Source organism: Dipodomys spectabilis, unplaced genomic scaffold, assembly GCF_019054845.1.
Source record: "Dipodomys spectabilis isolate Male_0828 unplaced genomic scaffold, ASM1905484v1 ptg000085l, whole genome shotgun sequence".
Taxonomy (NCBI): Eukaryota; Metazoa; Chordata; class Mammalia; order Rodentia; family Heteromyidae; genus Dipodomys; species Dipodomys spectabilis.
The window spans coordinates 6,185,978-6,248,314 of record NW_024870762.1 but is presented as its reverse complement, the minus strand read 5'-3'; the positions used below and the strand labels follow the sequence as shown (position 1 = coordinate 6,248,314).

The following is a 62,337-nucleotide window of genomic DNA, read 5'->3' as shown; positions in this document are numbered from 1 at the left end:
CAGCAAGGCAGGTGGATGATGATGATCTGCTTCCTTAACAATCCATGCCTGACACCAGCTCATCCTCACATGGGCCCTATGGACACATGACCCTCACCCATGTTCTAGCAGACCCCAAAATGCCATCCCCACTACCATCCCCACCAACACCAACAGCGCCAGCTCCAGAAGCAGAAGCAGGGACCCCGCGCCCAGGAGCACAGGCAGAGTGGAGCTTTGTTGGAGCACTGTTAAGTTCTGTTGGAGCATGGTTCCTGCTAGGCCTTAGCAAGCCCCAACCTGAAAGTTTCCTTCCTCTAAACGTGCTGTGGTGTTGGTAGAGATTTTACTTCCCTGCTGGAGTGCGTCCCCGCCCCATGTCCAGCTTCCTGGAGTGAAGGCCGCCAGCCAGGCAGCTTGGAACCCACAAGGAGCAGCATTGGCTTGGGGTGGTGGACCACAGCTGCGGGCCGGGCAGGAGGCAGAGGGGAAGGCACAGCACAACGCAGCCACAGGAGTGGGCTTGCTCGGTAGGGAGGCGAGGGCGGGTCGTGGGCGGCTGGAGTCAGCGGGAACCGACCTGCAGGCCTGGAGGAGGAGGAAGGCGGCAGTGGCTATAGTGAAAGTGAAGCTGGCATCTGCCCCTCAACAGCACTGCGAAGCTGGCAACCAGAGCTGTGCGGGAGCCGCGACGCTAGAGGGCGCCACCCGCCGTCTTTAGGCCGGGCCGGGGAGGGGCGCTGTTTCTGGAGCTGGAACTCAGGTGTCCAGCTTGCTAGGCTGGTGCTCTCCCCCTTGACACTCAGGTGGATTGCTATTATATATTCGTGTAAGGTTTTACATTTTTTGGGGGGGAGGGAATCCTCTCGTGGGGGCTGAACTCTGGGCCTGGCGCTGTCCCTCAGCTCTGCAGCTCAAGGCTAGCACTCTACCACTTGAGTCACAGCACCACTTCCAGATGTTTTCTTTTTGCTTATTTGGTGCTGAAGAATTGAACCCAGGGCCTCATGCATGCAAGGCAAGCGCTGAGCCACCTTCCCAGCTCCTCATGTAATTTCTGAGAAAAAGTCTCTTCAACTTTTCTGGTCAGGCTGGTCTCAAACCTTGATACTTATGCACTCAGCCTCCTGAGTAGTTAGCTTTATAATCATGACAATCAGCCAGGCACTGGTGGCTCACAGCTGTCATCCTAGGCACTCAGTAGGTTTAGATCTGAGGTTTGTGATTCAAAGTCAGCCCTGAAAAGAAAGGCTATGAGACTCTTATCTCCAATAAAGTACTAGAAAATGTTGAGGTGGACTGTGGTGTAAGTGTAGACTGCTAACTTAGCCTGGAGCCAAAGAAGCTCAGGGACAGTGCCAAGGCCCTCAGTTCAAGACTCAGGAAGGAGAAAATATATAGTAATGTAAATTAAGTAGTACAATTTACATTATATTAATACCTTTTAAATGAAATATAATATGATATATTTTATAATACTCTGAATTAGTTAATGCTGAGAGATTAAAATGGTTGTTTTCTGTGAAGTATATCTTACTGACTTTACTAAGAAAACTATGCACTGGGCATTGCTGGCTCACACTTGTAATCCTAGCTACTGAGGAGGCTGAGATGTGAGGATCATAGTTCAAAGCCAGCCTGGGCAGTAAAATCTGAGAGATTTCATCTTCAGGTAACCAGTAAAAAGGTTGGGCTCAACTTGTGGCTCTAGTGATAAAGTACTAGCTAGGCAAGCAAGCTCAGTTTGTAAAAAGCCGTAGGTTCCAGACAGATGGAGAGAGGAGAGAGGAGGGAGAGAAACTGAGAAAGAGAAAGAGACAGTGACAGAGTGATAGAGAGAGATAAGTAAAAGATCTCCTGCTTACCTCCTGTTTTAGTGAAATGTGTCAGCCTTTGCAGCCTTGAGTAGACATCATGCTGTGAGATGTCAGCATGGAAGCAGGGGCAGCATTACTGAGCTGGCTCTGGGCCTGGCAGAACTTTCACCCAGACTCAGGGCAGATCCTGAAGCAGTGTGGGCCAGCAGGTGTGATGGCACATGCCTGTAATCCCAGTACTGGGGAGGTGGAGGCAGGAGGAATGACTTCTAAGCCAGCCTGGGTTTCATACTGACACATTCCTGGCTGGAGGTGGGAGGGGGGAAGTGTAATATAAGCAATGTGGAACAAGGAAGTGCAGGGACTAGACTCCTGCCCTCCCAGAGGCCTGGCCTGCACCAAGCTAACCTTGAAATGTTTGGGTTAGAGTGCTTTAACTGCACTGATACTTTGACTTCAGAACCTAACAAACTAGGCAAGAAATATTCTTCCCAAGGTTAGCAACTAAAAGAACAGCCGGGCACCAGTGGCTCATGGCTGTAATCCTAGCTACTCCTGAGGCTGAGATCTGAGGTTCACGGTTCAAAGCTAGCCTGGGCAAGAAAGTTGGAGAAACTCTTATCTCAAAAAATACACTAGTAAACCCTAAGTGGTGTTGTAGCTCAAGTGGTAGAACCCTGGCCTTGAGCTGAAGAGCTGAGGGACAGCGCCCAAGCCCAGAGTTCAAGCCCTACAAGGACAAAAAGAAAAAAGAAAAAAAGAAAGTAATACAATCTCCAGTGAGCACCTTTGGCATGCAAATTATCCAACCCACCGGATTCAATTGCTGAGACCCTACTTGCCTCAGGGTCAAAGAGCAGCCAACTAAAGGCTCCTTAACCCTGACAGCTACAGAGGATTCACACAGGCTGATTCCAACCGGTTCCTTTCCCTTCTCTTCCTTTTTTTTTTCCCTTTCTTTTCTTTCCTTTCTTTCATTCTTTTTTTTCCCCCCATTTTGATGGCTGGAGGTTGTCCTGGACTTGAACTGAGGGCCTGGACGCTGTCTCTGAGCTTTTGTACCGAAGGCTAGCGCTCTATAATTTTGTGTCACAGCGCCCATTCCTGCCCTTCTCTTCCTAAAAACCCACACATTCCATGCAGCTCAACAGTTTTAACTCTGCCCATTCATGAGCATGGGAAGTCTGTCCTATGAATTTCTTTGGTGTTGTGTAAGTTTCATGGTAAAGGTCTTTATTCTTCTTGGTTAGGTTTATTGGTAGGTATTTTAATATTTAAAAAAGTTTGGAAAAAAAATGTTTGGGGCTGTGCATGTTGCTTAGTAGTAGAGTGCTTGCATGAAGCCTTGTCAATACAGTACCACATAAACAGAAAAAGCCAGAAATGCCACTATGGCTGAAGTGGTAGAGTGCTAGCCTTGAATAAAAAAACAGGCTCAGGGACAGAGCCCAAGCCCTGAATTCAAGCCTCAGGTCTAGCAAAGAAAAAAATAATTGGGGGCCAGTGGCTCACATCTATAATCCTAGGTACTCAGGAGGCAAGGTCGGAGCATGACGGTTCAAGGCCAGCTTGGGCAGGAAAGTCCCTGAGACTCTTTTCTCCAATTAACCACCAGAAAACCGAAAATGAAACTATGGCTCAAGTCATAGAGTGCTTGCCTTGAGCTGAAGAGCTCAGAGACAGCACTCAGGCACACATTCAAGCACCACAACCAAACAAAACAGAAAACAAAACAAAACCAGTACTCCCTATTCAACACCAACGCCACAATCTCTATAATCCTGAAGATGGTGCAGTATGGCTGAGATGGGCTGGATTCTGTCCCTGAACTTCTTTTTGCTCAAGGTTAGCATTCTACTACTTGATCCATAGTGCCACTTCTGGCTTTTCCTTTTTATGTAGTACTGAGGAATTGAACCCAGGGCTTCATGCATGCTAGGCAAGCACTCTCCCCCTAATCCACAATCCCCGCCCAAAGTCAAGTACTGTGAAGGCCTCTTGTTGTTTTGGTCAAGGGGGATTGAGCGCAGACCTGGATGCTCTCCCTGAGCTTTTATACTCAAAGCTAGTACTCCAGCACTTAGAACCCAGCACCACTTCTGGGTTTCTGGTAGTTAATTGGAGATAAGAGTCTCAGGGACTTTCCTGTCCTGGCTGGCTTTGAACCTCTATCCTCATATCTTTGATTCCCAAGTAGCTAGGATACAGGACATGAGCCATTACGTTTAAAGACTGTTTCATATCTAGAAGTTATTATTATTATTTTTTGGCTAGTTCTGGGCCTTGAATTCAGGTCCTGGGCAATGTCCCTGAGCTTCTTTTGCTCAGGTAGTTAGCAGTCTACCACTTGAGCCACAGCACCACTTCTGGCATTCTTGTATATGTGGTGCTGAGGAATGGATCCCCAGTTTCAAACATGGGAGGCAAGCACTCTACTACTAAGCACATTCCCAGTCCTAACAGTGAATAGTGACAGAACCCATGTTACTAATACCTTTGGGGTCGACATGAATATGTTCAGAGATCATAGAAGCAAACTCTCTCAGAATCTCTGATTTGGCCCTCAGGCAAAAGCCAGAAGTAGCTGGGACAGAGTGCTGGTGCGGGGGGACAGGGACCAGGACAAAGTCCCAGGTGTCCAGGCCTAGATCTCAGCGTGTCAGAGCCAGAGCTGCTCTGGGTGGGGAAGCTCAGCACTGCGGATTCCCAGTCTCCCCAGTTTCACTTCTTCTCCAACCTGTGTCGGCCGCTTCTGCCCGGACACTGGTGACGCGGCACCAGCTCTTGCTGCTACTGGCTGTCGGGTTCTAGAGAAGCCAATCAGTGTCACTGGGGTTCCGGGTTCTAAAGTCCGCCCGGGAGCTACTGGCACTCAGAGTCTCCCCGGATTCTGGGCCTGGGCTCATGGCGCCCAGATCCGTCCTGCGGCTGCTGTCGTGGGTGCTGGTGCTGACCGGGACCTGGGCGGGTGAGTCTGGGGCCCGTGGGCAACACGAGTCCGCAGGGTAGAGCGAGGGGTGGCGGTGGGGTGAGGCGCCGTCGGGGGGCAGGGCCCGGGCAGCCGCGTCCCCGTCCCCTCCGCCTGACCCGTCCTCGGTGCCCTCGCTGGGCGCCGCCGGGGTCATTCGCACCCCCTTTGCGTCTCCCGCGTGCCGAACCCCTTCTCCGCTCCCGCCGCGCTCCCGGCTCTCACCCGCGCCCGCCCGCAGGCCCCCACTCCCTGCGGTATTTCCACACCGCGGTGTCCCGGCCCGGCCTCGGGGAGCCCCGCTACATCGCCGTCGGCTACGTGGACGACGCGCAGTTCGTGCGCTTCGACAGCGACGCCGCGAACCCCAGGATGGAGCCGCGGGCGCCGTGGGTGGAGCGGGAGCCGCCCGAGTACTGGGAGCGGGAGACGCGGATCCAAAAGGACAACGCACAGACGAACCGAGTGGACCTGCAGACGCTGCTCGGCTACTACAACCAGAGCGCGGACGGTGAGCGACGCCGCCGGGTCGGAGGTCACGACCCCTCCCCGCCTCCCGCTGACCAGCCCGAGCCCCCGGGGTCTCAGGACTGAGGTTCAGCCCAGGCTGCGGGCGCTGCGGGGGGACCGGCACCCCGGGAAAGAGCCGCGGGGTGGGGCCGGTGTCCTCTCCGTGTAGGCCAAAGTCCCCGCGGGGCGCGGGCTGACCGTGGGGGCGGGGCAGCTTCTCACACCATCCAGAGCATGTATGGCTGCGACGTGAGCGCAGATGGCCGTCTCCTCCGCGGGCACCGTCAGCTCGCCTACGATGGCCAGGACTACATCGCCCTGAACGAGGACTTGAGCTCCTGGACCGCGGCCGACATGGCGGCTCAGATCACCAGGCGCAAGTGGGAGGAGGCCGGTGATGCGGAGCACTGGAGGGCCTACCTGGAGCACAGGTGCGTGGAGGGGCTGTGCAGATACCTGGAGCGCGGCAAGGAGACGCTGCAGCGCACAGGTACCAGGGCCCGGGGACCCCTCCATCTCCTGTGAAAGTCCCCCTCCACTCTCACAGCCAGAGAGGAAAAGGGACCCAGCCCACCACACCCCTTCCCCTGCCCAGACGACCATGAGCCCCTGCCTTTCACATGCTGTGTCACACAGTGGCTCTGGAATCCACCTTGACCTCACCACAGTGAAAGACACTCTTTCTCTCTCTCTCTCTCTCTCTCTCTCTCTCTCTCTCTCTCTCTCTCTTCCCATCTTCCTCTCTTCCCCTCCCTCCCTCCCTCCACATGGAGGTGAAGACTGTCCTGAAACAAGTGTGGCCCCTTCCACTCTGGCAGTGGCCCTGGGCAGCACCAGGAGGCTCTCAGCATTTGTCCTCAACCAGGACCCCCTGTGGCTAGAAGTCTCATCCACGTTTCTGGAGAAAGTCTCTCTTCTCTCCACCCAGGACAGAGCAAAGTAACTCTTGAGAGATCAGGGGCTTCTGGCCATGGTGGTGTCAACTGAGTCTAGGACTCTGTAAGGTTTAGGAGATGATTCCAGAAGTTTACTTCCAGCCTGGATCATCCACCCCTGCCCCCACTCACTGTGCTGTGTATCCTCAGCATGCTCAAGTGACCTGCACGGTGGTCCATGGGAGGCAAGGAGATGCATCTGAATTTATGGGTTCTTCTCAGATCCCCCAAAGGCACACATCACCCTCCACCCCACCTCTGAACATAAGATGACCCTGAGGTGCTGGGCGCTGGGCTTCTACCCTGCGGAGATCACCCTGACCTGGCTGCGGGATGGAGAGGAGCAGACCCAGGAAATGGAGCTGGTGGAGACCAGGCCTGCAGGAGATGGAAGCTTCCAGAAGTGGGCAGCCGTGGTGGTGCCTTCTGGGGAGGAGCAGAGATACACATGCCATGTGCAGCATGAGGGGCTGCCTGAGCCCCTCAGCCTGACATGGGGTAAGCAGGGCTGAGGGCACAGAGCACAGCTGTGCTCAGAGACAGCAGGAGGCATGTGCAGCTCTCAGCAGGTAAGGACTGAGAGCTGGGCTCACAGTGCTCATCCTCCTTTCCCTTCTCTTCCCAGAGCCGCCTGCTTGGCCCACCATTCCCCAGACTGGCATTGTCATTGGCATGGTCATCTTTGCAGTTCTGGTTATTGTAGCTGTGGTGTTTTTTGTGCTGTGGAGGAAGAGGACTGGAGGTAGGAAGGTGGAGGTCTGAGTTCCTGGACCATTTGTGGGTTTCAGGCCCCAGGCAGAAGTGTGAGCTGCACTCCTAATGGGAAGTTGCAGCACACTCAGGGCCTTCCCCAGCCTGACAGCTCCTCTTCTGTAAATCACCTGCAAAACGAAGGACACAAAATTCCCCCTCCTGAGGGTGGTGATGGGAACTGATTGCAGCACTCAGGCCCACAGGGACTCAGCTGCCCACTGAGCTCACACTCCAGGAGGTCCTGGGGTCTCTCTTCCCAAGGGTTGGACTCCTCTGTCCTGATGCTTCCTTGGTTCTATGTTTACATTTCTGGAAACTTCCCACGAGTTCAAGGCTGGGGGTTCATCCAGGTCCTCATGGCACTGCTTGTGTGCTGCCTCTCACATGGTGTTTCTCCTACAGGTGACAAGAGAGAAGGCTATGATAAGGCTGCAAGTGAGTGCCATGGGGGAGGAGGTGACCTTTGTTGTGGTGCAGACAGGACCTGTGGGAGCTCATGCACCCCGGAATTCCTCCAGTGACCCCTGTGTTCTCTAACCAGCTCCTCTCTTCTACCACAGGAGACGACAGTGACCAGGGTTCTGATGCTTCCCTCAGAGCTGAAAAAGGTGACAACCTGGAGACCCTAGATGGGGGCAGGGCTGAGGCCCAGGGAAGGCTGTGTTGTAGTTGCAGGGTCTATGCATTGGGTGTTAGTGGCCTGCTCAGAGTGTGTCGCTAACAGTGACTGATCTGCATTGTTGTGCTTGTTCTTTTCTCCTGCAGCGTGACACAGCTGCTTTGTGTGGCTCTGAGAGGCACAGCATTTGTTCCTGCCTCTCCTCCTCCCTCCTGGGACATCATGAGCTCCTGACTTCTCTTCCTGTGCCTGGGTTCTGACCGTGTGCAGGCTTCTGTGTGCTGTCAGCATCCTGTGAGGAACTGAGGAGCCAGCCCAGCCCTGAGCACCAGGACCCTCCCCACACTGACCTGGGTCTCTTTCCCCTCCAGCTGCTGCTCCAGCAGAGGCGGGGCCAGGGCTTCCCCATCCCTGACTTCACTTTCCCTTGCTCTGAGCTGCAGCTGCTGCTTCCCCACTGATAAAGAGAATGTGGATGTGGGTCTGTGTTTCAAATTGTTGTCATGAAATAAGTTTGAGGGCTGGGAAGGTAGCTCAGTGGTAGAGCACTTGCCTTGCATGCATGAAGCCCTGGGTTCCATTGCTCAACACCACATTAGCAGAAAAAAAAAAGTGGAAGTGGCACTGTGGCTCAAGTGGTAGAGCGCTAGCCTTGAGCTGAAGAGCTGAGGGACACAGCCCAGGCCCAGAGTTCAGGCCCCACGACTGGATCAAGAAAAAAGGTTGAATAAATCAATGAATGATTTCCAAAACGAGAAATAGAAAATAAAACATGATTATATTCCAGAATCATGTTTGCTGAGCTGAGTGTGGTGGGCCAAGTCATGGGTAGGCTGTGAGCAGCCAAGTGTGGACAGGGTTGCCTGTTTAGTAGAGCTCAGTCCATCCTGGACAGTTATGTATTCAGTCCTCACCTGGGTTGTCTTCCCTGCTCCTCAGTTGTGTTATTTTCCTAGAATCTTCTCCATGAGAACCTATGATCAGAGACTTTACAGTTTCAAAGGGCTTTTTTTTTGCCCAGGACACAGCACAGACTGTGCAGGTGAGACTAGGCTCAGGCCTGAGTCCTCTACTAAGGCACCATCAGTTCTTCTCCATACTTATGTCCCTTCTTGTCATCCTGCATGAGCTGGTGTCTTGTTGGCCCTCTGGGTGTCCCTGTGACAGCAGCACGGGGTGTGTTCCTGTCACTGCCTCCCAAAGCACCAGGCAGCCTTGCACAGGGTGTGTGTGGTGAGGAGAAAGGCAATGTGAGGCAGCTTGCTTTCCTTCTAGCACTGCTGCCTCCAGTGTGGCTCTGTGCTGTCCCCAGTGCCCTCAAGGGAGCCCCCTGTGGGAGGAGCAGAGAGGAGGGATGTCAGGTTTCTCCTGTGAGCTCCCTTCCTGATCCTCTGCCTCTTCTCTGCCCACCTTCCCTCCACCTGCCCTCAGCTCTGGTTAGCCCCAGCTCTGCTCCCACCCAAATTCCTGGATTGAAGAGCAGAGTCAGGAAGGGATTATGATCGCCATCTTGATTGGCTAAGAGGACCTGGAAGTGGAGTTCATATCCATGTGTGTGTCAGGGCTTTTCAAGGAGAATGGGTCACGAGGGCTCTGACCTAGAGAGTGGTGTCATCCACTGATGGATTCAAAACCTGCAGAGAGTTCTGGGAGTTGGTGGACTGTGGAAGATGGGACCCCACTGTGGGGTTCCTTGAGGGCTGTGTTTTTCTCTGGGCCCTGACTGTTACTGCCCTGCTCTGCTTCCTGTTGCCAGGAGAGGCGCTGTGCTTCTGCTCTGCCCCGCCCTTCCTGCCAGGTGGACTCAGTCCTTTCAAACCCTGACCAAAACACTTCCTTCTTCTCAACTTCATTCTCAGAAACAAATTAAGACGGGAATCTCCTGCCAGACAATAGGGCTGTTGCTCTGATTACTTAACAGTGTGGTTCTTAAGACTTTGGAGTTGGTTTGCAGATTGAATTTGGAATCCCTCAGAAAGTCAAAGGAGGTCAGAACTGGCATCCTGTGGAGCATGTGTGCTATTAGAAGGGGCAGGTGGCAGGGTCTCTAACAGAGCAAGGAAGGGCCGTTTCATGCAGGAGGAGGCAGTGCTAATGGAGAGATGATATGGTGTGCTTCTGGGTGTGGGTGTGGGGACAGATCTACCTGTGGGACTGGTGTTCATCATGACCTGGGAGGGAATTTTTGAGACTTGTGACAAAATTTCCCAAGAGGATATCTAGAGAAAGTGTTGGTAACGTAAAGATCCTCTTGTGCAAAGTCCCTGGGGTTTGATCTTACCTGTGTTCTGTGGACTGCCAGATATCTGGGATTTGCTGAGTTGCATCTTTGAGAAGAGGTCTGAAGAAAAGATTCTCACTTGAGGGATTTCTGTATGCTTCCAGTCCTGGATCTTGAACTCATGGCTGTGTGCTTCCCCTAAGCTTGTTCTAGGTAAGGGCTAGTGTGCCACTTGAGCCACGGTTCAATTCCTACTTTTGGAAAAGGAGAATCCCAGAGAATTTTCTGTCAGTGCTGGTTTCAAACCATGATTCTGAGACTTCAGCCTCCTGAGTAGGTAGGAGTATAGGCAGGATCTACACTACTGACTTTGATAGTGATTTTCTTTGTCACTTGTTGGGCTGGAACTCCGGGCTTAAGCACTGTCCCTGAGCTTTTTCACCCAAAGCTAGTGCTAGAGCACTTTGAGCCACAATTGCACTTTTGGCATAACTCACCAACCCTCAACTGACATTTTCTTTCCGAGTTCTGGGACTTGAACTCAGGGCCTGTCCCTGAGATGCTTTGTCCAAGGCTAGTACTCCACTCCTTGAGCCACAGGGCAACTTCCAGCTTTTTCTATGTGGTAGGAGGAATCAAATCCAGGGCTGCATGCATGTTAGCAAGCATTCTACAATTAAGCCACATTTCAAATCTCTGACATTTTTCTAAGTGGAAGGAGATGTTTAATGAAAATGAACACAGAAGATAAACACAAATGTCCCAGAGCATAGTTTTAATCTATTCAGGCCTGTAGTTTCCAAATATGACCACATGATGGCGATATAACTCCAGCTTTTTGTTGTAGGTGTTTGTTATCAATTTAGAACTATGTAAGTGCTGAAGCCTGGCTCCTGTGGATCATGCCCAGTATCCTAGCTACTCAGCAGGCTGAGATCTGAGAATCACCATTCAAAACCAGTCCAAGAAGAAAAGTCCACGAGACACATCTCGAAGGAACTATAAGAAAATCCAAGTACTGCTGTTTCTCAAAGTGATAGAACATTAACCTAAGCAAAAGAGCTCAGGGTTGGTCCCCAGACCATGAGTTCAAGCTTCAGAACAGATGGGGAAAAAAAACCCAAAGCAAACAAAAAACCTACAATAGTTCTGAGGCAGAAAGATGTCAGCTTTGGTACTTGAAAACCTTTGGATAAATACAGCCCTTTCAAGGCATAGGTATCCATTGCTTTGTATATGGCTGGCATTATGCTCAGTTTTTCTCATCAATTGAAATTTGTGCAATTTTGGGCAGTCTGTGGCCCTTATACCAATTTGGAGGTATAAGGTTGTATTGTGCTTCCCCAGAAAATTCCCACAGGAAATAACAAATAGATGAGACCCCTTTTCAGTAAGTGGGTTTGGATCCCAGTCTGGTCGACTCCAGTTCATACTCTCAATAGGTGCAGTAGCCCCGTGGGTGGTAAAATCATTATTTAAAGCCTTTTATTTGGGGGGTAGTCCAGTCGTGGGCCTGAACTCTGGGCCTGGGCGCTGTCCCTCAGCTCTTCAGCTCAAGGCTAGCACTCTACCACTTGAGCCACAGCGCCACTTCTGGCTTTTTTTTCCTCCTTATGTGGTGCTAAGGAATCGAACAAACCCAGGGCATCATGCATTCAAGGCAAGCTCTCTACCACTAGCCACCTTCCCAGCCCTCAAAGCTTTTCTTGACATCTAATTTATTGATAAGGACTAAAACATTCAGGTCTGAGCTAAGTGCTGGTGGCTCACATCACTAATTCTAGTTACCTAGGAGGCTGAGATCTGAAGATTGTGGTTTGGAATTAGCCCAGTAAGGAAGTCCTGAAGACCTCTATCCCCAGTTAACTCCCAAAAAGCTGGAAGTGTTGGGGAGGCGAGAGCGGGGGCCATGGGCGTCTAAAGTCAGCGGGAACCGACCTGCCAGCTCAGTGGAGAAAGCAGTGGCCATAGTGAAAATGAAGCTGGCATCTGCCCAGCAACTTCACTGCAAAGCTGGTAACCAGGGCTGTGCGGGAGCCGCGACGCTAGAGGGCGTCACCAGCCCTCTGAAGGCCGGGCAGGGGAGGGGCGCTGTTTCTGGAGCTGGAACTCAGGTGTCCAGCTTGCTAGGCTGTTGCTCTCCCCGTTGACACTCACATGGAGCCCTATTATATCTTCGTGTAATTGCTGAGCAAGAGTCTCTTCAACTTTTCTGGTCAGGCTGGTCTCAAACCTTGATACCTCTGCACTCAGCCTCCTGAGTGGTTAGCTTTATAATCATGACAATCAGCCAGGGGCTCACAGCTGTCATCCTAGGCACTCAGGAGGTTCAGATCTGAGGTTTGTGATTCAAAGCCAGCTCTGAAAAGAAAAGCTATGAGACTCTGATCTCCAATAAAGTACTAGAAAAGGCTGAAGTGGACGGTGGTGTAAGTGTAGACTGCTAGCCTAGCCTTGGGCCAAAGAAGCTCAGGGACAGTGCCAAGGCCCTCAGTTCAAGCCCCAGGAAGGAGAAAATATATAGTAATGCAAATAAAATAGTACAATTTATGCTATATTAATACAATTTAAGTGAAATATAATATGATTTATTTTTATAATACTGTGAATTAGTTAATGCTGATGGATTAAAAAGGTTTTATGTGAAGCATATCTTACTGAGATTACTAAGAAAAATATGCACCAGCTAGGCACTGCTGGCTCACACTTGGAATCCTAGCTACTGAGGAGGCTGAGATGTGAGGATCATAGTTCAAAGCCAGCCTGGGCAGCAAAATCTGAGAGATTTCATCTTCAAGTAACCAGTAAAAAGGCTGGGGTCGACTTGTGGCTCTAGTAGTAGAGTGCCAGTTAGGCAAGCAAGCTCAGTTTGTAAGAAGCCCTAGGTTCAAGACAGATGGAGAGAGAGAGAGGAGGGAGAGATAAAGACACTGACAGAGTCACAGAGAAAGATAAGTAAAAGATCTCCTCTTACCTCCTGTTTTAGGGAAATGTGTCAGCCTTTGCTGCCTTGAGTAGACATCATGCTGTGAGATGTCAGTATGGAAGCAGGAGCAGCATTACTTAGCTGGCTCTGGGCCTGGCAGAACTTTCACCCAGACTCAGGGCAGATCCTGAAGCAGTGTGGGCCAGCAGGTGTGATGGCACATGCCTGTAATCCCAGCACTGGGGATATGCAAATTATCCAAACCACCAGATTCAATTGCTGAGACTCTAATCCTTAACCCTACTCGCCTCATGGCCAAAGAGCACCCAACTAGAGGTTCATTAAACCTGACAGCTACAGAGGATTCACACAGGCTCATTCAAACCGGTTCCTTGCCCTTCTCTTCCTTTTTTTTTTTTTTTTTTGATGTCTGGAGGTTGTCCTGGAATTGAACTGAGGGTCTGGACGCTGTCTCTGAGTTTTTGTACTCAAGGCTAGCGCTCTATCGTTTTGAGCCACAGCACCACTTCTCTTCCTAAAAACCCACCCATTCCAAGCAGCTCAACAGTTTTAACTCTGCCCATTCATGAACATAGGAGGTCTTTCTCATCAACTCCTTTTGTTTCATGGTAGAGGTCTTTATTCTTCTTGGTTAGGTTTATTGGTAGGTATTTTAATATAAAAAAGAGTTGGGGGCTGTGAATGTTGCTTAGTGGTAGAGTACTTTGCTTAGTGGTAGAGTACTTGCCTAGCATGCATGAAGCTTTGGTACAACACAGTACCACATACACAGAAAAAGCCAGAAGTGTCACTGTGGCTGAAGTAGTAGAGTGCTAGCCTTGAGAAAAAGAAGAAGAAAGAAGGAGAGGAGGAGGAGGAAAAGGAGGAGGAGGAGGAGGACGAGTAGGACGAGGAGGAGGAGGAAGCAGGAGCAGTAGCTCAACGACAGAGCCCAAGCCCTGAATTCAAACCTCAGGTATGAAAAAAAAAAGTCAGGGGCCAGTGGCTCACTCCTGTATTCTAGGTACTCAGGAGGCAAGGTCTGAGGATCATGGTTTAAGGCCAGCCAGGGCACGAAAGTCCCTGAGTCTCTATTCTCCAATTAAGCACCAGAAAACCAGAAATGAACTGTGGCTCAAGTCTTAGAGTGCTTGCCTTGAGCTGAAGAGCTCAGAGACAGTGCTCAGGCCCACAGTTCAAGCACCACAACTAACCAAGAAAAAAACAAAAAGACTTCAGTTCTCCAGATTCAAGACCAAGGCCACAATCTCTGTAATCCTGAAGATGGGGCAGGATGGCTGAGATGGGCTGAGCTGCTGTTGTCTTCACATCCACAACTTGTGTTTCATCAGCAATCATCTCTCTCAAGACTGCAGGAAACGTGAGGACAGGACACTGTGCCTTCAGGAGCAAAGTCATTGGGTTTGACATGATACATCAGTGTTCTCCGAGCTACAAAAAATAAAAGGAAAAAGAAAACAAAAAATAAATAAAAGGAAATTCTCCCATTACAAACTGACAAACGTTAAACACTGTCACTGGCATGAACCAAGGAGTGGAGAAAGAGATCCCGGCTTAATACAAATGCCTTCATTCCCAGTCATCCACAGCTACTTTTGTGACTGCATACAGAGAATGAATTAGCTAAGATACAGCATAATACTTAGTAGGGCCTTTGCTCTGCCTCTGCGTCCCCTCCACTGTGGACAGGGGATTCAGCAGCTGCTGCAGGCTGAGATGCATGCCATGGAGAAGGTGTCCAAGATCCACAAACTAAAGAACCAAAGGGTGAGGCAGGCCAGAGGGAAGCCCAGGCTGAAATGGCACAGCACGGCCTGCAGAGGGAGATAGAGTTCAAGGCCAAGGAAGCTGGGCACTGGGATCCCATGGCAGCTGCAGCAGTGAGGAGGAGACCAAGGAGAAGATGAGCATCCTCTAGAATGACTTCCGGCAGAACAGGGAGGAAGTTCTAGAAACCCTCTTGGCCTTTGTGTGTGACATCCAATCAGAAATCTACAAGCACTGTCACATCCATGGATAGGACAGGAGAAGCTCCTTCTATGGATGGTGTGTAGACGCCCTCCCCTCTGTTCTGGGAGACATTCCATCATTTCTGGACGCTGTTGTAGGTCCCTGAACTTTTTGCAGAGTATTCAGTCTAGGTCCTTTGAATAAATTTGGTATTTGTTCAAAGGGCCATCTATTTACCTCTAATTTTCAGGAATTTAATGAGTGTATATTGTCTGTTTTCAGCTCAAGGAATGTATTAGTGTCACCTTTTTCTTTTCTTTTTTTTTATGTTTATTGTGAAAATACTTTACAGAGGGGTTACAATTACTTGGGGTAGATTTTCTTAGATTTTAATAGGATCAAACAAAAAAGTATAATCCTATGAAGAAAGAAGGGATCAAGCAATGTTTTCCCTCACACTTTCTAAATGGTCAGGGGCTTTTTCTATACAAAAGTAGTAAGTGGTGATTTGTAACTGGTACAAAGCAGCAGCCAGCCTTAAAGAGTCTATTCTGGGTAAGTGTTAGAGCAATGAATACTAATGTACTTATTTGGGCTACTATTAGTTTACCTTAATCAAAATGACTAGATGGGGCTGGGAAGGTGGCTCAGTGGTAGAGTGCTTGCCTGGCATGCATGAGGCCCTGGGTTCGATTCCTCAGCACCACATAAGCAGAAAAAGCTGGAAGTGGTACTGTGGCTCAAGTGGTAGAGCACTAGCCTTGAGCTAAAGAGCTGAGGGACAGTGCCCAGGCCCAGAGTTCAGGCACCATGACCGGCAAAAAAAAAAAAAAAAAAAGACTAGATGCTAGGACTTAAGAACTTATTATATATTACTAAATCATTTAAGAGTAAAACCTATGTCATATGTTTAAAAAAATACTTGATAGGGCTGAGAATGTGGCTTAGTGGTAGAGTGCTTGCCTAGCTAGCATGGGTGAAGCCCTGGATTTAATTCCTCAGTACCATCTAGGCAGAAAAAGCTAGACATGCTGCTGTGGCTCAATTGGTAGAGTGCTACCCTTGAGCAAAACACACTCAGGGACAGTGCTCAGGCGCTGAGTTCCAGCCCCCAATACTGGCTACACCACACACACACACACACACACACACACACACACACACACACATTTTGTAGACTTTAGGACAAGTGTCCTTAGTACATCACAAAATATATATTGAAACCGAGTCCCAATGGGTCATGCAGGAATTCTAGTTACTCAGGAGGTTGAGATCTGAGGATTGTGGCTCCAAGTCAACTAGGGCAGTAAAACCCATGAGATTCTTATCTCTAATTAACCACAAAAAGCTCCAAGTGTAGCTGTGATTCAAGTGGTAGGGTGCTAGCCCTAAAATAAAAAATAAGGCCGGGTGCTGGTGGCTCATGCCTGTAATCCTAGCCACTCTGGAGGCGGAGATCTGAGGATCACGGTTTAAAGCCAGCTCAGGCTGAAAAGACAGTGAGACCCTTATCTCCATTAAAGCACTAGAAAATGGAAAGTGGCACTGTGGCTCAAGTGGTAGAGCTCTTGCCTTGAGCTGAAGAGCACAGGGACAGCCCCCAAGCCCAGAATTCAAGCCCCATGACTGACAAAAATATAAAAATAAAAATAAAGCTCTGAGACAGCACACAAAATCTTAGTTCAAGCACTAGGATCAATGCCAAGATAGATAGATAGCTCCTCAAAAGCAAGACTTGTCAGTAGAATATGGGCCTGGTCTTGAACTTAAACTCAGGACCTGGGATCTGTCCCTGAGGTTTTTTTCTCTTAAAGCTTGTGAAGTTAGGAGGTTGGGGCTAAGCAATATGCTTGAAGCAATAGGCCTTGTCCTTACAGCCATCTTGGTGCCTTGCTGGGCACAGGGGGCTTCCCACACAGCCCTGAAACACTCTAGAGGTGATAGAGGACATTCTTGGGATTACACAGGTGTCCTGAGTTGCTAAACTCCAGGAAAGTCTTCCTTCCCTTAGATAATTGTCTTTGATTCTTTTTAACACCTTTATTGGGTTTCAGTGTCTTCATCTGGTTATCTTTGCTTCTGTACACTACTTTTGTTAGGATAAATTCCTCACAACTTATGTGGATTTGTTCTACATAAGCTTTGTGGTAGCTGTATTTGCAGCTGCTGGTCTTTGAGAAAGAGTCTATCAGCAGTCTACCTGCTCTCCAAGAAAGACTCCTAATTGGGCCTCTTAAGTGGTGGCTTCTGTGTTTCTTGACCTGAGTTCCCGTACACTAGTACTCTACTACTTAAGCTACAGCACCACTTCTGACTTTTTGGTAGTTAATTGAAGATACCAGTCTCACAGACTAGTAGTCCTTAGACTCACTGGGATTTCCTGAGTCACTAATAATTCCAGGCATGAGCCATTAGCAACAAGTACAAAGAGATATTTTCTTTCTATTTTTTATTTTTTGTTGGTCGAGGGGCTTGAACACAGGGCCTGAGAACTGTCCTTGAGATCTTTTGCTCAAGGCTAATGCTCTACCACTCTGAGCCATAGTACTACTTCCGGTTTTCTGGCAGAGAAATGGGGATAGGAATCTAACAGACTTTCTTGCATGGCTGGCTTTGAACCTTTAGCCTCAGATTTAAGTCAGTTGGTGGATAAAACTACCCGAACCGGCTAATTAGACATTTTAAACATAATTAGTCTACAGCTACAAATTGATACTCTTGATAGCATTTACCTTTTGAGAGAGTCTCCCAGTCTCCAAAGGATAAAAGCAAAGAGTAGAGTCAGATAACACATGCACAGAAGCCCACATTGTAAAGGGTATAAAGATTTGCAGCACAGTGAGAAGACGACTTTGGTTCCTTTACACTGCATACAAATGGTTTGAAATCAGTGGGGTATCTCTGTGTCCACTGTCTGGCTATCCTGTCATATTCTGCTCTGTTGCTCAAATACTGAGTGGCTGTGCTTCCAACCACATGATCTGCAAGGTTGTAGTGTGTCAGAAGGGAACAAGATGCAGCTAACCCTGTATATGTGTGTAAGGATGTTGGGTCTGAGCGCTCCCTGGCTCTTGACTGCTGTTGCAGTGGTAGATTCTGGTGTGGAAAGTAACCTTTGGTGGTTTAAGCAGATAATCTGATGAAAAAACAAACAAACATCAGCTTCTAATGCAGAACCTGGTGGATCAATATAGCTGATTCACTCATAAATGTCATCTCCTTTTGGGTCAGCAATGCAGTTAGCATGAGGAGCAAGGGTCATTTGGGCTAGATCCTTCTCACTTCTCTGTGCTGTCTTTTCTTCTAACAAGCTTTCCTCTGACCCTTATGATTTTCCTGTCTTGCTGGAATTCTCTTGCCAGACACAAGGACCAAGGCCAACTCATCTACTCTATGCATTGGACTGGAGTAGGGATGAAGTATGTCTTTTCCTGATTTGAATGCCCTGAAAGGTAAAAGATATTGGTACTGTGGTGTACACATTGCTATTTTGTCGGGAGCCAAAGGTTGAGTCTCTCAACATGATAGGCTTGACTATCTCACTGGAACATCTTGAGGCTGAGTTTACAGAATCTGACCCTCATCCTACCCTAAGCAAACATCCTGCAACTGCTAAAGACCACCCTTTCCCCCTGCCCTAAGCAAACATCCTGCAGCTGCTACGGCCCATGAAAAAGCTTCCTTAACGGCCAATGAAAAAGCTTCCTTATTCCAAGCATATAAATACACCTGTGTGAAAAATAAAAATTGGCAGCTTGATCAGAATCCCTGTCTTGCTGTCATTCTTCATGTCTCTTGCTCCTTCATTCCTTCTCGCTTAGGTTCACCGCCCTCGTTGACATCCTGCGGGTCGGGACAAACTGGCACCCAACGTGGGGCACGAGCCTCTGACTAAGGAAGGAACACTGTCCTCCGGGAAAACTTGGCCAAGTACAGTCCAAGATCGCCTCGACAGACCCCGCCGAGAGACAGATCCAGGAGGAGAGTGGGGACGGCCCATGGTGAGTGACCCACCATGGGACAAGCAATGTCGTCACATGATCTATTTCTGTCAGACCTCAAGGAGGCCTTCAAGACACGGGGAACGCGGGTTAAGAAAAGGGATTTACAATTATTTTTCTCATCATAGAGGACTTGTGTCCTTGGCTCACCTTTGAAGGAATCATAGATGCAAAAAGATGGCAAAGAGTATGAGATTGTTTAAAAGATTATTATGAAACCTTTGGTCCGGAAAAGGTTCCTGCTACCACCTTTTCCTATTGGAATTTGATTAATGACATTTTAAAATGTTCTCTATTTGATAGTGGAATTTTAAAACTTGTAAAAACGGGAGAGGAGGTTCTCCAACATGCCTCTCGGCCCCCCGCGGCTTGCCCATCGGTTGTATTAAATATGCCTTCTGGTCAATTTACTGAAAATCCTGTTCAAAAATCTAAAACCTCCCTAAAATAGCTTGAAACTCCCTCTCAAAAGGTAGATGAACATTTTTATCCTGTACTCCAGGCTGCCCGTTCCCCTCAGGATAATTTAAGTCCTGAGGAGGAGGCCACCCTGGAAGAGGAGGCGGCCCAATATTGTCAGCCTGATTGGCCCCCCTTACTCAGTCACCCTCTACCTCAGACTAAACCCTCTACCCCAAATATTCCGCATCCCTCCTATGCGCCCCCTTCCTTTTGTGGCCGGCCCTTCAAGGGCCCACTGCCCCTCCAGATGTTTTTTCTCTCCCCCCTTTACATAACCTGGCCCCTTTATGCGAACACCTTCAACATAGGCGAGAACACCTTCAACTTTTAAAAGAACTGCGGTCCCTTGATTATGAACTCCACACACTGGCCTTGGCAGATACGCCAAAACCGCCTGATAAAATTAAGGTTAGATCACGCCATCAATCAGTTCTCGCCTTTCCAGTAACTCAGAACCAGACAGATAGGACCTCAGAGGGTGAGGAGGACGAATCAGAAGAGGAGGAAAAGGAGGATGAGGAACAGGATACTGGGGATGAAGAGGAACAACCCGCCCAGGGAAAAGGCCAACAAGAGTGTAAGAGCCTTACCCTCCGGTTTGTTGAAAAGCTTAAAAATGCATGTGCCCAATATGGCCCGACTGCCCCTTATACGTTAGCCTTGTTAGAGAACCAAAGTGCGCGCTGGCTCACCCCTAATGTTTGGAAGTTCCTGGCCCGCACCACTCTTAGTGGGGGTGATTTTGTTTTATGGAATGCAGACTTTAAGGAACAATGTAGAGCGACCGCGCAAAAAAATTTGGCTAAAACATCTTCAAAAACCTGGACCTATACTAAACTTTTGGGTAATGCGCCCTTTGATACCAATGCTAAACAGGCGCACTTTCCTACCGGACTTTTGGCACAAATTCAAAATGCTGGCCTTTATGCTTGGAAGCTTCTCCCTCAAAAGGGATCAGCTACTACTTCCCTGGCAAAAGTTAGACAGGGGCCAGATGAACCCTACAGTGACTTTGTCTCACGGCTTAACTTGGCTGTAGAAAGGCCTCTTGGGCCGAGTGAAAGTGAAAGTGCCTTTGTTAAACATCTTGCCTTTGAAAATGCTAACCCGACATGTCAAGATGTCCTCCGGCCACATAAAAACAAGGGTGACCTCTCTGAATTCGTCAGGCTTTGTGCTGGAGTAGGGACCGCTCATGCCATGGGGCTCGCCATAGGTGCTGCCTTTACCAAGGCATTTCAAAGTTCAGTCCCCGGCTCTTGTACTTGTTTTAATTGTAAACAACCTGGCCATTCTGCACGCGAATGTCCCATCGGCAAACAAAGTGAAGGGGCAGTGCCCTCCAAAGCTACAGGTAGACCACTCCCTGCCACTGTTTGTCCCAAATGTGGTAAGAGCTGTCATTGGGCCAACAAATGTAGATCCAAAACAAATGCCCTTGGACAACCCATTCTCTCTCGTTTTTCGGGCTGGCCCCGACTATCCCCAAGACAAGCCCAGGGGCAATAGGGTTTGTCCCCTCCCAAACTCCCGGTCCTACACAAGCCCCCCACCTCTCTCCACGATTGCCTCCCTCCAGCGGGCAACCCCAGGCAGTGCAGGACTGGACCTCTGTGCCGCCACCGACACAGTACTAGACTCTGTGCAAGGACCTCAAATAATACCCACTGGGACCCTGGGACCCCCTCCACCTCATATGTGTGCCCTTATTCTTGGAAGAGCCTCTGCTACCTTATAAGGTGTCCAAGTTTTTCCTGGTATTATTGATAATGATTATACAGGTGAAATAAAAATTTTGGCCACGGCCATTAATGGGATTGCAGCTATTCCAGCTGGAACTAGGCTTGCACAATTGGTACTGCTCCCATTAAATTCAGGGGGTTCTTCCACTGCTCAGACCACACCATAAGGAACTGCTTCTTTGGGGTCTTCTGATGCGTATTGGGTTCAGCCTATCACTCAAAAAAGACCCACCCTCACCCTGCGAATTGAAGGAAAGGAGTTTCAGGGAATTTTGGACACTGGTGCGGATGCCACAGTTATTTCCCAAAAATATTGACCGCCAAGATGGCCCCTTACCTCGTTCCTAACTGACCTTAAAGGCATAGGGCAGTCAAAAAACCCTTTGGTCAGCTCCAGGGATCTTAATTGGACTGACAAAGAGGGCAATAGGGGAACTGTTACTCCTTTTGTTGTTCCTGACCTGTTAACCTATGGGGCCGGGATATCTTGACCCAGATGGAAGTTATTCTTGCTAGTCCCAATTCTGTGGTTATGCATCAAATGCTCCGTATGGATCTTGTCCCTGGTATGGGTCTTAGAAAATCAGGACAAGGAACCGTTGAGCCCATCCAAGCTACCCAAAAAACAGATAAACATGGGCTTGGGTATTCGGATTTTTAGTATTGGCCCCCAGGTGGCTGCCAGAACGCTTGATAAAACAGGTTAATGGCTTACCACAACCCAGGGGAAACCTTCCCCCTGAGGATGATTCCTTTTCTCTTACAGATGCAGCTAGAACTCCAGACGTGGACCCTCCTGTTTGAAATGTTTCTTTTAAAGGGGTTTTGTATATGGTGGCCTTGGCCCTCCAGCTACAAAAAATCTCATGACCACTCTTTTTGGTGTCCCCTGTGAATGCAAAGGGGGATTATTTTCGCCCCTCCCCCCCCCCCCCCCCCCGTACCTGGAGCCAAACGGTTGACTGTGGAAACAAAGTGGCTTACCTTCGCGCAACAGTACAGACCAACATTGGAGGATTGCTTTAAATAGGCTTGTAACTTTTATTAAACAACAGATTGATCTCTTGGCTTCTAAGCCCATACAGGTTCATCACCATCACCTTGATATGGCAGACCAAGGCATTGAGATCTAGGATTTACCCCAGGCTTTAATTAGTGTTTTGCCATGAGCTTGTTCCAGTGGGAACCCCCCCTTTTTTTTCTTATTTAGAAAACCCTTCTCCTTATTCATAACTCCTGACCATTCAACAGTCAAGACCTATTGCCATAAGGGATAGGTTCGCCCCTCCTCCTATAGGCCCCTCCGCTTGGGGGAAGATGCACCTATGGGAGGAAGAAAAAATGCTCAAATCAAGGATGCACGTAAGACTGCAGGGGGATGGATCCGCGAGATCCCAAAACCCAAGACCCCTGAGTGGCAAGCTCTGGTGCATGACGGTTGGCATGCATACCCATAAGCCGTCTCCTCAAAAAACATGCCAAGGCCTGTAAAATTCCCCTCCCTGAGTGAGGACGCTCGCTCAGGAGCGGAGAAAAACCCTGGGCCCTTAGAAGAACAGAGCCTCTGTCACCCCCTTAAAAAGAGCAGCCAACAATTAATAGTCAATTTTCTAAATAAGAAAGGGGGAGATGTCGGGAGCCAAAGGTTGAGTCTCTCAACATGATAGGCTTGACTATCTCACTGGAACATCTTGAGGCTGAGTTTACAGAATCCGACCCTCATCCTGCCCTAAGCAAACATCCTGCAACTGCTAAAGACCACCCTTTCCCCCTGCCCTAAGCAAACATCCTGCAGCTGCTACGGCCCATGAAAAAGCTTCCTTAACGGCCAATGAAAAAGCTTCTTTATTCCAAGCATATAAATACCCCTGTGTGAAAAATAAAAATTGGCAGCTTGATCAGAATCCCTGTCTTGCTGTCATTCTTCATGTCTCTTGCTCCTTAATTCCTTCTCGCTTAGGTTCACCGCCCTCGTTGACATCCTGCGGGTCGGGACACTATTTCTGAGATCTCTTCTTTTTTTGGGGGGGGAGGGGAGGAAATCTGGTGGTGGGGCCTGAACTCTGGGCCTGGGCACTGTCCCTCAGCTCTTCAGCTCAAGGCTAGTGCTCTACCACTTGAGCCACAGCATCACTTCTGGCTTTTTTCTTTTTGCATATGTGGTGCTGAAGAATCGAACCCAGGGCCTCAGGCATGCAAGGCAAGAGCTCTACCATTGAGCCACCTTCCTAGCCCCTGAGATCTCTTCTTGTGTGTCACTTGCCTTGCATCCAACAAGTTTGTCAGAAAAGGGCTTAAGGTTTGAATGAGCAATGACATTGAGAAACAACAGGTTTAATTAAAAGCAAACCTCAGAGGAACTTAGCCCTGGCTAAGTGACTTGCAGCTGCTAGCTGCAAGTTTTCATGGAGATAAGCAGGTTTATGTGTGTATGTGTGTGTGTGTGTGTGTGTGTGTGTGTGCATGCAGCTGATGAAGAGGGGGGGCTGCTGCTGCTTGGCTATGTATGTGTCTGTAAACAGACAGGAAACTGGAATCAATTGGTGACAAGTGACAATTGCTTAGTGGGTTTAGGACAGTGAGGCCTGGTGGCAAAGCTGTTCCTTGTTCCCATCACTGAAGAAGCCTACTCACCGAGAAGCACTCTCCCATGCCATGGACCCAACTTACTTTTTCACACTCCATATTAGATGGCAGAAGTTTTGGAAACAACCCAGATGCCCCACTCCTGAGGAGTGGATCCAAAAATTGGGGTACCTATATACAATGGTATATTATGAAGCCATTTCAAAGGACAAAATAATGGAATTTTCAAGGACATGGATGGAACAAGAGCAAATTATTTTCAGTGAGGGAAGCCAAGAACAAAACACAAAGGCCACTGGTCTAGTGGAGGGCTTCAACTTCGCATCCCTCAACAGCTGTCTTTTTCCTTCCGTTCTGAGAAAATAACATGGAATCAGCTGAGTGATGGTGGCTCACACCTGTAATCCTCAGGAGGCTGAAATCTGAGGATTGTGGTTTGAAGCCATCCTGGGCAGACAAATCTGAGAGACTTGTCTCCAATTTCCCATTAAAGTCAGAAGCAAGGCTGTACTACTTGTAGCTCCTCAAGAGGCCAAGATCTGAGGATTGAAGCTGTGGTAACTCAGTTTTCCCTTTCTTGTTGACCCCCACTTGTAGTCCCAACTCTAGCCTCCATTACAGATTGCTGCTGTCTGCTTGGCCCTGACCACAGCTGAACAATATCCCAGCCCCTAATGCTCTTGGATTTCTGTAAACCACACCTGCGTGGGGTTCTGACCTACAAAGCCCTGTTCCACTAGAGGGCGATGCTGCTCTTAATCCTCCCAAGACAAGGCATGTGGGTCCGGCCAAAAAAACTCCTTCATCAGCTTCAACCATGCAAAGGAGGAGGAGAAAAATAGTTGGAAACAGTGACTTTGAAAATCTTTCCAAAGCAGTGTGGACAGATAATAAAGACCAAATTGCAGGGCTGAAATTTCTTCAGTAAATGGGAAGTATACACTGAATAAAACTCGGCATGGAAAATACTGTTAAGAAAGGCTAATATTTGTTATTCAGTAAACATTTTTGAACATCAATGATGGGCCAGGTATTATTATAAGTACTTAGATTATCACAAGTGAACAAAACAGACAAAAAATTTCTTCCCAGCTGGGTGCCAATGGCTCAGGTCTGTAATCCTAGCTACTCAGGATGCTGAGATCTGAGGATCACGGTTCAAAGCCAGCCTGGACAGGAAAGTCCGTGAGACTCTTATCTCCACTTCCAGAAAACTACAAGTGGCACTATTGCTTAAGTGGTACAGCACTGGCCTTGTGCTGAAGAGCTGAGGGACAGCACCCAGGCCCAGAGTTCAGGCCCCACGACTAACCCCCACACACACACACACACACTCAAAAAAAAAAATTATACTTCTTGTAGATCAAACAGTTTTATGGAAAAGCAGAAGACAAACATGAAAACATTATTGAGAGGTTTTTGGTTCTGAGTACTAGAAACTGAATCAAGCTAGCTTAAGGGAAAGGGATTCTCAACACAAAGGGTGAGTGGCTGTGTTGGGGATACCTCCCAGAGATGGTTGCAGGAACAGTTTGGTGTATGAGCAGCTTCCTAGAACCCAGCCCTGGCAAAGATGAGGCAGTGTGAGCTGTGGAATCTCCTGTCTATTACAGAACTTACATCTTTCCAGTTCTACTTTTTTCCTTATGAAGAAGAGATTTTCTTTGCACGTAAGCTCTTCAGATTTTAGAGTGGTATATCTCAAAATATCACAGTACCAACTAGACACTGTGGGCTCACACCTATAATCAGACTGAAGTCTGAGGATCAAGATTTGAAGCTAGGGGGCTGGGAAGTTGTCTCAGTGGTAGAGCGCTTGCCTTGCATGCATGAGGCCCTGGGTTCGATTCCTCAGCACCACATAAGCAAAAAGAAAAAAGCCGGAAGTGGCCCTGTGGCTCAAATGGTAGAGCGCTAGCCTTGAGCTGAAGAGCTGAGGGACAGCGCCCAGGCCCAGAGTTCAGGCCCCACGACCGGACCACAAAAAAAAAAAAAAAAAAGATTTGAAGCTGGGTACTGGGAAGGTGGCTCCCTGGTAGAGCAATTGCCTTGCATGCTTGAGTCCCTGGGTTCGATTCCTCAGCAACATATAAGCAGGAGAAAAAAAGCTGGAAGTGGCGCTGGGGCTCAAGTGGTAGAGTGCTAGCCTTGAGCTGAAGAGCTGAAGGACAGCGCCCAGGCTCAGAGTTCGGGCCCCATGACAGGACCCAAAAAATAATTTTTTTAATTAAAAAAAATATTTGAAGCCAGCCCTGGCAGACAAATCTGAGAGACTCTTATCTACAATTAACCAACAAAAACGTGGAACTGGATGTTTGGCTCAAGTGGTAGAGTACCAGCTGTGAGTGAAAAAGCCAAGTGGATTTTGTCCATGTTGGCACCATTACAAAATTCAGAGCCAATCAGAATAGGAAAACCATGATATTCTAGACTGCAAATTAATCAGCAAAATAGTCAAAAGTGCAGCTCTGTCTCAATTGGCAGAGTGGTAGCCTTCAGCAAAATAGCTAAGAGACAGCACCCAGGGCCTGAAACTAGCAGCAACACACAAAACCACACAAGACTAATAAACAATTCTTTCTGTTAACTTGCAAAAACTTATTAGAATTATAAACAATTGAAGATTATATTGTTATGTTAAAGGTGAGCGCACAGCGGTTACAGTTTCAGAAGTCAGGTGAACAGAACATTTCCTTTTGGACAATGTCAGCCCTTCCCTTGCCTTCCCAGTTTTTCCCTTCTGGCATCACCCACTAGTTGTATAGTTTATTTTTCACATGCACATCTAGTGCATAGCACTGCTGCATTTGTTCACCCTCTGTCCTCCATTTCTGTCAAGTCATGTATTTATTTATCTTTGCTGGTCATTGGACCAGGCATGGTCCATGACCTTCTTTTGCTCAAGGCTAGTGCTCTCTCTAACATTTGAGCCACAGCATCACTTCTGGTTTTTTGAGTAGTTCATTAGAGATAAGAGGGCTGGGAATGTGGCTTACTGGTATGCTTGCCTAGCATGCATGAAGCCCTGGGTTGGATTTGGATTCCTCAGTACCACATACACAGAAAAAGCAAGAGTGCTGCTGTGGCTCAAGTGGTAAAATGCTAGCCTAGAGCAAAAGACACTCAGGTTCAGTGCCCAGGCCCTGAGTCTAAGCCCCAGGACTGGCAAAAAAAAAGGAAAAAGAAAAGTATCTCCCAGTTTCCTGACCCAACTGACTGCCAATTGGGATTCTGAGATCTCTGACCCCTGAGTAACTAGGATTAAAATCATGTGCCACTAGGAGCAGGAAAAGTCAAGCTTTTTGTTTGTTTGTTCCAGTCTTGGGGCTTGATGAACTCAGGGTCTGGGCTCTGTCCCTGAACATCTTTTTGTTCAAGGTTAGCATTGTACTTCTTGAGCCATAGTGCTACTTCTGGCTTTTTCTTTTTATGTGGAATGAAGGAATTGAACCCAGGGCTTCATGCATGCTAGGCAAGCACTCTCCCACTAAGCCACATTCCTAGCCCCAAGTCAAGTACTTTGAAGGCCTGTTGTTGTTTTGGTCAAAGGGGATTGAGTTCAGACCTGGGTGCTGTCCCTGAGCATTTATACTCAAAACTAGCAATTCATCATCTAGAATCCCAGTACCACTTCCCAGTTTCTGGTAGTTAATTGGAGGTAAGAGTCTCAAGGACCTTGCTGCCCTGGCTGGCTTTGAACCTCTATCCTCGTATCTTTGCTTCAAAAGTAGAGAGGCTTACAGGGCATGAGCCATCAGCTTTAAAGACTGTTTTATGGGCTGGGAGGTGGCTCAGTGGTAGATCGTTTGCCTTGCATGCAGGAGGTCCTGGGTTTGATTCCTCAGCACCACATATGAAGAAAAAGCTGGAAGTGGTGCTGTGGCTCAAGTGGTAGAGTGATAACTTGACTTGAGCTAAAGAAGCTCAGGGGACATGCCCAGGCCCAGAGTTCAGGCCTACGACCGGACCCACCCCCCCACCCCAGCAAAAAAAAAAAAAAGAAAAAAATAAAGACTCTCATATCTAGAAGTGATTTTTTTTTTTAGCCAGTCTTGGGCCTAGAATGCTAGGCAAGCATTCTACCACTACACCATATTCCCAGCCCTAACAGTGAATAGTAACAGAACCCATATGATACAAATACCTTTGGGGTCGACATGAATGTGTGAGTGTGCATAGATCATAGAAGCAAAGTCTCTGAGGACCTCTGACTTCGCCCTCAGGCCAAACCCAGAAGAGGCTAGGATAGAGTGCTGGTGCAGGAGGACAGGGATCAGGACAAAGCTCAGGTGTCCTGGCCTAGATCTCAGCTTCTCAGAAACAGAGCTGCTCTGGGTGGGAAAGCTCAGCCGATTCTGCCCGGACACTGATGACGCGACCACAGTTCTCGCGACTATTGGCTGTCGGGTTCTAGAGAAGCCAATCAGTGTCACTGGGGTTCCCGGTTCTAAAGTCCCCCGCGAAGCTATGAGCACTCAGATTCTCCCCGGATTCTGGGGCTGGGCTGATGGCGCACGGATCCGTCCTGCGGCTGCTGTCGTGGGTGCTGGCGCTGACCGGGACCTGGGCGGGTGAGTCTGGGACCCGTGGGCAACACGAGTCCGCAGGGTAGAGCGAGGGGTGGCGGTGGGGTGAGGCGCCGTCGGGGGGCAGGGCCCGGGCAGCCGCGTCCCCGTCCCCTCCGCCTGACCCGTCCTCGGTGCCCTCGCTGGGCGCCGCCGGGGTCATTCGGACCCCCTTTGCGTCTCCCGCGTGCCGAACCCCTTCTCCGCTCCCGCCGCGCTCCCGGCTCTCACCCGCGCCCGCCCGCAGGCCCCCACTCCCTGCGGTATTTCGACACCGCCGTGTCCCGGCCCGGCCTCGGGGAGCCCCGCTACATCGCCGTCGGCTACGTAGACGACGCGCAGTTCGTGCGCTTCGACAGCGACGCCGCGAACCCCAGGATGGAGCCGCGGGCGCCGTGGGTGGAGCGGGAGCCGCCCGAGTACTGGGAGCAGGTGACGCGGATCAGCAAGGACAGCGCACAGATTTACCAAGTGTGGCTGCAGACGCTGCTCGGCTACTACAACCAGAGCGCGGACGGTGAGCGACGCCGCCGGGTCGGAGGTCACGACCCCTCCCCGCCTCCCGCTGGCCAGCCCGAGCCCCCGGGGTCTCAGGACTGAGGTTCAGCCCAGGCTGCGGGCGCTGCGGGGAACCGGCACCCCGGGAAAGAGCCGCGGGGTGGGGCCGGTGTCCTCTCCGTGTAGGCCAAAGTCCCCGCGGGGCGCGGGCTGACCGTGGGGGCGGGGCAGCTTCTCACACCTTACAGAGAATGTATGGCTGCGACTTGAGCGCAAACAGCCATCTCCTCCGCGGGTACTATCAGCTCGCCTACGATGGCCAGGACTACATCGCCCTGAACGAGGACTTGAGCTCCTGGACTGCGGCCGACATTGCGGCTCAGATCACCAGGCGCAAGTGGGAGGAGGCCGGTGTGGCAGAGGGCTGGAGGGCCTACCTGGAGCACACGTGCGTGGAGTGGCTGCGCAGATACCTGGAGCGCGGCAAGGAGACGCTGCAGCGCACAGGTACCAGGGCCCGGGGACTCCTCCATCTCCTGTGGAAGTCCCCCTCCACTCCCACAGCCAGAGAGGAAAAGGGACCCAGCCCACCACACCCCTTCCCCTGCCCAGACAACCATGAACCCCTGCCTTTCACATGCTGTGTCACACAGTGGCTCTGGAATCCACCTTGACCTCACGACAGTGAAACACACACACTATCTCTCTCTCTCTCCATCTTCCTCTCTTTCCTCTCCTCATCTCTCCATGCATGGAGGGGAAGACTGTCCCTGAAACAAGTGTGCAGCTGGCCCTTCCACTCCGGCAGTGGCCCTTGGAAGCACTAGGAGGCTCTCAGCATTTGTCCTCAACCAGGGCCCCATGCGGCTAGAAGTCTCTTCCACGTTTTTGAAGAAAGTCTCTCTTATCTCCACCCAGGACAGAGAAAAGTAACTCTTGAGAGATCAGGGGCTTCTGGCCATGGAGATCTCAACTGAGTCTAGGACTCTGCAAGGCTTAGGAGATGATTCCAGAAGCCTAGTTCCAGCCTGGATCATCCATCCCTGCCCCCACTCACTGTGCTGCGTATCCTCAGCATGGTCAACTGACCTGCACGGTGGTCCATGGGAGACAAGGAGATGCATCTGAATTTCTGGGTTCTTCTCAGATCCCCCAAAGGCACACATCACCCTCCACCCCACCTCTGAACATAAGATGACCCTGAGGTGCTGGGCGCTGGGCTTCTACCCTGCGGAGATCACCCTGACCTGGCTGCGGGATGGAGAGGAGCAGACCCAGGAAATGGAGCTGGTGGAGACCAGGCCTGCAGGAGATGGAAGCTTCCAGAAGTGGGCAGCTGTGGTGGTGCCTTCTGGGGAGGAGCAGAGATACACATGCCATGTGCAGCATGAGGGGCTGCCTGAGCCCCTCAGCCTGACATGGGGTAAGCAGGGCTGAGGGCACAGAGCACAGCTGTGCTCAGAGACAGCAGGAGGCATGTGCAGCTCTCAGCAGGTAAGGACTGAGAGCTGGGTTCACAGTGCTCATCCTCCTTTCCCTTCTCTTCCCAGAGCCGCCTGCTCAGCCCACCATTCACAACACTGGAATTGTCATTGGTGTGGGCATCTTTCTGGTTATTGTAGCTTTGGTGGTTTTTGTGCTGTGGAGGAAGAGGACTAGAGGTAGGAAAGTGGAGGTCTGAGTTCCTGGGCCACTTGTGGGTTTCAGGCCCCAGGCAGAAGTGTGAGCTGCACTCCTAATGGAAGTTGCAGCACACTCAGGGCCTTCCCCAGCCTGACAGCTCCTCTTCTGTAAATCACCTGCAAAACGAAGGACACAAAATTCCCCCTCCTGAGGGTGGTGATGGGAACTGATTGCAGCACTCAGGCCCACAGGGACTCAGCTGCCCACTGAGCTCACACTCCAGGAGGTCCTGGGGTCTCTCTTCCCAACTGTTGCACTCCTCTCTCCTGATGCTTCCTTGGTTCTATGGTCACATTTCTAGAAACTTCCCTGGATTCATCCAGGCCCTCATGGCACTGCTTGTGTCCTGCCTCTCACATGGTGTTTCTCCCTATAGGTGACAAGAGAGAAGGCTATGATAAGGCTGCAAGTGAGTGCCATGGGGGAGGAGGTGACCTTTGTTGTGGTGCAGACAGGACCTGTGGGAGCTCATGCACCCCGGAATTCCTCCAGTGACGCCTGTGTTCTCTAACCAGTTCCTCTCTTCCACCACAGGAGACGACAGTGACCAGGGTTCTGATGCTTCCCTCAGAGCTGAAAAAGGTGACAACCTGCAGACCCTAGATGGGGGGCAGGGCTGAGGCCCAGGGAAGGCTGTGTTGTAGTTGCAGGGTCTATGCATTGGGTGTTAGTGGCCTGCTCAGAGTGTGTCGCTAACAGTGACTGATCTGCATTGTTGTGCTTGTGCTTTTCTCCTGCAGTGTGACACAGCTGCTTTGTGTGGTCTGAGAGGCACAGCATTTGTTCCTGCCTCTCCTCCTCCCTCCTGGGACATCATGAGCTCCTGACTTCTCTTCCTGTACCTGGGTTCTGACTGTGTCCAGGCTTCTGTGTGCTGTCAGCCTCCTGTGAGGAACTGAGGAGCCAGCCCAGCCCTGAGCACCAGGACCCTCCCCACACTGACCTGGGTCTCTTTCCCCTCCAGCTGCTGCTCCAGCAGAGGCGGGGCCAGGGCTTCCCCATCCCTGACTTCACTTTCCCTTGCTCTGAGCTGCAGCTGCTGCTTCCCCACTGATAAAGAGAATGTGGATGTGGGTCTGTGTTTCAAATCGTTGTCGTGGAAAAAGGTTGAATAAATCAACGAATGATTCCCAAAATTGAGAAAGAAAATCAAACATGATTAAATTCCAGAATCATCATGTTTGCTGAGCTGTGTTGTGGGCAGGGCCAGGGTTAGGCTGAGAACAGGCAGGTGTGGATAGGAGCTCAGTGCATTCTGGACTGTCATGTATTCAGTCCTCACCTGGGTTGTCTTCCCTGCTCCTCAGTTGTGTTGTTTTTCTAGAACCTTCTCCATGAGCACCTATGATCAGAGGAGCTTTTCCTTTGTCTAGGCCACAGCACAGACTGTGTAGGTGAGACTAGGCTCAGGCCTGAGTCCTCTACTAAGGCACCATCAGTTCTTCTCCATACTTATGTCCCTTCTTGTAATCCTGCATGAGCTGGTGTCTTGTTGGCCTTCTGGGTGTCCCTGTGACAGCAGCAGGGGGTGTGTTCCTGTCACTGCCTCCCAAAGCACCAGGCAGCCTTGCACAGGGTGTGTGTGGTGAGGAGAAAGGCAATGTGAGGCAGCTTGCTTTCCTTCTAGCACTGCTGCCTCCAGTGTGGTTCTGTGCTGTCCCCAGTGCCCTCAAGGGAGCCCCCTGTGGGAAGAGCAGAGAGGAGGGATGTCAGGTTTCTCCTGCGAGCTCCCTTCCTGATCCTCTGCAACTTCTCTGCCCACCTTCCCTCCACCTGCCCTCAGCTCTGGTTAGTCCCAGCTCTGCTCCCACCCACATTTCTGGATTGAAGAGCAGAGTCAGGAAGGGATTATGGTACCATCTTGATTGGCTGAGAGGATCTGCAAGTTAGTGGAGTTCATGTCCACATGTGTGTGTCAGGGCATTTCAAGGAGAATGGGTCATGAGAGCTCTGACCTAGGGAGAGTGTCATCAGGTGGTAAATTGAAAACCTGAAGAGAGTTCTGGAAGCTGGTGGACTGTGGTAGTGGGACTCCACTGTGTGTGGGTTCTTGGGGATTGTGTTTTCTCTGCACCCTGTTACTGCCCTGCTCTGCCTCCTGCTGCCACTAGAGGCGCTGTGCTTCCTGCTGTGCCCTGCCTTCCCTCTAAGGCTGACTTGGTCCTTTCAACCCTGACCAAAACACTCCCTTCTGCTCAGCTTCATTCTCAGAAACAAATTAACACAGGAATCTCCTGCCAGACAGCAGGGCCTGTGCTCTGACTACTTAACAATGTGGTTCTGAGGCGTTTGACATCGGTCTGCAGATTGAATTTGGAATCGCTCAGAAAGTCAAAGGAGGTCAGAACTGTCATGGTTGTGGAGCATGTGTGCTAGCAGAAGAGAAAGGTGGCAGGGTGTGTAAGAGAGCAAGGAAGGACCATGACATGCAGGAGGAAGGCAGTGCTGCAGGACAGGTGACATGGTGTGGGCGTGGGGACAGAGCTGACTGTGTACTAGGTGTTCATCATGACGTGGAGGGAACTTTTCTGAGTTGTGGTGAAATTCTCCAAGAAGATATCTAGAGAAAGTATCGGTAAACTGGAAGATCTCCTTGTGCAAAGTCCTTACCTGTGTTCTGTGGACTGCCTGGAATCTGGGATTTCCTGTGTTGAGCCTTTGAGAAGAGACCTGAAGAAAAAATTCTCACTTGAGGGTTTTATTTTTTTGTATATGTGCTAGTCCTGAGGCTTGAACTCATGGCTTGTGTGCTGCCCCTAAGGTTGTTCTAGGTCAAGGTTACTGTATCGTTTGAGCCACAGCTTCCCTTCGTGCTTTTGGGAAATAAGAAGCCCCAGACTTTCCTGTCAGTGCTTGTTGAAGCCATGAATGGGAGACCTCTGCCTCCTGAGTAGGTAGGAGTATAGCAGGGTCCACACTACCTGACTTTGATAGTGATTTTCTTTTTGTGTCATTTCTTGGGGCTTGAACTCAGGGCTTGGGCACTGTCCCAGAGTTTTATCACTCAAAGCTTGTATTCTACCAATTTGAGCCACAACATCACTTCTGGCATGAGCTACTTGCTCTCAGTTGATATATATATATATATATATATATATATATATATATATATATATATATATATATATATATATATATATATAGTCAGGTCTGGGTCTTGAACTCAGAGCCTGGGCACTCTCCCTGAGCTTCCTTTATTCAAAGCTAGAACTCTACCCTTTTAATCCATACTGCCACTTTCAGCCTTTTCCATGTGGTTGGGGAAATCAAAGCCAGGGCTTCATCCATGTTGGCAAGCATTCTACCACTAAGCCACATTTTCAATCTCTGATATATATATATATATATATATATATATATATATATATATTTTTTTTTTTTTTTAAGTCGAAGAAGGTGTTTAATGAAGAAGAAAAAAAGGATAGACATACAAATGTCCCAGAGTATAGGTTTAATCTATCCAGGCCTGTAGTTTTCAAATGTGACCACACGATGCCGATATAAGTCCAGCCTTTTTTTGTGGGGGGGGGGGGGCGCGGGGGGGGGGAGGGGGGGAAGGGAGGGTGTCTGTTCCTGGGGCCTGAACTCTGGGCCTGGACAGTGTCTCTCAGATCTTCAGCTCAAGGCTAGCACTCTACCAATTGAGCCACAGTGCCACTTCGGGTCTTTTTTCTTTTTGCTTATGTGGTGCTGAGGAATCCAACCCAGGGCCTCATGCATACAAAGCAAGCGCTCTACCACTGAGCCAAGTACAAGTCTTCACAACCCCAAGTCCTGCTTTATTGTTGTCGGGTTTTGTTTTTAATCAATGTAGAACCATATAAATAAGTGCTGAAGCCTGGCTCTGGTGGATCATGCCCAGTATCTTACACACTCAGGAGGCTGAGATCTAAGAATTGCCATTCAAAGCCAACCTAGGCAGAGAAGTCCATGAGACACATCTCCAATGAACCATATGAAAACCCAAGGAACTGCTGTGGCTCAAACTAGTGCAACACTAGCCTTGAGCAAAAGAGCTCTGAGTTCAAGACTCAAGACAGATGAAAAAAACACCCCAAAACCAAACAAACACAACCCCTCCCTAATTGCAGAGTAGGCAGGAAGATGTCAACTTTGGTACTTGGAAAATTTTGGGTAAATACAGCCCTTTGGAGGCACAGGCATCTATTGCTTTGTACATGGCTGGTAATACACTCAGTTTATCTCATCCATTCAAATTTGTGTTAAGTTTTTGGGTCTGTTGGCCTTATCCCAATTTGGAGGTATAAGGCTGAATTGTGCTTCCCAGAATATTCACACAGCAAGTAACAAATTCCTGATCCCTCTTCACTTATTCTCAGGTAAGTGGTTTGGATGCCATTGTGGTTGATTCCAATTTATACTCTCAATAGGTGTAGTGGCACCATGGGTGGTAAAATCATTATTTAAAGCCTTTCTTGACATCTAATTTATGGATAGGACTAAAACTTTCAGGACTGAGCTAAATGCTGGTGGCTCACATCACTCATTCTAGTTACCTACATGGTTGAGTTCTGAAGATTGTGGTTTGGCATCAGCCCCGATAGGGAAGTCCTGAAGACCTCTATCTGCAGTTAACCTTCAAAAAGCTAGAAGTGAACTTGTGAATCAAGTGGTAGAGGAGTAGCCTAGAGTAAAAAGGCTCAGGGACAGGCCCTGAGTTCAAGTCTCAGGATCAGCATACAAACACACACACACACACACACACACACACACACACACACAGAGACTGTTATAAATCTGAAGCAGTTCAGAAAGTACAAGAGTTCTCAGGGATGCTGAGAAGTACAAGGAAAGGCAAGAGAAGAATCTGAGCAACTGGAAGGAGAGCTAGAAGGGCTTGGGGTTGTCATTTTCTCCACTTTGCAATGCAGAGAACAAGGCTCCTTCCTTCCAGCAACTAACATTGATTAAGTGTCCTCTGCCTGCCAAGCCCTGGGCTGCACTGCACAGAACACAGGGAACCCCTTCCGTCAAGGAGACCTCTCTGTCCACATCTAGCTGGGCCAGTGTCCAGGGACAGGCCTGCCACCTGCAGGCTGCTCCCTGCTGTGCTGCAGCCCTTTGCAGGTCAGGTTGTGGTTCCTTCTCCCCTGGGAACCATGAGCAGCTGTGCTCTCTTGGGCTCAGTGCACTCTCCTGCTGTCTCCCTAGTTCTCACTATCCTGGCCACCTGACCCCATCAGCCCCACTTTCTCTGGCTTTACAATGTCCTCTGTGATAGGTTGGAACTTCTGTTCTAGAAACATATTTGCAGTGTCCATACAAACTTGGGTGGCTACTCTGGAAAGGAATTTCCACATGCTTGCCAGCTCTGGGTGAGTAATAAGTCTCAGCGTTCCCAGAGTCAACCCGGAATTTGCACTTGTAGCATCATCAAACTCACAACACATTAGCATCATTCATTTCAGCAAAACACATTCTTCTGGTGCCAGTGTGGTGGGAGAAATATGATCAGAGGCCAGCATGTGCTGCATACCAAGTTCAAGGCCAGCCGGTTCCACTTCAGAGAGTAATTTTAAAAGAAACAAAAAAAACTATTTTGTACCTGTTCTGTGTCTTGACCTCAGGCCCTGGGCACAATCCTTGTTTTTTTTCTCTCCCTCTCTCAAGGCTAGCACTCTACCACTAGAGGCACAGTTGCACTTCTGGATTTGTTGGTAGGTAATTGGAGGTAATAGTCACAGACTTTCTTGTTCAGATTAGCCTCAAACTTTAATCCTCAAATCTCACCTTCCTGAGTAGCTAGGAATACAGGTATGAGGCAGCAATGCCTTGGTGATTAACGAAGGGCTGTGGATGTAGCTCAGTGGAAGAGGACTTGTGCTAGGCTCTGGGTACAAATCCCATCCGCTCTGCAAGTGTATGTTATGACCCCATCAGTCTCTAGGGTTTGGCTCACCTAATGCAGTCATTCACACTCAGCTCTGATCTGAAGGAGATTCCCTGTGCCCGAGGGAAATGCGTCCCCATCCTTAAGCAACACGCAGGAAGAAAGGGCAGAACCTGAGTGCAGCAGCTGAGACAGGAAATCTAATGATCAGTTCTGTGCTTAACATGCAGATAGAACAAGAAAAGTGCCAGAATGTGTAAACAACAACAACAACAAAACTCCAGCAATGACAGGATACATTATTTTTTGCAAAAGAAGGCAGAACTAGCCGGGCTCTGGTGGCTCACGCCTGTAATCCTACCTACTCAGGAGGATGAGATCTGAGGATCACGGTTCAAAGCCAGCCCGGGCAGGAAAGACCGTGAGACTCCTATCTCCAATAAACCACCAGAAAACCGGAAGTGGCGCTGTAGCTCAAGTGGTAGAGCGCTAGCCTTCAGCTGAAGAGCTGAGGGACAGCGCCCAGGCCCAGAGTTCAAGACCCACAACCGATAAAAAAAAAGAAGGCAGAACTCTGAGAACAGCTTCAGCGGTGCCTGTGTGGACAACTGCTTTAAGAGGCAGCAAGCAGGACTAGCCCAGCAAGTGGATGATGATGATTTGCTTCCTTAACAATCCATGCCTGACACCTGCTCATCCTCACATGGGCCCTATGGACACATGACCCTCACCCATGTTCCAGCCAGACCCCGGAAATCCACCCCTACCACCATCCCCACCAACACCAGCAGCACCAGCTCCAGAAGCAGAAGCAGGGACCCCAATCCTGGGAGCACAGGCAGAGTGGAGCTTTGTTGGAGCACTGTTAAGTTCTGTTGGAGCACTGTTAAGTTCTGTTGGAGCATGGTTCCTGCTAGGCCTTGGCAAGCACCGCGCTGAAAGTTTCCTTCCTCTAAACGTGCTGTGGTGTTGGCAGAGATTTTATTTCCCTGCTGGAGTCCGTCCCCGCCCCATGTCCAGCTGCCTGGAGTGAAGGCCTCCAGCCAGGCAGCTTGGAACTCACAAGGAGCAGCATTGGCTTGGGGTGTGGACAGCAGCTGCGGGCGGGGCGGGAGGCAGCTGAAAGGCACAGCGCATCGCAGCCACAGGAGCGGGCTTGCTCCGCGGGGAGGCGAGGGCGGGGCCGTGGGCGGCTGGAGTCAGCAGGAACCGACCTGCCGGCCTGGAGGAGGAGGAAGGCATCAGAGGCCTTAGTGAAGGTGAAGCTGGCATCTGCCCCCAACAGCTCTGCAAAGCTGGCAACCAGGGCTGTGCGGGAGCCGCGACGCTAGGGGGCGCCAACCGCCCTTTGAAGGCCGGGCCACGGAGGGGCGGTGTTTCTGGAGCTGGAACTCAGGTGTCCTGCTTGCTAGGCTGGTGCTCTCCCCCTTGACACTCACGTGGAGTCCTATTATATCTTCGTGTAATTGCTGAGAAAGAGTCTCTTCAAAGTTTCTGGTCAGGCTGGTCTCAAACCTTGATACCTCTGCACTCAGCCTCCTGAGTAGTTAGCTTTATAATCATGAAAATCAGCCAGGGGCTGATGGCTCACAGCTGTCATCCTTAGGCACTCAGGAGGCTCAGATCTGAGGTTTGTGATTCAAAGCCAGCCCTGAAAAGAAAGGCTATGAGACTTTGACCTCCAATAAAATACTCAGAAAAAGCTGGTGCGTTTACAATGTAAAAGAATCATCTCTCTCCATCTCTCTTTCCTGATTTGATATCTCATTCTGTACACCTTATTTAATAAGACTGCTTGGAATAATTAAAAAAAAAAAGAAAAAGCTGAGTTGGACTGTGGTGCAAGTGTAGACTGCTAGCCTAGCCTTGAGCCAAAGAAGATCAGGGAGTGCCAAGGCCCTCAGTTCAAGCCCCAGGAACGAGAAAATATATAGTAATGTAAATGAAATAGTACAATTTATGCCATATTAATACAATTTGAGTGAAATATGATATGATTTATTTTATAATACTGTGAATTAGTTAATGCTGAGGGATTAAAATGGTTGTTTTATGTGAAGTATATCTTATTGAGATTACTAAGAAAACTATGCACTGGCTAGGCACTGCTGGCTCACACTTGGAATCCTAACTACTGAGGATGCTCAGATGTGAGTTCATAGTTCAAAGCAGCCTGGGCAGTAAAATCTGAAGTGGTGCTGTGGCTCAAGTGGTAGAGTACTAGCCTTGAGCTGAAGAGCTGAGGGACAGTGCCCAGGCCCAGAGTTCAGGTACCATGACTGGCAAAAAAAAAAAAAAAAAAGAATAAAACCTCTGCCATGTGTAAAAAAAAATTTTTTTTGATAGGGCTGCGGATGTGGCTTAGTGGTAGAGTGCTTGCAGAGCTAGCATGCATGAAGCCCTGGATTTAATTCCTCCGTACCACCTACACAGAAAAAGCTAGATGTGGTGCTGTGGCTCAAGTGGTAGAGTGCTAGCCTTGAGCAAAAGACACTCAGGGACAGTGCTCAGGCCCTGAGTTCCAGTCCCCCGGACTGGCTACACACACACACACACACACACACACACACACACACACACACACACACATTTTGTAGACTTGAGGACAAGTGTCCTTAGTACATCACAAAAAATACATTGAGACCAAGCCCCAGTGGCTCATGCCAGTAATCCTAGCTATTCAGGAGGTTGAGATCTGAGGATTGTGGCTCAAAGTCAACTAGGGCAATAAAGCCCAGGAGATTCTTATCTCTAATTAACCACTAAAAGCTCCAAGTGTAGCTGTGGGTCAAGTTGTAGGGTGCTACCCTTAAAATAAAAAATAAGGCCGAGCACCAGTGGCTCATACATAAAATCCCAGCTACTCAGGAGGCTGAGTAGGAGGATCATGATTCAAAGCCAGCCTGGGGGGGCTGGGTATGTGACTTAGTGGTAGAGTGCTTGCCTAGCATGCATGAAGCCCTGGGTTCCATTTCTCAGTACCACAGAAACAGAAAAAGCTGGAAGTGGCACTGTGGATCAAGTGGTGGAGTGCTAGCCTTACGCAAAAGAAGCTGAGGGACAGTGCCCAGGCTCTAAATTCAATATCCAGGACTGGCAATAAAAGGAACTCATGTATAGGGGATGGGCCGATGGGAGGGCAGGGATGGTAAGGGGAAACAAAGGAGGAAGCAACAATGCTTGATAAGAAATGTACTCATTACACTGCTTATGTAATTGTAACCCCCCTGTATAGTTTTTTCACACAAAAAAAAAAAACTTAAAAAAAACCCAGCCCGGGAAGGAAAGTCCATGAGACTCTTATGTCCAATAAACCACTAGAAAACCAGAAGTGGCTCTATGGGCTCAAGCAGCAGAGTGCTCACCTTGAGCTGAAGAGCTCAGGGACAGCACCCAAGCCCAGAGTTTAAGCCCCATGACTGACAAAAAAAAAAAAAATAAAACTCTAGACAGCACTCAAAATCTTAGTTTAAGCACCAGGATCAGCATCTAGATAGATAGATAGATAGATAGATAGATAGATAGATAGCTCCTCAAAAACAAGACTTGTCAGTAGAATACGGACCTGGTCTTGAACTTAAACTCAGGGCCTGGGAGCTGTCCCTGAGGTGTTTTTTCTCTTAAAGCCAGTGAAGTTAGGAGGTTGGGAACAAGCAATATGCTTGAAGCAATAGGCCTTGTCCTTACAGCCATCTTGGTGCCTTGCTGGGCACAGGGGCTTTCCACACAGCTCTGAAAATCTCTAGAGGTGATAGAGGACATTCTTGGGATTACACAGGTGTCCTGAGTTGCTAAGCTCCAGGAAAGTCTTCCTTTCCTTAGATAATTGTCTTTTCTTCTTTTCCACAGCTTTATTAGGTTTAAGTGTCTTCATCTGGTTATCTTTGCTTCTGTACACTACTTTTGTTAGGATAAATTCCTCACAACTCATGTGGATTTGGTCATATAAGCTTTTTTTTTTTTTTTGGTCCGGTCGTGGGGCCCGAACTCTGGGCCTGGGCGCTGTCCCTCAGCTCTTCAGCTCAAGGCTAGCGCTCTACCACTTGAGCCACAGTGCCACTTCCAGCTTTTTTCTTATGTGGTGCTGAGGAATCGAACCCAGGGCCTCAGGCATGCAAGGCAAGTACTCTACCACTGAGCCACCTTCCCAGCCCCTGGTCATATAAGCTTTGTGCTAGCTGCATTTGTAGCTGCTGGTCTTTGAGAAAGAGTCTATCAGCAGTCTAACTGCTCTCCAATAAAGACACCTAATTGGGCCTCTTAAGTGGTGGCTTCTGTGTTTCTTGACCTGAGTTCCCTTACAACACTAGTACTCTACTACTTAAGCTACAGCACCACTTCTGACTTTTTGGTAGTTAATTGAAGATACCAGTCTCACAGACTGAACCTTGTTCCTTAGACTCACTAGGATTTCCTGAGTCACTAGGATTCCAGGCATGAGCCACTAGCAACCAGCTACAAAGAGATATTTTCTTACTTTCTTTTTTATTTTTTGTTGGTTGAGGAACTTGAACACAGGTCCTGAGAACTGTCTCTGTGATCTTTTGCTCAAGGCTATTGCTCTACCACCCTGAACCATGGTACTACTTCTGGTTTTCTGGCAGATAATTGGGGATAAGAATCTAACAGACTTTCCTGCCTGGCTGGCTTTGAACCTCTATCCTCAGATTGAAGCCAATTGGTGGGAAATGCCACCAGAACTGGCTAATTAGACATTTTAAACATAATTAATCGACAGCTACAAAGTGCTACTCTTGATAGCATTTACCTTTTGAGTGAGTCTCCCAGTCTCCAAAGCATAAAAGCAGAGAGTAGAGTCAGTATAACATATGCACAGAAGCCCACATTGTAAAGAGTATAAAGATTTGAAGCAGAGTGAGAAGAAGACTATGGTTCCTTTACACTGCATACAAATGGTTTGAATTCAGTGGGGTATCTCTGTGTCCACTGTCTGGCTATCCTGTCATATTCTGCTCTGTTGGTCAAATACTGAGTGGCTGTGCTTCCAACCACATGATCTGCAAGGTTGTAGTGTGTCAGAAGGGAACAAGACGCAGCTAACCCTGTATACGTGTGTAAGGATGTTGGGTCTGAGGGCTCCCTGGCTCTTGACTGCTGTTGCAGTGGTAGATTCTGGTGTGGAAAGTAACCTTTGGTGGTTTAAGCAGATAATCTGATGGGGAAAAAATCACCTTCTCATGCAGAACCTGGTGGATCAATATAGCTGATTCATTCATAAATGTCATCACCTTTTGGGTCAGCAATGCAGTTAGCATGAGGAGCAAGGGTCATTTGGGCTAGCTCCTTCTCACTTCTTTGAGCACTAGTGGATTCCTTAGCAGGGATTTTGCTAGACTTTGGATTTGCCTATGCTGGGTGGTGCAAGTTTTCTTTCTTCCTCTTCTTCAGGCTGTGGAGCTGTTGGGTCTCGCTGGGGTCTGCATCAGAACTGTCACTGATGGTTGTAGGTTCTGATCATTGGACGTTGGCCCAACACTAGATATTTTGGTGAAGTGATGGCTTGTTAAATTTCTGGACGAGGGCCACACACCGGTTGGTGCCATGCTTGTTTGTGCTCTGTGCCTCCTTTCAGCCAGGGGATGCACACATCCACCCTTCCCTGCTGGACGAGCAGATGGTTCCAGTAGGCTGGCCCTGTGCTCTAGGCTGCAGGTGCTCTTGGCAGGGAGGACATGCAGTTGCCATCTTTTCGATAGTGTTTCTTCTAACAAGCTTTCCTCTGACCTTTATGATGTTCCTGTCTTGCTGGAATTCTCTTGCCAGACACAAGGACCAAGGCCAACTTATCTATCCTATGCATTGGACTGGAGTAGGGATGAAGTATGTCTTTTTCTGATTTGGATGACCTGAAAGGAAACAGATATTGGTACCAGGAGCACGGCAAGGAGACGCTGCAGCGCACAGGTACCAGGGCCCGAGGGACTCCTCCATCTCCTGTGGAAGTCCCCCTCCACTCCCACAGCCAGAGAGGAAAAGGGACCCAGCCCACCACACCCCTTCCCCTGCCCAGAGGACTATGAGCCCCTGCCTTTCACATGCTGTGTCAGAGAGCAGCTCTGGGCTCCACCTTGACCGCAGGACAGTGAAAGACACACACTTTCTCTCTGTTTCTGTCTCTCTGTCTCTGTTTCTGTCTCTATCTCCCTCTCTCTCCTTCCCATCCTCAACCCTCCCTCCACAGGGAGGGGAAGACTGTCCCTGAAACAAGTGTGCAGCTGGCCCCTTCCACTCTGGCAGTGGCCCTGGGCAGCACCAGGAAGCTCTAAGCATTTGTCCTCAACCAAGGCCCCGTGTGGCTAGAAGTCTCTTCCAGATTTTTGGAGAAAGTCTCTCTTTTTTTTGGGGGGGGGGGAGTCCGGTCATGGGGCCTGAACTCTGGGCCTGGGCGCTGTCCCTCAGCTCCTCAGCTCAAGGCTAGCGCTCTACCACTTGAGCCACAGCGCCACTTCTGGCTTTTTTCTTTTTGCTTATGTGGTGCTGAGGAGTCGAACCCAGGGCCTCTGGCATGCAAGGCATGCGCTCTACCACTGAGTCACCTTCCCAGCCCTGGAGAAAGTCTCCACCCAGGACAGAGTAAAGTGACGCTTCAGGGATGGGGAGCTTCTGGTCATGGTGATCTCAACTGAGTCTAGCACTCTGCAAGGTTTAGGAGATGATTCCAGAAGCCTAGTTCCTGACCGGATCAACTGTCTCTGCCAGCACTGGCTGTGTTGTCCATCCTCAGCATGGTCAACTGACCTGCACGGTGGTCCATGGGAGGCAAGGAGATGCATCTGAATTTCTGGGTTCTTCTCAGATCCCCCAAAGGCACACATCACCCTCCACCCCACCTCTGAACATAAGATGACCCTGAGGTGCTGGGCGCTGGGCTTCTACCCTGCCGAGATCACCCTGACCTGGCTGCGGGATGGAGAGGAGCAGACCCAGGATGGAGCTGGTGGAGACCAGGCCTGCAGGAGATGGAAGCTTCCAGAAGTGGGCAGCTGTGGTGGTGCCTTCTGGGGAGGAGCAGAGATACACATGCCATGTGCAGCATGAGGGGCTGCCTGAGCCCCTCAGCCTGACATGGGGTAAGCAGGGCTGAGGGCACAGAGCACAGCTGTGCTCAGAGACAGCAGGAGGCATGTGCAGCTCTCAGCAGGTAAGGACTGAGAGCTGGGTTCACAGCCCTCATCCTCCTTTCCCTTCCCTTCCCAGAGCCGCCTGCTCAGCCCACCATTCCCAACACTGGAATTTTCATTGGTGTGGGCATCTTTGCAGTTCTGGTTATTGTAGCTGTGGTGGTTTTTGTGCTGTGGAGGAAGAGGACTGGAGGTAGGAAGGTGGAGGTCTGAGTTCCTGGGCCACTTGTGGGTTTCAGGCCCCAGGCAGAAGTGTGAACTGCACTCCTAATGGAAGTTGCAGCACACTCAGGGCCTTCCCCAGCCTGACAGCTCCTCTTCTGTAAATCACCTGCAAAACGAAGGACACAAAATTCCCCCTCCTGAGGGTGGTGATGGGAACTGATTGCAGCACTCAGGCCCACAGGGACTCAGCTGCCCACTGAGGTCCCACTCCAGGAGGTCCTGGGGTCTCTCTTCCCAACTGTCGCACTCCTCTCTCCTGTGCTTCCCTGGTTCTAGTCACACTTCTGGAAACTTCTCATATGTTCAAGGCAAGGGATTCTTCCATGACCTCATGGCACTGCTTGTGTCCTGCCTCTCACCTGGTGTTTCTCCCTACAGGTGACGAGAGAAGGCTATAAGGCTGCATGGGGGGAGGAGGTGACCTTTGTTGTGGTGCAGACAGGACCTGTGGGGGCTCATGCACCCCGGAATTCCTCCAGTGACGCCTGTGTTCTCTAACCAGTTCCTCTCTTCCACCACAGATGACAGTGACCAGGGTTCTGATGCTTCCCTCAGAGCTGAAAAGGTGACAACCTGGTGACCCAAAGTGGGGGGCAGGGCTGAGGCACAGGCAAGACTGTTATGGTTGTAGGTCCTATGAATTGGGGTGTTAGGTGGCCTGCTCAGGGTGTGTCCTGATGTGACTGATCTGAATTTTTCCAACAGTGAGAAACAGTGGCACTGAGAGACACATTTGTTCCTGGAGAAGCCCAGGATGCTGCAACACAGTAATTCTGGGGCTTGAACTCAGACACTGGGCACTGTCCCTGAGCTTCTTTCACTCAAGGCTAGCATTCTACCACTTGAGCCACTGTGCCACTTCTGGCCTTTTCTGTTTATGTGGCACTGAGGAATCAAACCCAGGGCTTCATGCATGCTAGGCAAGCATTCTACCACTCTAAGTGAGAGGCAAGGCTGAGGCATAGGGAAGGCTGTGTCATGGTTGCAGGGTGTAAGGACTGGGGCGTTAGGTGGCCTGCTCAGAATGTGTCCCGGTGACTGATCTCTCCTTCAGTGAGAAATGACTGCTTTGCATGGGACTGAGATGTATGCTTGTTCCTGCCTCTCCTCCTCCTTTCTGGGACATCAGGTGCTCCTGATTTCTCTCCCTGCACCTGATCTGTTTTCTCAGCCATGGATTGTTTCTTCCAACATGAACTTCTTGAACAAGCCCAGGAGCAGCTAGATAAAGGGTGACTGGGGACTAACCATCTTTTCCACCCCCGTGGTCGCCCTCTAGTGGACATTTGGAGAATCATGAATGCATTTGTTCCCACACATTTCCAAGAAATCCTTCCTCCTTCAAGTTTGTTACCCATTTTACAATCTTGATCTTTCCAAGTCACACCTCCCAGGGTGATGTGTGGATCTTCCAATGCCTTGCACCTCCTTCCAAGCCATCACTGTTGATAACTTGGATGTTTTCCATGCTGGGCCCTGCCTGCCATGCTGTAGATTACCAGTGTCCCCTATCAACTTCATAGTGATACTACCTGGCTCCTCCTGTCAAGTATGTTTCAGTAACCTAATCCAATGAGGATCTGGTCCAAAATACTGTACCTGTCAAGGTATCAGCAGTAGTCAAATGGCACATCCAGTAGGAAATCCAAGGATAATCCAATAGAATGAGTTCTTTTTTTTGTCAGTTGTGGGGCTTGAACTCAGGGCCTGGGCACTGTCCCGAAGCTCTTTTGCTCAAGGCTAGTGATTTACCACTTTGAGTTACAGTACCACTTCTGGTTTTATGGTGGTTAACTGGAGATAAGACTCACCAAGGACTTTCCTACCAGAGCTGGCTTTTACACAATTCTCAGATCTCAGCCTCCTGAGTAGCTAGGATTACATGTGTGAGCCACCAGCACCTAGCAAATGGAATGATTATTTTACAATTATATGAGCAAAGTTAGAAAAAAGAAAAGATCCTAAGGTACCTTGGGAAAAGCAAAATGTTACTCTCTCAGTAACTGTGGTCTCTGATAAGGAATCGGATAGTCTCCACTGGAGACAGCTGAGGGATGCATACTCTTACTCTCCCCCCAAGGATTTTTTTTTTGGTGGGGCAAGTCCTGGAGTTTAACTCAGCCCTGACGTCTACCCCCAACCCCCATTCCTTTCCCACCAGTATCCCAAACTCTCTCCATATGGAACTACCACTTATGAGGTCTCCACCACTCTCCTCATGGCACTCTGATAATTACCAACTCGTTTTCATTCTCCAATAATGAGCTCCACAAAGGACCCATTCTATCCTTGCCATTTAGCAGTGATTGGCAACAAATGCTCAATGCCCAACATGTTCAATGGGTGAACGAATACTTGATTATAGTATATCCATCTACCTTGGTTACAATAGCGCAATCAGTACATGTACGACAATGTGTAACTTACCTAGGGCTACAGAATCTTTCTCTGTTGCATTTGTAGTATCTGGCTGTTCCAGTCCTTGAGAGTAGGAACTTTGTTCAATTTCTATTGTCCTAGAATTTAACATTTGACATATACTGTTTCCAACAAACTTCTGTTGACCATACTGATTTTAAGAAGAAAACAAAAACAACCACCAGCTGGGTGCTGGCTTCCATCTGTAATCCCAGCTACTCAGGAGGCTGAGATCTGAGGATTACTGTTTGAAGCCAGCCTGGGAAGAAAAATTCCCATGAGGTGCTTATGTATAATTAACCACTCAAAAATCTGGAAGCCCCACAACTGACAAAAAAAAAAAAAATCCAGAAGCTTAGATAATTAAACTGCCCTGGAACATTCATAACTACCAGCTCCAGAACCAAGATTGGAACCTAGTCTGCAAAAGGGAATGGGATGGTTTCAATGAAGTTCTAGCATAGGAAGAGAAGCCCTGTCTTCTCTGGGCTGGAGTTCTCCAGACCTCACTGGCTAAGTATCCACATAGTAGACATGACTGACCCAGGCAAGGAAGCTCAGCTGAACCCTGCTTTCTCTTGTCCTTTCAGTTTCAACACAAGCTTCTGGCACTTGTTGCATCATGTCTCCCACCCCTTCCTGATTGTCTCTTCACATGGTCCATTTTCCTCTTTCTCCAGGAATTCAACCTAAATGTCTAGCTTGGGTTGCTTCACAAGGGAGATCTTTGCTGAAATACAGATGCCCCTCTAAGGTGGTGCTACCTGCCAACTTCTGGCTCAGGTTCTACAGTGGGTCATCTTTACTCTAACTCCAGACCAGACTAAATAGGTCATAGGAAGTTGGTTCTGTGCTGTCCACTAGCTCCAAGACCTGTAAATAATGAAACTTAACAGAGCCCTTAAAGGGCTGTTCTGTGCAAATCATAAATGTTCACACAAGTTGTGTGCTATTAAGTCTCTACTCATGCACATTTAACATTCTTACAAGCAGGTGGGTCGTAACTAAAAATTTATATAAATAAGAAGTCCTAGAATTATATTGTATGAGACTCTGGACATAGAAAACATTATACCTCACCTTGGGTGCCCTATGGGATCTTGACTATAAGCTTTGGCCAAGCCTTGCTTGTGCATCTTTACACATTCAGTGTTTATCACCTTCTAGGCACATAGTAAGAAGACTCTCAATGAATATTCATTGAATTTGAAAATTTCCTACAGAAACTTCATTTGAGCCGGGTGCTGGTGGCTCACGCCTGTAATCCTAGCTATTCAGGAGACTGAGATCTGAGAACATAGTAAGACTCTCAATGAATACTCGTTGAATTTGAAAATTTCCTACAGAAACTTCATTTGAGCCGGGTGCTGGTGGCTCATGCCTGTAATCCTAGGTATTCAAGAGGCTGAGATCTGAGGATCGCGGTTCAAAGCCAGCCTGGACAGGAAAGTCCTGCAGATTCTTATCTCCATTAAACCACTTGAAAACTGGAAGTGGTGCTGTGGCTTAAGCAGTAGAGTGCTCGCCTTCAGCTGAAGAGCGCAGGGACAGCACCCAAGCCCAGAGTTCAAGCCCCACGACCGACCCCCCCCCAAAAAAAACCCAAAAACTTCATTTGGACACCTCAGCTCTGAAGACTCCTTCCAGAAGATCCTGGTATATCCCAGGTGTGCCAACAGGGGGCACAAAGGGCTACTCTTCAAATCACAGTGGAGGACACAAACTACACAGGAGGTATGGATTGAGGCCTCCTGTCCTCATGTATGGGGTGCGCAGCAGAGAGTGGCTAAAAACCCAATGAGTAGCCGGGCGCTGGTGGCTCACGCCTGTAATCCTAGCTACTCAGGAGGCTGAGATCTGAGGATCGCGGTTCAAAGCCAGCCCGGGCAGGAGAGACCGTGAGACTCCTTTCTCCAATAAACCACCAGAAAACCGGAAGTGGCGCTGTAGCTCAAGTGGTAGAGCGCTCGCCTTGAGCTGAAGAGCTGAAGGACAGCGCCCAGGCCCAGAGTTCAAGCCCCACGACCAACAAAAAAAAAAAAAAAAAAAAAAAAAAAAAAAAAAACCCAATGAGTTAAGAACTTGCCTTGAAAAGAGAAGGCACGAGAAAAGAAGGGAGAAGACGAGAGAAACCTCCCATAGCTGTCAGCCCAAAACAGCCGCTGTCAAGCTCACGTCACCTTGGGAAGGGGCTACAAAGCAGACAATCTTTATTCACAATCGGGGTGGCAGACGGGAGATGCCTCCAGATCAGTCCAAAAGCAAAGATATTGGGAGGAAAGATGGCTCTAGATGGGGACTCAGCACTCATCCTCACCCAGCAGGGCATAAGGGTTTCGGGCAGCCAGGCAGGACCCTGGAGCTGAGGTTGGGGTGTCTTCATCCCCTTCTCCCTCCTCATCAGCATCTCGGTCCTCCTCTCCTTCCTCCTCACAGGAGCTGCTCAGCTCTTCCTCCTCCTCCTCTTCCTCGTCACCAGCTGGCCCCACCCTGCCCTGTAAAACCACCAGCTCCGTGGTCTCTGGATGAGACTCCCAGGTGCCTGGGGAACATAAAGAAGAGAGAAAATGGAGGAGATTTTTGAGCAAGGGATTAAAACCAGAGAAAGATGAGGAAAAGGCAAAGACTGCAAAAAACAACGATTCTAGTAGCTGGCATTCATTCATTCAATTCATTCATTCATCTAACCTTACATGAAGAGCACTGAGTGGAAGCTTGTTCATACTAAACCTCACAACCACCTTTAGGTAGGAGTGTAAATCTGGAAAACATCTTAGGGATGTTAATAAACACAACTGGCCAGCAGGTACAGACCCACATTTAACCCTCACTTGTCTGGTCACCAAAGCCCACATTCTTTTGCCTATCCTGTAGCAGGGGCTGGGAAGAATATCTGGGTTCTGACCTTTCTGTTCGCTGTAGCCCGGGGGATAGAAACATAAGCTGAGGCGGCCATCCACTGCCAGCCTCAGGAGGCTGTTAGCCGCTCTGTATACATCGTTGCGAGCTGCTTTGGCTGTCTTGTACCCACGTTTCTCTGCCCAGGCTGCAAGGAGAAAGGAGAGAAACATGTGCATCAGGCTCCAGTTACTCCCATAAAAGTCCTACCAGTTTTCCTCAAAACATTCCAGGCCAGTGGCCAGGCGCCAGTGGCTCACACCTGTAATCCTAACTACTCAGGAAGCTGAAACCTGAAGATTAAGGTTCAAAACCCACCCAACCAGACAAACTTTGAGACTCAGTTATCTCTAATGAAAACTAGCAAAACAAAAACAAAAACCTGAAAGGAGCAGGGTGCTGGAGGCTCATGCTTATAATCATAGCTTCTCAGGAAGCTGAGATCTGAGGATCACAGTTCAAAGCCAGACCAGGCAGCACAGTCCATGAGACTCTTATTTCCAATTAGCTACAAAAAATGTCAAAACTACAGCTGTGGCTCAAGTGGTAGAGCACCAGCTTTGAACGAAAATGCTAAGGGATAGCATCCAGGCCCTGAGTTCAAACCCCAGTACTGGCACACCCCCCAAAAAAACCAAAAATCTAGAAGTGAGTGAACAAAGGCTTCATTAAGTGCAGAATCTGGACGAGGACACGAGAAAGGGACAGGGAAGCAAGGTCACAGCAGCCAGGCCAGGTGGGGAACTCACCTTCACAGATGTCCCAGGCACACCAGGGGTGCTCAGCGGAGGGATCCTCAGCCTCTGGGTGGCGTAGGTGGAGGATTGCCTGCACAGGGATCCTGGAGGCCAGATAGCCTACAGCAGTGTAGGGCTCTTGAATCTGGGCGATGGGGTAAATCCCAGCAAGAACCTGCGGGAACAGCACTCAGTGCCTTCTATAGTGGACCACCTTCTCAGCCTCCTCCCATCCTTCTGCCACATACCTGCAGCTACCTAGGCAGCAGAGAGGGGAAGATGAGGCCGGGACAGTCACAGAGCTTCACAGAAGGGGTAAGGAAGTAGGTCTGAAAATATCGGGTATGGCCGGGGGTTCTGGAGACGCTCACGACCTTCCGCCCCACCAGTCCATTGATCAGCGAGGACTTCCCAACATTGGGGAAACCTGAGAAAGGAATGGAAAACCAGTGTCTGTCAGGCCCTTGCTCTGGCAAGTAGCGCTGTAGCAAGGCTGGAGATCAGAAGACTGTCCTGACAACTGTGTAAGGCCTGTAAAATCATTTGGTACATGATAGCACAGACACATGCTCTGTTCCTTTTTTTTTGGTTGATTGTGGGGCTTGAACTCTGGGCCTGGGCGCTGTCCCTGAGCTCTTCAGCTCAAGACAAGCATTCTACCACTTAAGCCACAGCTCCACTTCTGGTTTTCTGGTGGCTAATTGAAGATAAGAGTCTCATGGACTTTCCTGCCCAGGCTGGCTCTGAACTGTGATCCTCAGATCCTCAGATCTCAGCCTCCTGAGTAGCTAGGATTACAGATGTGAGCCACCGGTGCCTGGCAGCTCTGTTCCTTTGTTGCCCAGTCCTATCTGCCTCCAGGTAATTTTGTATCACCTGAAAATCATGTCATAAATGTCTAAATGGTCCTTGGCAGAAAAAAAAAAAAGCCCATCCCGGGCTAGGAAGGTGGCTCACGCTTGACTGGCATGCATGAGGCCTGGGTTCAATTCCTCAGTACCATATAAGCAGAAAACACTGGAAGTGGCACTGTGGCTCAAGTGGTAGACCACTAGCCTTGAGCTGAAGAGTTGAGAGACAGTGCCCAAGCTCAGAGTTCAGGCCTCACGACCAAAAAAAAAAAAAAAATCCCATCCCTGCTGTAGATGAAGAGGAACCAAGGCTTAGAAAATAAGGAAGTGATGTAACACTGCAAACTATGAATAAGGATTTGGCCGCCAACAATGAATCTCAGCCTTTCACTTACAGCTCTGTGATCTCAAGGCAATATACTGATTTTCAAGCCTGTTTCTTCATTTCACAGAACAGATCCTTCCTACCTCAGTCCTAGCATCTCATAATAATATCATGACCTGTATAATGAGAAACCTAGCACCCCTTGAGACTCACTACTCCTCTCTCCATCTTTCTAGCCAAGTCCGGGGCCTACCCAGATCTCTAGTCCAGCACTTTGGTCCTCACTGCTTATACTTCACTCTCAAAGATTATTCCCTTCCCTAGTCCTTCTAGTTCAGTTTTGTGGGGGTTTTTTTGTTTGAACTCAGGACTTGAGCTCAGGACCTAGGCACTGTCCCTGAACTTTTTTGCTCAAGTCTAGTTTTCTACCATTTGAGCCACAGTTCCATTTTCAGCTTTTGTGATGAGTAACTGGGACTAAAAGTCTCATGGACTTTCCTGACCCCACTGGGCTTCAAACCAAAATCCTCGATCTTTAGTCTCCTGAGTAGTCAGGATTACAGATTTGAGCCACCAGTGCCAGGCTGGAAGTTCTTTATTCCTTGCTTTCTCTTATGTATGAAATACAAGCCATCAACAATCTTTTTCTCTCCACCTTCAAAATATGTTTTTGACCTTGTCTACCCATTACCACCTGCTATGAGCAGCTCTCATTTCTGCTCTAGACTAATGAGGAGGTCTCTGACTGCTCTCTCAGCTTCCTTTCTTGCTCATCTTCTACCATTCACACTCCATTTAGTAGGCAAAATGAACTTCTGAAAAAGGAAATCAAATACTGTCACTCCTTGTGCTAAATCTACCATGGGCTTCTCATGATACTGAGACTAAAGTCCACAACCATGAGACCCAAAATGATGTGGCCCCTTGTGACCATCTTCCCTCATTTTTCTGTCTCCATCCTCCATCCTCCACATCCCTCAAGTCTTGCAAACCAGAATCACTAAACTTACTCCCACCTCAAGACCCTGTCACTCACTGGCCTTCTGGCTCTCAAGACCCTTTTCCCAGAACTTCATCTCCTTACCAGGTGTCTACCCTGGGGACCCCTCCTCTCTAAGTACTCTTTCCTTCTTCAGGGCTTTACTTCATTGCTCCTAGTCTGACTTCAGTTCACACATCTACTTACTCACAAAGAAACATGCTCCATAAGTGTAGGGACCTTTTTGCCATCTTCACAGAGGCATTTTCCATCCCTAGAATGGCATCTGGCACCTGTAGGTGCTTAATAAAGTATTTACTCAATGAATAAATGAATGAGAATTGAGAGAAATCCCAACTCAGGGCTGCCTGTACCATAGCAAACACTCTTCCTTTCACAACACCAAGTTAGCACAGAGGCCACTGAGAGGGACAGCAGAGGCCCCTGGGAAAGACGGTGTATGTCAGAAATGGGAAGATGGAAAGCCAGGGTGAAATGGCTGGGAAGAGAAGCAACTGCCCACCAGGCAGGGAGGTTTTCAACAAAACAAAAAAGACAGTGAAAAGGAGGCGTCTACTTGGCATCCCTACTATTTTTCTGGGATGGGCTCTTCTTGGTTCCAAAAGCATCTGATACCACAACTTTGCCAAGGTCTTGTCACCTCTCCCATCCACAATGTAAAGGGACCCTGGAACTAAATCAAACAGCCTCTGCCCACAATGGGAGCTGAGACAAAGCCCTTAGTCAAGGGGAGATTGTCTCTGACCACAGACTGAAAGGGCTCAGATCCAGAAGGGAACTAATACTTGCTGCGCTCCTGCTATGACTTAGCGATCCCTGCACTAGGAAATAAGAACCACAATGGGACAATGAATATTCACATATCACCTCAGAACAAGGTTGGCATGTGGTTATGTACCACATAAATGGTAAAAATTTAACAATCAGTTAAATTAATAACCATTATTACTGTTATCACTACCTGCCAATCATTGTTACACTCTTTCAATACCATGCCTTCCATTCCTCACATCCATTTTCTTTTTTTTTTAATTTAATTTAATTTTATTTGTGTACATACTGTACTGAGGGGTTACAATTACATGGGCAGGATAATGCGTACATTTCTTACCAAGCATTGCAGCCTCCTCTTTTGTTTACCCTTCACATCCCTTCCCAGCCTCCCCCCTCCCCCCCAATCCCAATCCTTCTCCTTCTCCCCCCTCCCCCCACACCGACGTTGTAAAGCTCGTTTTGGACATGATAACTTGTACTTCTCATTGTTGCAACAGGTCCACCTGTATCCTTAAACAACTGGTTTTTCCCCATCTCCTCCACAAGTTATACTGACATCAAATATAATGAAAGCAGGGGTTATACTGTGGGGGAGGGACATACAAAGCAACAAAGAGATAATCTTATAAATGCGTTAGAAACACATGCATGAAAGAAAAAAACATTAAAATACATATCTAAGGGTTCATTTTCCTGACATCACATTATCTGACCTTTTCCGCTTGACTCATACATATACTATATATTGCAAATAAGGGAAACCATGGGACCTATGTTTCTTTGGGCCTGCCTTACTTCACTTAATATAATTTTTTCCAAGTTTTTCCATTTCCTAACAAATGGGGCAATGTCATTCTTTCTGATAGAGGCATAGAATTCCATTGTGTATATATACCACATCTTCTTGATCCATTCATCTACTGAGGGGCATCTGGGTTGGTTCATGCTGCAATAAACATAGTTGTGCTGGTAGCTTTAGTGTGGTCTTGTTTGTAAACATTTGGGTAAATGCCCAAAAGTGGGATTGCTGGGTCATAGGGGAGTTCTATGTGAAGTCTTTTGAGGAACCTCCATACTGCTTTCCAAAGTGGTTGAACAAGTTTACATTCTCACCAACAATGAAGTAAGGTTCCTTTCTGTCCACATCCCCTCCAGCATCTGTTGTTCTTAGAGTTCTTGATTTTTGCCGTTCTAACTGGAGTGAGGTGATATCCCAATGTTGTTTTGATTTGCATTTCTTTTATGGCTAGGGATGTTGAACATTTCTTCATGTGTCTATTGGCCATCCTTCTTTCTTCTTCAGAGAAGTTTCTCTTTAAGTCTTTCGCCCACTTATTTATTGGGCAGTTGTTTCTTTGCAGATTTGTTGTTGGGGGGTTTAATTTTTTGAGTTCCAAGTATATTTTAGATATGAGACCCTTGTCCGTTGTATGGCTAGTAAAGATCTTCTCCCAATCCATGGGCTTTCTATTGATCTTGCTATCTATGTCATTTGCCCTGCAGAAGCTCTGCAACTTTATGCAATCCCATTTGTCCAACCTTTCTTTGATTTGTTGTGTTTCCGGGTCTCTATTCAGAAAATTTCGGCCTGAGCCAAGGAGACCTAGGGTTTCTCCTATTCCATCCTGTAATGTTTTCAGAGTGTCTGCTTTGAGTTCAAGGTCTTTGATCCATTTGGAGTTGATTCTGGTGCAGGGTGATATATAAGGATCTAGCTTTAGTTTTCTACATGTAGTTAACCAATTTTGCCAGCACCATTTACTGAAGAGGCTGTCTTTGTTCCATTCTATTGTTTTAGCTCCCTTATCGAAGATTAGATGGCTATAGGTCTGTAGGTTCATTTCTGGGTTTTCAATTCTATTCCATTAGTCCTGAGGTCTGTTCTTATGCCAGTACCAAGCTGTTTTGATTACTATGGCCTTATAGTAGAGTTTGAAATTTGGTATTGATATTCCTCCAGCAGTGTTCTTTCCGTTGAGGAGCATTTTTGCTATTCGGGGTCTTTTATTGTTCCATATGAATTTTTGGATTGCCTCTTCTATTTCCTTGAAGAATGAGGTTGGAATTTTGATAGGTATTGCGTTGAATTTGTAGATAGCCTTGGGAAGTATTGCCATTTTCACGATGTTAATCTTTCCAATCCAGGAGCATGGAAGGTTTTGCCATTTTTTAAGTTCTGTGTTGATTTCCTTTTTCAAGATTTTAAAGTTTTCATCATAGAGGTCCTTCACTTCTTTGGTTAAGTTAATTCCTAGGTATTTTATTTTTTGCCTCACATCCATTTTCTTGAACTGGGTATAAACATGTTTGTTTTTGGTTTTGCTTTTTTGCTCAAGGCTAGTGTTCTACCACTTTGAGCCACAGCTCCATTTCTAGTTTTTCTTTTTTTTCCGTAGTTAATTGGAGATAAGAATCTCACAAACTTTCCTGTCTGGGCTGGCTTTGAACCTTGATCCTCAGATCTCAGCCTCTTGAGTAGCTAGGATTACAGGCATGAGCCACTGACACTCAGTATGGCATGTTTGTTTTCATGTATTTATTTCTGGCGGTATTGGGGTCTGAACTCAGGGCCTGGTGCTTGCCAGGCAGGTACTCTATCACTTGAGTTACACCTTCAGCCCAACCTTTTCATTTTTATAATCAAAATAACTAGGACTCAGCAGTTAAAGGACTTGTTCACAATTATCCAGCTGAGAAAAGGTGGAATTTAACTCCAACATATCACCTTGTCAGCCTTGCAAGGACTACTAGTAGAGGCTACTCTCAAGAGATCTGAAGGCCTTCTTTGTACTCAAACACAGTGCCTCCTGGAGGCCACTGGACACAGGTTATCCTGTCCTTACCCACACAGCCGATGGTCACCACACCATCCTTGTAGCGTTCCCGAGTTGGGCCAGTGGGCTCCATTGCTGAGTCAGTCTGCTGTTCCACCAGGACTGCAGGCCCATCTTCTTCCTCCTCCTCCTCCCCAGAGCCATTGCCCCAGGTGGCCCCAGCCACATCCCGAGCAATCTTCTCCCGCCAGCTGCTCAAGTCCACTACTCAGACAAAGAAATAAAAGAGGTCCCACTAAAGTCACTGCGTAGGGTGGGACAAACTGTGCCCTGCACAGCTGATGTCACTAGCATCCTCTGGAATCATAGAGTGCCAACCTGTACAACTTCAAGCCAGAGAATTCCAGGCTTCATTTGACCCCACTCTGGAATCATGTGCATTTTGGTCTGAGTTTCTAAAGAGTTCATGGAAGATGTAAGGTAACAAAGCCAATGTGGCTCCTGCTTACCTTGTGCCTGTCTGCTCCTTATTTCATCCCTCTGCATATCTATAATAGACACTGACTTCCAGAAAGATGAGCAAAATGACTCCAAGCCTCAGGTCTCGCCTGTGAGCTCCCACCTCTCCCCCTCCCCACTCCAACAAGCACATACCTTTTCCCACAGTGATGGCTTCACAGGCTCTCAGCAATTGCTCTGGCCCCAAGGCTCGAGTCCATCCTCTTCCCCGCCTCCGACTCTTCTTCAAGACTGAGATGAGATGGCACCAGAGGATTAGGAAATGGGCTTCTACAGCCCATCTCTCCCACCACCTTTGGGCCCAAGATCAAGTTACCCCTCGCCAGTAAGCTTCTCTGCTCTTCCCTTTGTCCCCTGCCACCCGTTTCTTCCATGATATATTCCTCCTTGCCCACTCACCACTACTAGGCTCTTGCGGAGTTCGAGGGTCCCGAGGGAAAGAAGTGAAAAGGACGATGTGGAGCTGGGGATAGTGTTGGTGGAAATAATGCTTCCAGGCAACCACGAGAGCTGGTGGGGCCAGATCCACCTTGTTCAAGACCAGCACCAAGGCCAACCCAAGTTCTCCAGTCACATACTCATAAAGTGCTGGTGGGAAATTCACAACCTAGGACAAAGTAGTTAAGGGAATAGAGTGAAGAGAGGTCCACCCAGAGATCTCTGCCTCCAGCTCCCCACTCACAAGGCACAGCTCCCAGACAAGACCCTGGCAGTAGCAGATTCTGGAGTAAAAACAGTAAACCAGCCAAACTGAACAAAAAAGACAAAGCAGGGGTTAGTAATACCTGTGCAAGTCTCATGGAGCTTCCCAGAGGTCATGATTAAATATAAAAATCAATGAAAGATATGAAAAGGAAATAGCAACACCTAGCATACTGAGATAAGGGCTAGGATCAAAACAGGAATGGAGGTTGAGGTAGAAAGTAATACCTGTTTTTGTGTGCAAAAATCTGTACAAGTGGGTAGACATGCATACAAGCATGCATGCATGTATGTGCACGTGTGATGTGCTCAGTATGAATGACTGTGAACATGAGTGTGTGAATGTGCTCTTATATATGGATGTACACATGCACGCGTGTATTTGTATGTGCGTGTAGGTTCATTTAGAAACTGCAACCTAAAATGTCCTCCACAGACCTTCCTCTTTCTACTGAAGGACAACAGTGAAGTGGCAGAGTCAGGATTCACAGCAGCAGTCTATGGCCTTAACCACTACCCTACATTCCAGGTGGATTCTGTTGCAATTGATGTGGCCGCACAGGAGAACTGAGATAAGGAAGAAAGGGCATCTTTGGGATGGGCAGGGGAAGTCCCCAGCTGCCTCCACAGAATCCCTGGAATTTTCTGTTGGTCTAGTTCTGGTAGGATAGAAGACAGGACATGCAGTTTTTCATCAAGGGAAGTACAAAAGAAAGTCATCGGGACACGGGAGAAGTGAAAGGATATGACAAGAGATGAATAAAAAACTGAGTTCCAGGCTGGGAAGGTGGCTCAGTTGTAGAGCGCTTGCCTGGCATGCATGAGGCCCTGGGTTCGATTCCACAGCACCACATAAGCAAAAAGAAAAAAGCTGGAAGTGGCGCTGTGGCTCAAGTGGTAGAGCGCTAGCCTTGAGCTGAAGAGCTGAGGGACAGCACCCAGGCCCAGATTTCAGGTCCCACGACTCGACCCAAAAAAAAAAAAAACAAAAAAAAAAACTGAGTTTCCAGCCAGGCACTAGTGGCTCATGCCTATAATCCTAGATACTCAGGAAGCTGAGATCTGAGGAATGCAGTTCAGAAGACTAAGATTCTTTTTTTTGTGATTGTTTATTGTTTTTATTTTTTTTATTGTGAAAATACCGTACAGAGTAGTCACAATTACATGGGAAGACTAAGATTTTTATCTCCAATTAACTACCAAAAAGCTGTAAGTAGAGCTGTGACTCAACTAGCAGAGTATCAGGCAGCCTTGAACAAAAAAGTTAAGGGATAGCACCCAGGCCAATTTCAAGCTCCAGTACTAGGACAAAAACAAAAACAAAACAACAAAAACAAAATGAGCACTTTGGAAGTGGAGTTGTGGCTTAAGTGATAGAATGCCAGCCTTGAGTAGAAAAAGGTAACTGAAAGCATGAATTTAAACCCTGGTACCGGCACAAAACACCTGGGGTTGAGTGGGACTAAATTTCTGATTGTAGACATTAGAGGGAGCTGGAAAAACAAAGGAGGCCCCAGTTTTGTAGGAAGCAGAGATAGGAAGATCACGGACTGAGGCCAGCCTGGGCAAAAACAGTGAGACCATATCTCAAAAAACAAGCTGGGGCTAATAATGAGAGAGGTATATGTAGAAGGATCTCAGTCTAAGGCTGACCCAGGACAAAAAATACAAAATCTTATCCGAAACTAAAGCAGAAAGGCTTAGGATGTGGCTTATGTGGTAAAGCACTTGCCTAGCAAGCACCAAGCTGAGTACAAATCCCAGTACTGAAAGAAAAAACAAAAATGAATAGGAAAAGGTACCTCTCCATGTTCTGACTCCTGCTGCTTACCTTCCCCTACAAGAACTTTCCTCCCTCTTCCCCTTTGCCCACTCTCAAACCAAGTACTCACTGGATGCCGGATATCAGTGATGAGCAGGACAATGTCAGACATCTCTAACACCCGCCACAGCTGCCTCCATGTCTAAAAAGACAAGACCAATGGAAGAGAACCTAACCCAGAGTCCTGTCCAAACTGACCCCAGACCAATTTTCCCAGGGTCATAATGCCCCAACTGCTGGACCCCACTCCACTGTCACCTCCAGGTTGTGTTCAAAGTAGCTGAGCTTCTCAGAAGTGTAAGCTCCATGTATCTTCCCAAGATATTCCTGGAAGCTCCGTTCCTCTTGGCTCATTAGTTGGTCCTTGGACATCTCATAGTTCCAAGGAGGACGTCGGGGAAAGTCCAAGACTAGGAAATCAGGAAAAAGTCCAAGCAGATATGAGACAGCTCTTACCCTTCCCCAAGAGCACTGCTGATGAGAAACATCCAGATGCCTTGCTCTCACTTACCTGAGCCAGGCTGATAGACTTCTCGGATATCCAGCTCCAGCACTTCCGCACTGACAGGAGTTAGTACTTGTTCTCTGGCTGCTCTCTTTCTTCTCTCCACCTCTTCCCGACTGTCCCATTCAAAATGCAGCCGGTACCTAAAAGAACAGGGACCACACATCCAGCCACACACTCCCAGTTTTCTCCCTTGTCGGGCAACTTCATAAACCTTCCAATCTCAACCTGTTCAAGTCTCTTTCAGTAGGCCTAACACACCGCCTCCCCCCCACTACCCACTACTCTGTCTGTCAAGAAAGATCCTTTCAACTACTTTTAAAAGCAAAACTCTGCAGCCCCTCTAGAAGGGAGGATTATAGGCTGCTCCAGAAAGAACCCCACTGTCTCCTCTTTCGAGTCTCCAGTAGAAGCAGTAGCAGTAGTAGTAGCAGTAACAGCAGCAGTAGCAGAAGCAGCTACCTTTACTGCCCACACTCCGATCTCCAGGTGGGCGCCCCATTCCCTCCCTCACCGATTTGGATCGTAGCCTCTCGACCCCAGGCCCTGGGAAGGCTGCTGGTTGAGCCTACGGATGTGATGGGTCACAGATTCCCCGTCCGAGGTGTCGAGGTGTCGGTCTGCTCCTCCTGCCGCTCCCGGCTCCCGCTGCGGCTGTTGGAACTGGAGCTTAGCCCATCTTGAAGCCCTGCGGGGAGGGGCCGGTGACGCCAGTGCTGGCCCACTCTTCAGGGACTGAAGGACCCCCAACCCGGCCAGCCAGGTCTCCAGCCTACCCAACTTCTCTTGGGCCTCAGACCTCCCAGCTCCCTTCCCGGGCGGACCCTCCCAGGATGCTGGGGGGGGGGGGGGAGGGGGTAGTCACTCCGCCTGGGAACTTGGAGGATGGCGTCCCGGACCCTCCCGGGATGCTGGGGGGGGGGGAGGGGGTAGTTACTCCGCCTGGGAACTTGGAGGATGGCGCCCCGGACCCTCCCGGGATGCTGGGGGGGGGGGGGGGGGGGGAGGGGGTAGTCACTCCGCCTGGGAACTTGGAGGATGGCGCCCCGTTGGAGCTAGGAGGGACCCCCCTCCCCCAACTCCTTCCCCACTCCTTCCCGAGGTGCAGGGGACTGGAGTCGGGGAATCCCCTCTGCGGTCTCCCACGCAGATCCTCACGGGCCTACCACTCCTCCCACGCCCCCCCCTTCCAGAGGTGCGGCGGGCACACCCCTCCTTCCAGAGGTGCGGGAGCCCGGGCCCCGCCCCCTCCTCCCGCACTGACCTCGCTTCAGCTCCTGCTTATCCTGCAACTGCTTCTTCTCCTGCTTCACGCTGAAGGGCTTCTTCCTAGGCATGGCCCGGACCAGTCAACCTGGCCCGCCCTCCGCCGAGCTCCCGCCGCCTGGAATTGTCATTGGTGTGGGCATCTTTGCAGTTCTGGTTATTGTAGCTGTGCTGGTTTTTGTGCTGTGCAGGAAGAGGACTGGAGGTAGGAAGGTGGAGGTCTGAGTTCCTGGGCCACTTGTGGGTTTCAGGCCCCAGGCAGAAGTGTGAGCTGCACTCCTAATGGAAGTTGCAGCACACTCAGGGCCTTCCCCAGCCTGACAGCTCCTCTTCTGTAAATCACCTGCAACACGAAGGACACAAAATTCCCCCTCCTGAGGGTGGTGATGGGAACTGATTGCAGCACTCAGGCCCACAGGGACTCAGCTGCCCACTGAGCTCACACTCCAGGAGGTCCTGGGGTCTCTCTTCCCAACTGTTGCACTCCTCTCTCCTGATGCTTCCTTGGTTCTATGGTCACATTTCTAGAAACTTCCCATGAGGTCAAGGCTAGGGATTCATCCAGGCCCTCATGGCACTGCTTGTGTGCTGCCTCTCACATGGTGTTTCTCCTACAGGTGACAAGAGAGAAGGCTATGATAAGGCTGCAAGTGAGTGCCATGAGGGAGGAGGTGACCTTTGTTGTGGTGCAGACAGGACCTGTGGGAGCTCATGCACCCGGAATTCCTCCAGTGACGCCTTGTTCTCTAACCAGCTCCTCTCTTCCACCACAGGAGACGACAGTGACCAGGGTTCTGATGCTTCCCTCAGAGCTGAAAAAGGTGACAACCTGCAGACCCTAAATGGGGGGCAGGGCTGAGGCCCAGGGAAGGCTGTGTTGTAGTTGCAGGGTCTGTGCATTGGGTGTTAGTGGCCTGCTCAGAGTGTGTCGCTAACAGGGACTGATCTGCATTGTTGTGCGTGTTCTTTTCTCCTGCAGTGTGACACAGCTGCTTTGTGTGGCTCTGAGAGGCACAGCATTTGTTCCTGCCTCTCCTCCTCCCTCTGGGACATCATGAGCTCCTGACTTCTCTTCCTGTACCTGGGTTCTGACCGTGTGCAGGCTTCTGTGTGCTGTCAGCATCCTGTGAGGAACTGAGGAGCCAGCCCAGCCCTGAGCACCAGGACCCTCCCCACACTGACCTGGGTCTCTTTCCCCTCCACCTGCTGCTCCAGCAGAGGCGGGGCCAGGGCTTCCCCATCCCTGACTTCACTTTCCCTTGCTCTGAGCTGCAGCTGCTGCTTCCCCACTGATAAAGAGAATACGGATGTGGGTCTGTGTTTCAAATTGTTGCCATGGAAAAATGTTGAATAAATCAATGAATGATTCCCAAAATTAACATAGAAAATAAAACCTGATTAACTTCCAAAATCATCATGTTTGCTGAGCTGTGTTGTGGGCGGGGCCAGGGTTAGGCTGAGAACAGGCAGGTGTGGATAGGAGCTCAGTGCATTCTGGACTGTCATGTATTCAGTCCTCACCTGAGTTGTCTCCCCTGCTTCTCAGTTGTGTTGTTCTCCTAGAACCTTCTCCATGAGCACCTATGATCAGAGGAGCTTTTCATTTGTCTAGGACACAGCACAGACTGTGCAGGTGAGACTAGGCTCAGGCCTGAGTCCTCTACTAAGACACCATCAGTTCTTCTCCATACTTGTGTCCCTTCTTGTCATCCTGCATGAGCTGGTGTCTTGTTGGCTTTCTGGGTGTCCCTGTGACAGCAGCAGGGGGCAGGGGGTGTGTTCCTGTCACTGCCTCCTAAAGCACCAGGCAGCCTTGCACAGGGTGTGTGTGGTAAGGAGAAAGGCAATGTGAGGTAGTCCCCAGTGCCCTCAAGGGAGCCACCTGTGGGAAGAGCAGAGAGGAGGGATGTCAGGTTTCTCCTGTGAGCTCCCTTCCTGATCCTCTGCATCTTCTCTGCCCACCTTCCCTCCACCTGCCCTCAGCTCTGGTTAGTCCCAGCTCTGCTCCCACCCAAATTCCTGGATAGAAGAGCAGAGTCAGGAAGGGATTATGCTACCCAGCTTGATTGGCTGAGAGATTCTGGAAGTTAGTGGACTTCATGTCCACATGTGAGTGTCAGGGCATTTCAAGGAGAATGGGTCATGAGGGCTTTGACCTAGACAGAATGTCATTAGGTGGTAGATTGTAAACCTGAAGAGAGTTCTGGAAGCTGGTGGACTGTGGTAGTGGGACTCCACTGTGTGTGGGGTTCTTTGGGGATTGTGTTTTCTCTGCACCCTGTTACTGCCCTG

At 49.0% G+C, this 62,337-nt stretch overlaps 2 protein-coding genes, 1 long non-coding RNA gene and 3 pseudogenes across 6 annotated transcripts; 4 read left to right on the top strand and 2 right to left on the bottom strand.

Annotated features, from left to right (window-relative positions):
- Positions 1–4,660: 4,660 nt before the first annotated feature.
- On the top strand, positions 4,661–31,310 carry LOC122111320 (saoe class I histocompatibility antigen, A alpha chain-like). 3 transcript variants are annotated; one of them, XM_042684100.1, is made up of 8 exons: positions 4,662–4,764; positions 5,006–5,275; positions 5,489–5,764; positions 6,432–6,707; positions 6,835–6,951; positions 7,365–7,397; positions 7,523–7,570; positions 30,977–31,310. In XM_042684100.1, exons 1-8 carry the CDS (start codon positions 4,701–4,703, stop codon positions 30,979–30,981), a joined length of 1,089 nt encoding a protein of 362 aa, XP_042540034.1. In that variant the 5' UTR covers positions 4,662–4,700; the 3' UTR covers positions 30,982–31,310. The 3 variants fall into 3 exon arrangements, with proteins under 3 accessions (XP_042540036.1, XP_042540034.1, XP_042540035.1); XM_042684101.1 differs by lacking the exon at positions 30,977–31,310 and adding an exon at positions 7,728–8,062; XM_042684102.1 differs by lacking the exon at positions 6,835–6,951 and having other exon boundaries at positions 4,661–4,764.
- Positions 12,826–14,800, top strand: LOC122111133 (annotated as a pseudogene).
- LOC122111324 (saoe class I histocompatibility antigen, A alpha chain-like) lies at positions 27,998–31,310 on the top strand. Of its 2 annotated transcripts, XM_042684108.1 has the most exons (8): positions 27,998–28,061; positions 28,303–28,572; positions 28,785–29,060; positions 29,701–29,976; positions 30,104–30,214; positions 30,613–30,645; positions 30,771–30,818; positions 30,977–31,310. In XM_042684108.1, exons 1-8 carry the CDS (start codon positions 27,998–28,000, stop codon positions 30,979–30,981), a joined length of 1,083 nt encoding a protein of 360 aa, XP_042540042.1. In that variant the 3' UTR covers positions 30,982–31,310. The 2 variants fall into 2 exon arrangements, with proteins under 2 accessions (XP_042540042.1, XP_042540043.1); XM_042684109.1 differs by lacking the exon at positions 30,104–30,214.
- A 5,487-nt stretch (positions 31,311–36,797) lies between these two features.
- Positions 36,798–42,862, bottom strand: LOC122111165 (annotated as a pseudogene).
- Positions 42,863–48,065: 5,203 nt separating this feature from the next.
- LOC122111164 lies at positions 48,066–60,116 on the bottom strand (annotated as a pseudogene).
- Positions 60,117–60,174: 58 nt separating this feature from the next.
- Positions 60,175–61,036, top strand: LOC122111344. Its single transcript, XR_006148001.1, has 4 exons — positions 60,175–60,250; positions 60,663–60,695; positions 60,819–60,866; positions 61,025–61,036. It is a non-coding gene; the product is annotated as an uncharacterized LOC122111344 (long non-coding RNA).
- The last annotated feature ends 1,301 nt before the right edge of the window (positions 61,037–62,337 follow it).

Coding starts and splice junctions, on each gene's coding strand:
- LOC122111320 (XM_042684100.1), top strand. CDS start 4,701: ATGGCGCCCAGATCCGTCCTGCGGCTGCTGTCGTGGGTGCTGGTGCTG. Junction 6,708..6,834: donor GCCCCTCAGCCTGACATGGG/GTAAGCAGGGCT, acceptor TTCTCTTCCCAG/AGCCGCCTGCTTGGCCCACC. Junction 6,952..7,364: donor GTGGAGGAAGAGGACTGGAG/GTAGGAAGGTGG, acceptor TTTCTCCTACAG/GTGACAAGAGAGAAGGCTAT.
- LOC122111324 (XM_042684108.1), top strand. CDS start 27,998: ATGGCGCACGGATCCGTCCTGCGGCTGCTGTCGTGGGTGCTGGCGCTG. Junction 28,573..28,784: donor CTACAACCAGAGCGCGGACG/GTGAGCGACGCC, acceptor GGGGCGGGGCAG/CTTCTCACACCTTACAGAGA. Junction 30,215..30,612: donor GTGGAGGAAGAGGACTAGAG/GTAGGAAAGTGG, acceptor TTCTCCCTATAG/GTGACAAGAGAGAAGGCTAT.